Consider the following 72,089-nt stretch of genomic DNA (forward strand, 5'->3'; position numbering starts at 1 on the left):
CACATAGTTTTACAGGTGGATGCTTTATATTTTGTGCTAGGTAGGTGTGTAATGAATTGGAGAATGCCAGAGATTCCAGTAAAATATAAAACTTAATAACAAATATATATTACATTTCTGGTTTTAGATAAGTATTTTGATAAAATGCCACACAGATTCCATTAATAATAATAATAATATAATTCTGGTTTTAAATACTTATTTGGAATTATTTCACAATTTTTAAGAATATAATACAAGGGTTAGCCATGGCTTTGTAATAAATTTCTATGAATCACTCTATGTTGGTATGGAAACCAAGGAATTCACTCTGATATTGGTATAAAAACAAGGAATTCACTCTGATATTGGTATAAAAACAAGGAATTCACTCTGATATTGGTATAAAAACAAGGAATTCACTTTGATATTGGTATAAAAACAAGGAATTCACTCTGATATTGGTATAAAAACAAGGAATTCACTCTGATATTGGTATAAAAACAAGGAATTCACTCTGATATTGGTATAAAAACAAGGAATTCACTTTGATATTGGTATAAAAACAAGGAATTCACTCTGATATTGGTATAAAAACAAGGAATTCACTTTGATATTGGTATAAAAACAAGGAATTCACTTTGATATTGGTACGAAAACCGCATATTGTACAGTACAAATCAGTATGAGCCACTAAATATATGTGTTCCGACAAAAAACACAACATTTTCTGCTTTCTAATTGGCTGTTGTTCGGACAACATATTGGGTTAAAAAATATGGTATATATTAAAAATATTTTATTGATGTTAATAAAATAATCTGATGGCAATTGGATTCAATTTAGAAATGATAATACTAATATTGCTGGTACAATCAATGAAACATATGTAGATTACATTAACATCATAAAAAATAACTATTTGAAGCAAAGTGTCCTTAAAAACGTATGGTGTACGTTATTGTCAACACAATGGATTATCCAAACTGTCAATTATGATTGGTCAACTCACTAGCGTTTGTAGCGATTTCTGTTTTTTAAATCATTTTTTTCTGATTTTAATTATTTTTTAAATTATTTTATTTATTTATAAATGTTATTTTTAAGTGTTGTATTTTTATGTTACTTGTCTTGTCAAATTATATTGTACTAATGGTCCCTATTATGATCAGCTTTGTCTGGATGTACTATACTTGTTAAATATTGTTGAAATAAAATAAATATGGGAACCACACCTTTTGGTTAAAAAAATATTTTTTGAATATTGCCACTTAACTTTATTTTATATGGAACATAACCATGACTTTATGTTTGTTTAATGAAACGCATCATCATTGTACTCTACAATTGTCTTAACCTTTTATTGAAATATCTGGTATCTTTATAGATAGAAAGTAGTTCACTACAGTTAAAATTATAAAAGTGTATCAAAATAAAATAATAGTATGGAGGTTATGAATTTATTTATGCCAAATTGGTGGGTTTTTTTTCACAGTAAATGGAACTGATCCTTGTACATACAAAGATGAACTTGGTTGTCTCTTCTCTTTTAACTTTGTTATGAATGGAACAATGGAGGTGATTCTGGTACAAAAAATAACATGTAAGTAATGTAAAAAGAAAACCCAAGCAAAATGAAATTCAATACAAATTGTTTAAAGCTCTGTCTACACTATCAAACTTTATGTGACAAAAACATGTAATGTGCCCATATATGGACACAATGATGAAAACTTCCGTATTTGGGTACATCAAACTTTTTTGTCAAACTATTTTGATAGTGTAGACATAGAGCTATATATTGAGATCTCTGTGCACTTCACACACGCACACACACACCTTCATATATACAGTATACATCCCCTTATTTGACAGGGACAATTTGATGGACATCAGCAGGCATACTGAACTTTTTTCACAAACAATTATGAAAGAGTACAAGTAACCTGTATTCTTTGTATATTAAACATCTTTTATTTTTCAATTTGAGACATGCCCTTCATTATTATACTAGAAGTTGGTACAAAGTATGTGAAATGCATGATAGAAGTAGAGTGAAAAAAAAAGATTATAATGGCTTTTTTCAGGAAATATTTTCAGAAAAATAAATGTTAGTCAAGTGCAGCAAACACGGCTTGTCTTGATTCAACATGTGCAACACTTCATGTTAATAATTTATATGAATGGTTACTTTATTTTCAGCGTGCCCAGAAGGAATAGATGCTTTATGGCTGGCTATTGGCATCATTATTGGTATATTACTAGTTGGTCTAGCCCTTCTGCTGGCCTGGAAGATAGCTACATATATATATGACAAACGAGAATATGCTAAATTTTTGAAAGAGTTAGAAAATGCACGAACAGATGCAGTAAGGAATGATTATTTTTTTTATCTTGTAGTTAATAATGTTTATTTATTTATTATTTATGGTTTCCCTTTAAAAACCAGACCATTTTTATGTAGAGTCACCACTACATAGCATCCAAGTTCACTGTAGCTGACGTTTTAAGAAAACATTATTTATTTTAAACATTTCTATTTGCATTTGAAATCTCTATCTATCTCTATATCTATTTCTAGTATGATTATGATGTATCGTAGTATTGTAATTGAAAATGTTAAATCTAACAGTACTAGTAAATACCTTGAATTGAAAGTATAAGTATATATTTATGTCAATTTTTGTGATTAACATGCATTGCATTGGAACATTAGCATTGAAAATACTAATTGAAATTTAATTATATGTTTATGAAAATATTACCTAGACATACTTGCCTTTCTTTCAGAATATAAATCCCCTTTTTATATCTTCTACAACAACCTACAAGAATCCAACATATGGTAAATAGAAGGTTTTATGCAAGATGTTGGTACCTGTTGCCAAACAAGACCTCATTCAGAAGCATCCAACAAGGCCCGAATAATTTGATAACTAATACACTGTAATACTAGACTAAACGATATCAGAATAATAATTGATGACAAAGTTCAGACAGTAACTGACAGATCCTACAAGCCTGTTATCAGAAAAAGAAATGCCCACTAGGCCACAACTGACATCAGATCAAACTGACTTATCCTGATCCACAAGGCATATTATCAGACCATGAGCTGCTCTCCACTAGGTCACAAAGTCTGGTATCAGATCAAATTGACTTGTCCAGATCCACAATGCATGTTGACATACCATGAGATACTCTCCACTAGGTCACACAGTAGGATATCAGATCAAAATGACTTGTCCAGATTCACAAGGCATGTTCAGATCATTCCAAGAGGCCTAAAATAACACAAACCAAGGCAAGCCATGCATAAACAACATGACTTATTATCAGACAACATTCGTTATTAGAGTAACTAGTTAAGTTGCTACACAACTACAAGAAAAGTATATAAATTGTTTTGCAATAGTAAACCTTTCATAGATGACTGTGATGACAATGCCACACCTTTTATGACAATTAAATAAGTTTTATAGATTAAAAGAAATACAGTTGTAATAAGTCACTATCAAACATGCCTTGTGAATGATGGCTCCTCTGTTAGTAAGACATATTACTCATGTCCACATAGCCTAGAAAAACTAAACATTTACACACACTGGGGCATCAATACTGGCGTTTTGTATGGTATTTGTAAACCCGGGTGTTTTACTTATTATGGTTTAGCTGGTATCCAGATAAAGATCCCAGAAAAACATTGAAATAATATTTAATAATACCAGATGTCGTAAGCCAACACAAAATATACCACATAATTATACAAAATGGTCTGATACCTGAAACTAACAACCAGAGTATTTTTTTCAAACAGAATTCACAACAGGTATCAGATAGAAAATGAAGTTTCTGTAGTGTAAATTGAGGTATTAATTCATTGGCTAGAGAGCTAACTCCATATTTAACAATAAATTGTTATATTCATTACCATAAAAAAATAAGTAATTTATAAAAACTGGACTGTACATTTATGTATGTTTATATTTAAAAATATATATATATATATATTTTCTGACTCATGTATTCTTCATAATATTGTAAGTTATTGTTTTATATTACTAAATAATATTTTGAAAAGATACAGCGGATAATTTTAAAGCACCAGCACTGTCTCATCATTTTGCTGTAACATAGTTAGCACTCTAGTCAATCTATTAATACCTCAATGGTACTAGATCATGCTGAATTTGGTGCTAAGTTGCAATATGTGATAAAATTAGAGGTTGATTTGACAAAAAAATTAGGATTTAAGAATAAATTAGAGTAGCGTATGGTGGTGTGGCCATGTCTTCTGCCTTTAAAAAAAGTGCTTTATTTTATTTAAGATAAATATTTTATATAAAACATGTCAGTGAAAATGTTGTTATTTGTTCACATATTTTTTAAATTATAATAATATCTTATATGTTAACAGTATAGTGAGCTTACCAAAAGTACTGTAATTGGTTACTCTATAGTGAACCTGAAAACACAGTACTGACTGTATAAATAAGAACTCCCAGCCAGTGTTCAAGGGAAACTCTATTAAGCTTGGTTCCCACGTGACTAGGATGCAGTACATGTACGTAAGCCGCAACGCATGTTCGAATAATCTTTTGCGTTGTGGCTTACGTCATTGCATTGTGTCATATTGGGAACAAGGCTTTAAGGGGACACTGGTCCCAAAGGTGTCCCCATAATACAGTTTCCACTGTAATATTTATGCAGGTACATAACAAAGATGGAGGAATTTTCCCTCTTATATAAAAATATCCTAAATATCTAGTTTTCTGATTTGATGATAATTCTCCAATTTATACATGTTTCAAAAGTTTAATTGTTAAATTAATACATAAAAAGTAATATAAAGCTAAAAAGAATATTTATAATGTTTAAAGTATTGAAAACGTCAAAAATCTTATATTTATCCTTCCTTAAATTCACGATATACACTTACTACTGTTTTTTTTTCTTGGACCATTCGGCAATGTATTCATTCTCTATTATACAATCACAGGTCAATACATAACATTTTTTCTTCTAAATTTGACTCCATTTACATTAGTTTCAAAACTGTACAAAGGTCATATAAAAGGCAAACTGTTCCATACTGTTGGGTACTATAAACATTAATAAGCAATACTGGTTGTAATATTGTAATATTACTACTTACTACTGTTTTAAGTTTGTATTTATTGTTACTTTGTTATTTATGTGTATATTATTACTTATTTAAGACATAAAAGACGTTTACTATATAATTTCAATATAAAATGTAATAACAAAAACAGATAACAACGTTTATGAACCATTGTGGAACCACTTTCAAGATCAAACAATAATATAAATAATATACCGTAACACATCGAACAGAAGTCCATCTCGATATCAAGCCCATGACTTCTTTTCAAGATACTATGGGCTTCTTTTTCGAAATAGACTGTATTATAATGTCAAAGGAATAGACATTTATGATCGTGTTATTATACGGTATCGATATATTAATGACCTTGCAACCATTTTTAACCATGGACTCGTATATTTATTCTACAATTTATTGTTTTCCAAATGCTACTTTTATTTCATCTTGCATCTTCTTCTTGTCTGCTTCCTTGGCAAATATATAAAATTGGCAGAGAATGTTTTAAAAATAATATATGAAACGTCATTAATTTAATCTTTTTGATTGATTGATTGATTTTGTATTAGAATTATTTAATTCAAGTTTAATGTCAATCTTTAAATAGACATTTTTGATGAAATAACCGTCTTAAAAAAAACTGTTTACCGGTACATTATTGATTTTTTTAGTATCAATGTGGTAGTTATTAATAGTTCAAGATTTTGAATTGTGTAAACATTGAGTATTTAGTGAATTTAATATAAACCAATTCTTATTGTATTTTAGGCCTATGTAAGAGCACAAGCTCGTCCAGGGATGTCGGGTCGTTCGGTTCAAAATAATTCTAATCCTAAGGTGCCCTTTTCAAGTTAGAAACCAGCAGCGAAAGTGGTAAATAGGCCTCATGACAATTATTTGGCAAATCATTCATCTACTACTATACTAGGCCTGTAGCTATATTTTCTTTTAAAAATCTTGGCTATGGACTGGGAACAGCGAAGTAAGACTCGTTCATCTTTAAAAATTACAGTACAAAGCTCCCGGCCCTTCAAAAAAACATCAACAATAACAAAGTTGATATTGCTTTTTATTTTATTGTGAATTACTATAAAATAGTGTATTTATGTAATTATTAAATAATATACTAAACACAATCACATCTAACCCAATTCTGTGACAATAAAAAAAAGGTTTATCTGATTTTCCAACAGCAATTTTTATATAATCTTGTAATATATTTAGGCCTATAACTTAGTTTACACAATTTTATTTTTATTTATTTTTGTAAATAATTGTATCTGATCTTAATGTTGTACTAGCAGAAAGAGATCGGCAATAATAAATAGCTATGTGTGGCCATGAAGGCACCAACTTCAATTTGTATACCAGGTATAATATAGATCGCGTTTACTTATTATGAGTGTTGATATTAACTGTACGTGTATTTTGCCATATACTTTTCATTAAATCAATTGACTTTAGTACAACCTTTATGTAACGTTATATTTTAGAATTATGAATGCTGCTTTATTAGTAGTATGGCCTGTGTGGTATATTAAGGCGTTGTATCGTCTTCTCGTCTTTAAAATCGACAGCGTAGGACACTGCGATGTCTTGCAATGTCCAGCAGATGAAGTGGTGCGCGCTGTGAGTGCTGTCTTAGAACCTTATGAATGTAGTGTATGTATATAATGTTTGAAACATTAAATTAGTTAAATGTAATCCGTAAGTGCCTTGAAAAAAAAAGCTTGTAATATTTTGTATAGATATTTATAGTATTAACCGTACACAAATGTTTTATAATAGCTATATTATTATAGGATAATATCAAATAAAACACTTTATCACATCATTTTTTCCCTTTGTGTTACGTCATTGAATATAGCCTATATTCGTCTATTGATCCTTCTAATAATATAAGTTGTCAAAATAAAGTACCGGCACAAACATTTCTTTTATTTTACGATCTATAAATTTATATTATAACTTAACTTAACACACGAATGAACAGTAATCTTTTACTTAACCACCAGCAGATAAATATGGATACTGTAGGTAATAGGTCTATACTGTATTCATTTCTGCAACAGATTTTTATTTTATAATACGGTCGCGTTTAGTCTGAACTACGCGCGATTTTATGAAATTTTCAATACAGCACTGGTTTATAATATTAAAATGGTCAACTTTCTACAGAGCTTTACCATTTAAAATATACACAATAAATATCCTAAAACGTTGCCGGCCATTTTGAGCATTTCAAATTATCCGTCTTGTTAGCGTCGCGCTCGTATTATGCACGGCGTACAAAACATACTTAACGAGGCCATTTTTTATGAACTAAAACGAAACACGACATGTAATTTAAACTAATAATTCGTGCGATTACAGCGCCTCAGATGCCAAAAGGTGACAATAAAAATTATAGATGTACAATTTTTTTCCGATTAGTTGTTCCGAAAAATCATCATAATTATTGCAAACTTATTTTTAGGATAGAGGATAATAATCATATTTCCATCACCGCATTTATAGGTTCTATACAGCGATTTTGGCTTAAACTTGGTAAAAAGAATAACACATGACGTCTTATACGTATAATTCAAGCTTAACAGACACAGACTGGAACGCCCACTCACTGGAAATATTAATAAACAAACAATAACTACTACAAACTTGTGGATCAAGTCTAGCGAATCACCTAACCGTACAATGTACACGCAACAGTAGTGGACTAATCGTACACAGCATAAAGTTTTATTAGCTGGTCTAACTTATAAAAGGATGATGGCTTCCAATTGGCCAGTGCAGTGCAGTCCTCTCGTCTACTCCAGAGTTTTATTCATTTTATATAGTCACATTGATATCAACTTCGTTTTACAATATGGATTTTGACGATATTCTTAAACTTCTTGGCGACTTCGGACGATATCAGAAGCGACAGTATGCCATGGTTTGCCTAATCGTCATTCCTGTTGCAATACATAGTCTATCGCATGTGTTTATCTCCGCTAAAACAGATCACTGGTGTGTCGTACCGGAGTTACAAAACTTTAATTGTACAAACAGTGATTCAGTCGAAAGGGAAGCATGTATCCAGATAAAACAAAACTTAGCAAGACCTAAAGATGATGTAAATACAATACCAAACGAAGCACAATGCTGGATGTATACGAGCGAAGACATCACGGAAGCACTTTTTACAAACAACGTATCTCGAGAACTTGACATTACATTGTGTACAAATGGATGGGAATACGATACCTCTCAGTACAAGTCAACTATCATCCAAGAGGTAAAGTCAAATATAGGTAGTTACGTAAACATCTAAAATAGTCCCATGCTATGATATGCTATATGATACCGTAATATTGGTAAAAGTCTCAAAACTATCTTGCTTCAGCACTAGTGGAATGAGGTGAAGAAACCATCTCACCACCACTAACCACTGGAATCGCATTGGCTCGAACCAGTGTATTGAGCTTCGAACAATTATTTTATATTTTATATAATTATTTTCAAGCTGGAACTTTGACAAATTTTTATTTAATTTCCGGTCAACTAAAGGTCCAATTCTATAGATGTTCTGACCTTGGCCCCAAGCATAGCTCAGTCGCGCACCTACGATATCTTCTATTGAAAATCGGCGCCCACCACGGTCTTAGTGTATTTCAAATTATGCTGTTTTATATATTTTAATACAATTAATCGACATCGTAATTGGTTGCTAATAAAGGTTCAAATGTTTCTCAAATATGAACCCCTATAAGAATTATACGCGTTTGTTTCTTTTTGTAATATAAGTTCCTAGAGACACCGTGTCGAACCAGGGAGATACCTCTCCGAACAATGGTTAGAGAGCACATTATCTAGTACAAACCCATCCTTTAACTACAAAATTATCACAGAATTGGCGTTTTGTTGAGAAAAATATTCCAGTGAGGGTTAAATGTCGACATTTTTGTAGGAGAGAAGTTTAAGAGATATTGTACGCGTTGATGTTAGCTGAATGGCATACGGTGGTAGAAATTCACACTTTTCTGATTGTTGATCAATATGACAGTTTGTCTTTCTGTGTGGTACTGCAAGGACTGTATTATGGGGCTGGGAACAGGATTACTGGGACAGAATCTCCACTCACGCTCACGGAGGTTCAACTGTATATAACCATTTAAAAAAAGAAATGATTAGATGGTCACTTTATCATGCACGATTGAGTGTGATGCTTTCCGTGTTACACTTTGTAGTATAGGATAAGTATAAATTGCAACGTTATATTGTCAGTATTATACAATAACATCTTTCATGAAATGTTTATTAAAATGAATGAGTCCATGACTGATTTTTATGATGGTAGGCCAAATGGTATGAAATTTATAGGAATTAAAATTAGGCCAAGAAAATGTCAATAATGTGTCAATATATTTGTTAAAATATCGAATAATAGTCATAAACGCATACTGCGTTACTTACAAAACAAGACATTTCAATTCCTTATAAATGCTTTGTGAGTATAAATAATGCCGGCGCCATCCATTGAACTTAAATTACCACAACTCCATGACATTTCGTTTTAAATTCAAATGACACAAAAAAAGACCCGAACGTATCTTAAAATTATGCTGTATCAACCCTTTTTAATCAGGTAATCTTTAAAGAGTTGTTAGATAGTACATACAATTTAATTTAGGTTTACCGAAAACCAAACTAAGTGGGTCAGGGTTATCAAATCTACGGTGGCCTGTAAGTGTCACGGCAACTTTTTAAAAATATCACGGCAATTTACAAAAAATGCCACAGCAATTTTAAAAAAGCCACAGCAATTTTTAAAAGAGCCACGGCAACTTTAATATAAAACATCACGGAAACTTAAAAATAAAACACATCAATTCAACAAAAATACCACGGCAACTTAAAAATGAAACACCCTGGCTTTTAAAAAAAATTGCCGTGGTTTATTTTGTAAATTGCAAAATAAAGTCCACCCTACACGCCACGATCGAAAGTATATTCAATGAGTGTTCGCTCTACTTATAATGACGTCCTAATGATTGTGGTGGTGATTTTTCCCCCTTTGTTTGTTATTACGTTGGTAGGTGACATTGTTAGAGCTCATGAAGACACTGAATAAAATTTGAAAGTAGCCTACTGCACATAATATATAATCGTAAAGAGCAAAATGATGCATGTGATACGATTATAACGAGTCACACAAATCAAAGTTAACTAAACGAATACCATGCACAGTTGTAGAATCACTAGTCCATAAGAAATTCGGCGAATCTCGGTTCGCCTGAGAAGCTGGTTCATCCTGAATCTGGACGTTGACTAGATCATTATCAATAATATAACTTTCCAGGGCAACCTATGTAGTGCTTTCGAAGCTGGAAATGGGGTATCACGACATGTCCACCATCGTATTTGGTAGGCCTACTTGTGAAATGTTAATTTACTAAGAGCATGGATAGAATACTTATTTTCTCCATTCTAGGAGAAAGTGGAGCTCTATAGCATTCCTGGTAGTGTAATCGGTCTAATTGCACATATTTAGTTCAGACAGGAGGTGGCGCCAGTTGTGAAGTAACTCATCCAGGGATTCTCTACGTGCAAATTATTGCAATTGAAATACTGCAATTTTGGCAATTCTTCAGTAAGATTTCTCTTTCGATACGTCTCTCTCTTTCGGACAATTTACTTCAACATAGCGGCGGTATGACGACCAAGTACAGAGATCACGTCTAGCATGAGTTGGCTGTGAACGCTAATACATTATAATAAATCGTGATACACAAACTGCGGAAATCCCAATGGTTTATGTTATGATTATAATACATACTCTCTAACGCAACTAAATAAGGGTTACAGTTTATACAATTTAATATTATTCCCCTTTGTAATCTAAGTGTATGTTGTACTTTAACAAAGAATTACTTTTTGCTGTGGTTAGGGACGACGACGATATCGGCACAAAATAAGTCGAATACTAATGCCTTATTCAGAATGTTTGAATAAATAAAATACGAAAGTTGAAAGATAGTTACAAGAAAGAGATAATAAACATATATAAGGATCATTTATTATTAATATGTTGTTTGTATATGTTGTACAGCTTACTGCATGTTTATTAAATCATTTACAGTATCAAATTTTGTAATGAAAATGTATAAACAAGAAGGTTGTCATATTATTACCAAACAGTGTTTAACGACGTCGATATTACGGTGGCCTGTAATTGCCGTGGCTTTTTTTGTAAATTGCCCTAACATTACTATTAACATTTCTTTTAGTTTATCATTTGTAAACCATTATTTTGATTTTACCAGTTTTTGTTTTATAATTTCAGTTTGATCTTGTCTGTGAAAAGGCCGCAAAGCCATCGCTTTCACAGTCAATTTTTTTTGCTGGAACACTAGTTGGTTCACTTGTTTTTGGAGCTTTAGCGGACAAGTAAGTATTTTGGCATTTCCTAACTGAACAGACGACCGGCGACGTATTGGTCTTTCTGTAGTTTTTAAATGTAGGGGTATATGTAGTTAGTAGATTTTGATGAATTGTCTTACTTATAAAAAAATAAATATCATTGCGAAATTCATATTTCAAATGTATTTGCAACTAAACGCTTAATTAATAGAACATTCCAATTATTTATTGTTTTGTGTTGTTATATCAAATGAAACATCCTTGTTGGTGCTATGAGCTAAACAGCGAATATTGTAACCGTACACATAATTTCCATTGAATTGCTCTATAATCAAAATCACAGTTCGCATATGTACCGACTCAAATTATCTTTCATATACTAAACCACTCTTCCGTGACTTAAAAACCTCAAATATCTTTGACATAAACAAATTACAGACATCCCTTTTCATATATCGACTTACCAATAAATAATTCTTTCAATGACACTGTATTTGGGATTATGATTTATTACATGATACAAATATGCATTTTTGTTTTAATTTTCTTCATAGGTTTGGTAGGAAACCTGTTTTGTTTTTAGCTGTAGGCTTACAGTGTGGCTCTGGAATATTAACTTCCTTTGTGAAATCGTTTGCCGCTTACACGGCGTTGCGATTCATCACGGCGGCAGCAAACATTGCTGTTTTCATCACTGCCTTTGTTATAGGTAGGGTATTTCAATCTTTAGGCCTAATTTGAGTTATAATGCATCATGCTCAAGGGCGGTTTCTAGATGTTTCTAATTGAACCCAGCTCCATATATACATATAAAGAAACCGATATTCCCAGATTCTTATCAAAGCTCTAACCTTTGTTTAACTTCGGTGACCTGACGAGAACCGGTGCACAGTGGGCCAGAATTGGTTCAAAGTGTGCCAAAAGGCTATACGCATAAATAAATACTGATTACCTTAATTTTTAAAGGATCAAATGGGTTTTCAGACCCGTAGAATTTAATGGAAGTATTTTAAATAGGTATGACGTAATACAAATGGTGTTTTCATTCTGATTGGTTGAGGCGAATGTGCTTGTAATTCTTATGTCGATTGATATTACATTCATTATTGAAAGTGTAAGGATTTCTATTACCCAGGGAATTAGTGTGAAATTAAAATGTTCCTCTTCCTTGCTACACCCAATAAATCCAACTGGAACATTTTCTTAATATATTATACGTCATAAAATAATAATTTTGATGAGTTAAATTCTCATTGCAATATCATGTGTGATTAAATTGCATCCATGATTGAAACGTACTTAAATTATTTAAAGATCCACAGAGTTCAATGTTTTTAATGTACAGTATGATGTCATTACAAATACTGTTTTCTGATTGTTGTGTGAATAATATTAATATTGAAAATAGGTTTTTATTGCATGTTACAAATAAGGGTTTAAATGACTGAAATACATCACTTATGTTGTCGTTTGTTTTCATTGTATGTTTTCGTCGATAGACTCTTCGCTCACCATACCTATCAGTAATACAGAACTCGAAATAATTGATGAACCATGAACTAGGAGAACATGTACACTCACTGGCATTTTACCATGGATAGAGTTGTATATATAACTCTGCTGTTTTTCGGCAGTAGTTCCCAAATTGTAAAGGGTCTAAACACGTACTAGATTTACATCCAACCCGCAAATTTCAGCGGAAGTCTCCTTTTCCTGGAAAGCTAGCTCTGCAAGCTATGTTGCCATTGTTTTCCTGAACCTTGTTTAGGTTCATCTACTTTCATTTCTATATCTTCTTTAAACCGATCGTGTATTTCTTTTCTTCATATCGGCAACGATGGCTTTTTCACTATCAGACGAAATACGCCACTTTTTTTACTGGCATTCTGTACCAATATGAATTAGCATTTCGAAGCACCTACTCCATTTGTGTAGTGGCGAGAGCCATGTAGCTGTAGGCTTCTTCACTTGACAATGGGAGTTTATCCAAATCATTCAACTGTTTTGGAGTAGCTCCACATATATATAACATCGCATTGAATACTTGGTTTCAGTCAAAGCATTCACGACCTTTAGGTCAACTATGGTGAATTGTAAATTGTAGTGTATTTAGATGTTGTCTTTTCTGTTTTCATCTGCAGCCAGTTCATAGTTAATTAATATCAAATAATATATTGAATTGCAGGTGTAAAGGTCGGCAAAATCACGAGGAAGTATCTTTATGTTACTACTTCTGTAATTTCTTCTTTTTTTTACTGAGCATTCGAAGTGCAGTTTGGTCCAGCAAGCTTTGAAGGGGTACTCTTGCCGAATCTTCTTTAACCGTTATATTATTTGGGTAGCATCTATGCTTAGCTTCCCTTACGTTCCAAAAACCTGTTTGTTATGACTGTTTTGTCATATCAGTTTAAACTAGCTAAAAGTGACAAAGCTTTTTCACTTGTAAACTTGATCGATTATTTTTTTTTTTCGGATATTAACTTTCTTATTTTAGCTGGTCTTTATGGTGTTAGCATTGCAAACTTCAGCATATATTTTAAATGTGAATTTTGCTTATAGACGCCTTGTGAAGCAGCATAGAGAAGTTCTTCTGGTTCTCTGACTAATAATATCTGATGAAATGAACCTTGTGACGGCCATACTTGTACCATCTTCTTCGTAAATAATAAAGAAATGGTTTGATAGTTTTAGTAGTATACTCCAAAAGGTCTTTTGGTATGTTCTCGTCATTCCTTACATTGTAATGTAAACGCAATTCACGTAAACATACATTGCAGGCTAGTTCAATGTTGGTAATTAAACCAGCCGAATGGACAGCTTTAAAGGTTGTATTTTGATATGGAGGCCATGTTACCTGTACCTACAGTACATTTATGAATGCTTATTCTCACACTGGTAGCATTCTCTTTTCCAATACAGACGCGTCGTGGAAAGGTTTTCTCTTCGTCAAGTTCGTGCGATTGCGGTACATCAACGTGTCAATGAAAATGCATTATACATTTATTTTAAAACGGGACATTTAAATAGCTTCCTATATGCAATGTCGCAAATTTTCGCAGCCAAATTTGGTATTAACGTAAAACTCAAGCTTTGCTCGAAATATTATTGTCAAAATTAGCGTGCGAATCGACGCGAATCCAAACTATTTTAGTGGTTTTACTTTAAAAATACGATTTTTTTGTATTTTTGGGTTATATTTTGTGACTTTTAGCCCTAAAATAGAGCAATAATCGAAAATGTTATTTTAATGCCTAATATAATTAATAACAGACAACAATTTCATGCAGTATCAAATCCATTGCTTTTTTCTAGAAAAAATAACAGCGAATTTATCAAAACTGTTGTTTTTGCTCATTTTAAGTGAAATGTCATGGTTTCTTCAAGTTTCCATGGTTACAAGACACTATTAAAATTTACAACAAATTAAATTATTAGTGGATTTATATAATTTAAGATGTCTTCTTCCTAATCCAATATTAAAAAGTTCGGAATGCCACATTTACCATTTTGGACTTTTGGCACACTTTGAATTGATTCTGGCCCACTGTGCGGTGTTTCAACGTGGATAGGCCGTATGCCTACATACATTATGCTTTATATATATATATATATATAAACAATAGTTACTTTATTGCCGGAGCAAACCTTTAAAACTGTAATGTTAGTATACTAAATGCCAATTTACAAGAACGAACGTTAACGGTAAGCGGAAAACAAAATTAGCATATTATATTATTAGCATAATATATAGAATCTATGTTATTTCGTATGACATTTACAAAACAAGGAGCGATTGAGTGGAAACCCGCTCATGATAGATACAAATTCTACGTGGTACGGTTTTCCACCTACCATTATCCGCTCGGATCGTCTGTATAAATTGGCCTTAACCTGTAATGATACACTATTATGGTATTTATTTTTGTTCATATTGAATCTCTTTAGGTACTGAGACTGTCGGTGTTTCCAAACGAACATATGCTGGACTTGTTATCGAATTCTTCTTTGCATTTGGTCTAATAATCATGGCAGGACTTGCATACTTTATCCGTGAATGGCGAACTTTACAGCTTGTGGCTAGTGTACCTGGGCTATTATATTTTCTTTATATACCGTAAGAGAAAGTTCCAACACTGTATAAATACCGTAACACTTTTTGCATATTTTATTTTATTGCTTTATTGTCAAATATTAAAGTCCATAACAGGAGTTTTGCCTTTCCTTTTGTAATTATGATAAAGAATACAACACAAAGAGCGAAAGTAAATTGAAGTGATTAACATTTTTGTTTTCATTCATTTATTTGGCATAAACGATAAACAGTATGACCAGTGTAATGGTAAAACCTGTATGAAAATGTTAAAAGCTATCAAATACGATACATTAACAAATACATCATTGTTTTATTAAACTAAAATAATTTTCTATATAATGTTTTAACATTATTGTCCTAATAGAAAATTATTTTAGTTTTTTTAACAAAACAATAATTAATGCATTCGCTTAAATTCTTGACCGAAATTACTCTCTTTAAATACAAATAATCTCTCTTTTTCAAGATTTTTCCCAGAATCAGCACGGTGGCTGATTTCTCAAAAAAGATATGATGAAGCAAAGAAAATAACTGAGAAGGCAGCAACTGTAAACAACGTTAATTTGCCAACAGATTTTCACTTTTCTGAACACATGGTACGCATAATAGTTATTACATATAATCAGGTATATGAAACGTTATCGAATATTTCTTAATTTTAAAACAATGATTGTTTATAATATTGAAAATTTCCAGTAATAATAATATTCATTCACATACAAGATACAAAATGTTTTTTATTGGTTTTTCCTGATGGTAAAACAATTACAATATATACAGAGGTTTCAACAACGAACGGATTTAAAGAGGCATAGAGAAATTACAAACCACCAGAGTTGAATACTGGAATTAATTTATAAACGGTGAAGATGTATATGTATCTTATCCCGTAACATGGGCACATTTATCTTATTTCTTGGTTCTGGTATTCCTTGATAGACAAATGATAAAAATATGAAGATAATAAAAATGTATACACCTACACACGAAACAAGGGTATTTCATTAAAGTTATCAACAGCAAAAGAAATGTATGTTTCCTTAATGAAAACGCACTTTTCTATTTTGAGGTAAGCTTCTTAGATATTTTGACTAGGATGTAATTATTTTTAAGTTATAACATTTCTTCTATTCACTTGCTGAACTTTTATATTTTCAGGGTAAACCATCTTCACTCATGTCGTTTCTTGATTTATTTAGACCATGGCCAGTTTGTAAGCGAACATTATGCTGGCCGCAGTTGCCTTCCATACAATATTTGTGGCGTTTCATATTGTAACTTTTCGCGGCACTGTTTTGCCTGTAGTTAGATAAATCAGTCATAAACTTCAGTCGTACCTTTGTAGGTAAGAAATATTAGTTTAAAATGGATAAATCACTATAATTGTTGAATCAGCTTGTTTTAGATATATTTAGGATACTATGGATATTAATGTTATTGCATTTTGAGAATCTATATTATAGTTTTGATTGTGTATAGTTCGAAGGGTGAACTAGTTATCACATCAGTATGTACACATGTGCGCGAGACGCTGTATAGCCTAGGTCTGCGCGATGGTTTCTTCTTAGTTGCTATGGCAACAGGAATAGTGTTGAAAAGGCGACTGGATGTACCTTTTTGATGGTTATGTTTAGGGTGATCCCTTAATGTTTACATTTGTTGTAATTTGTACTTTTTAATAGTTTTATAGATTTCGTAGATTGTCAGTTATAGTTTTTTCCTTCATAGGTATCAAAGTTTAACAGTAGAAATTCACAGATGTTTTTAATTGTGCTGCATCCATAGGCTCACAGCTTTGTAAGTTATGTCATACTATAAAAGATACTGTATGTAAACTGTGTAACAATTTAATTAACAATATAGCATATATAATCATATTCATATGATAGCAAGGTTTAAAGTATTTCATATGTACTACTGTATTTGAATATCAATTTGAAGGAATTATACTTTCTGTTATTTTCAGTTACCATACGTACCATACACATATTCAGTCATTGAATAAAACGGTTAAACTTAACGGAACATTTCTAAGCTGTTTGATTTGTGTCCGTGAAAGTAAAAAGCTGTATAAATCAGGATGTCCAGTATCTCTTCAGCGAGAAGCCAATTGGAACTGACTGCAGCCCAAGCACGGGCAGAGTTAGCTGTGAAGACTGCACAGAAAACGTTCGCAAAAAAGAAAGCTGAAGCCAAGATAGCGGCTATAAAAGCTCAAGTTGAAGTAGAAAACCTCGAACAAGAAGAAGCCCTGGCAACGGCTCAAGCCAGATCAGAGGCCTTAGATCAAGAATTAAGGTCATACAGTGATGCAAATTCACAAATCAACGTTCCAGAAGAAGACAAACGTAGTCAGGTATCAAAATTTATAATGTCTATACCTGATAGAAGTTCACCTATTGAAATACCTATAGTTCCTCAACCCATGCCATTCAACAATGGTTTCAATCAATACCTAGAAACTTCTCCAGTTAAACCAGCAGCCCCAGGGGTTTCTGCTTGTGGTGATGAAAAGGTAATCACTCCTAAAAATCATAGAAAACAACTCAACCCAACAGCCAAGACATTCGCTCCATCCTATGATGCCGTTGCCGAAATTGTGAAAAGCTTAAGAAAGCCTATACACACGATAAAGAAATTTAGCGGAAACCCAATAGAATACCCAAGATTTAAGAGGCAGTTCAATTCTCACATTGTTACCAATACCAATTCTGAGGAAGAAAAAATGGCCTATCTCGAAGAAATGACAATAGGAGAAGCCAATAGAGTTGTTGTAGGTTACAGCCACTTACCGTCAGAAAAGGCCTACCATATGGCTATGTCGCAACTAGAAGACAGGTATGGTGACAGTGAATTCATTGCCAGTGAATACATCAAGAAAGCATTAGATTGGCCAAGAATAAAGCCAGCAGATCCTAAAGCTTTAGATGAGTTCTCGTTGTTCCTGGTGGAGTGTTTAAACACAGCAGAGCATGTGAATGCAAGTAGAATTCTTGAATATCCAGAACATTTAAAGAAATTAATGGACAAATTACCATTCTATTTGCATGATAAGTGGCGCAACATAGCTGTAAATCTAAAAGAAAACAAAAAACCAATCAAATTCCAAGATTTTGTCAAATTCACACAAAAAAGAGTCAAGGAAGGCAAATGATCCAATCTTTGGTATCACATGTGATGCAAATAAAACAAAAGAAAAGCCAAAGCAACAAACAGTAAGAGTTACAAAGACCAGTGTTAAAGACACAGACAAACACAGCAAAGAGTCTATGTGCCCACTTCATTCTGGTTCATCACATCCTCTTGAGAGATGTCGAGTCTTTATAAACAAACCTTATCTCGAAAAGAAAAAGATAATAAAAGACAACAGATTGTGTTTTCGATGCATCGCATCATCTGACCACCTCGCCAGAGATTGCAAAGCAGAAGTCAAATGCAGTGAGTGCAACAGCCCAAAACATGTTTCAGCAATGCATACTGTACAACAGCAACAAAACACTGCACAGCCACAGAAAAACACTGCACAACCGCAACCCTCTGGAGAGACGCCTCAACAAAGTACTGAAAACACAGCACCAACACAGGCACCCGTACCAATAGTCGGTACCAAATGCACAGAGATTTGCAAGGATGGTGTGAGCAGGTCATGCGCAAAGATTTGTTTAGTCAACCTATACATGCCGGATAACCCAGAAAATAAAGTGAAGGCTTATGCGCTTATTGATGAACAGAGCAACAAATCGTTAGTAGATACCAAATTATTCAAATTGCTGCAAATATCTGGCGAAAAATTAGACTACAGAATTAAAACATGTAATGGAGAAAGAAGAGTGACTGGAAGAAAAATGGAAAATCTTGTAATAGAGTCTCTCAACACAGATGTCAAGATTGAAGTGTCTAACCTGTTGGAATGTGACGAAATTCCAAGTAACAGATCAGAAATTCCCACTCCAGAAGTGGCAAGAGCATTTCCTCATTTGCAATCAATTTCTAGTGAAATACCAACTGTAGACCAGAATGCAGAAGTCCTAGTTTTACTAGGAAGGGATGTACCCCAAGCACACAAAGTGAGAGACGTAATAAACGGACCTAACAACGCCCCTTGGGGGCAACGGCTAGACCTAGGTTGGGTCGTGATTGGCGAAGCATGCCTTACTGGCTTACACAGACAAAGCACGAACTGTCTACGCACACAGGTGCTACCGTCAGGTTTAAGAGATGTAGTAAAGAGAGCAGATGAAGACGTCAAAGAATTTGTAAATAGAAATTTTTATGTAGATGATGGTCTAGTGTCATGTAACACTACAGATGAAGCAATTTCTTTAATGAAAAGAACGAAGAACGTTTTGATGCAAACAGCCAAAATAAATCTACATAAAATCGCTTCTAACTCACAAGAAGTATTGGACGCCTTCCCAAAAGAAGAAATTACCAAAGATGTCAGAGAACTTAGTGTAAGTGACAGTGACACACCATTACAGAGGACGTTAGGTGTTCAGTGGCGTTTAACAGATGACGCCTTAACATTTGACATAAAGATGCCAGAGAAGCCGTATACCAAACGGGGTGTGCTCGCAACGATTAATGGTGTCTTCGATCCACTAGGTTTGGTAGCGCCTGTCATGATTCGTGCCAGAGTCATATTTCGTAACATGATAGCCTCTCCAATAGAATGGGATGATGCGTTGCCGGATTGCTTCCATACCACGTGGACAAAGTGGAGAGATGAATTACAAGACCTGCAATCATTGTCTGTGCCCCGTGCATACCCAGTAGACATTAAATCAGAAACCGTTAGTCTACATGTATTCTGTGATGCATCTGAAGTAGCAGTTGCCGCTGTAGCGTACTTGGTTGATGTAACCAAAAAACAGACCGGTTTTGTGTATGGGAAGTCCAAACTGGCACCCAAGTCTGGGCACACTATACCACGGTTGGAGCTCTGTGCTGCCGTAGTAGCTACAGAAATTGCCCAAGTTATTTGTAGTGAAATCGACATCTCAGCTTCAAAAGTAACGTATCATTCAGATAGCAAAGTAGTTCTAGGATACATCAACAACACCACTAGACGATTCCATACATACGTGGCTAATCGGGTGTTCAAAATATTGCAGTTTTCAGACCCTCGACAGTGGAGATATATCCAGACAAGCAAGAATCCAGCGGATCATGGTACTCGCCAAGTGTCTGCGCGTACCATGAAGAGTTGTCCGTGGTTAACTGGTCCGGATTGTACGGTGTTTGACATAAAGACAGATGATGACTTTTCCTTAGTAGAGCCTGATAACGATAAGGAAATCAGACAAGAAAGCCAAGTGGTTGTTCGCAAGAACGAATTACCAAGCAACCAACTTCCAGAAAAGGCTAAGAAGTTCTCATGTTGGGAACGTTTCATTAAGGCTGTTGCATTTCTAATTCATGTGGCCCAGTCGTTCAAAAAGAATGATGAAATCAAATGTAAAGTAGGCTGGCATCATTGTCACTTCTATAATTTGGAAATCAAACAAAAGGCCGAATTTATTGTAATCAGACAACTTCAAGCTTTGTTCTATCAGCAAGAATTGAGATGTTTTGATAGAAATGAACAACTACCTAACGATTCCAAGATTCTCTCATTAGCACCTGTATTAAATAAAGATGGGTTGTTGTGTGTTGGCGGACGTCTTCGAAAAGCTAATCTTCCTATTGTTGTAAAGCATCCAGTTAATCATACCAGGCAAATCATACATTGCAAAACTACTTGTACGAAGGTTTCACAACAATATTCACCATCAGGGAAGACAGTTCACAGAGGGGGCTGTGAGAGAGGCTGGTTACTGGGTTACAGGTCTGAAAGCAGTTGTATCTTCAGTCATCCACCATTGTGTTGTTTGTAGAAAACTAAGGGGAAAGTTAAGTTTGCAACGCTTAGCTGATCTACCAGAAGACCGGATTACATGTAGGAGTGGATTGCTTTGGGCCATGGGAAGTGGTAGCCAGGAAAACGAGAGGAGGTGTTGCCCAAAATAAAAGATGGGCGGTAATGTTTACATGTTTAACGTCGAGAGCCGTTCACATTGAAGTTGTTGAGACAATGAGTTCATCTTCTTTCATAAATGCAATGAGGAGGTTGATAGCAATCAGAGGAAAAGTCAAGCTTTTCAGATCAGATCAAGGTTCCAATTTCATTGGTGCAATTGGGGATGACAAAATCCAAACATATTTGCTAAAAAACGAAGCAGAGTGGAAGTTAAATCCACCCCATTCGTCCCATATGGGAGGCGTATGGGAAAGGATGATTGGTGTGACGAGAAAGGTACTCGATGGTATACTTTATAACTACAAAGGAAAATCTCTTTCCCATGAAGTGTTGGTTACATTTATGGCAGAGGCAATGGCAATTATCAATTCACGGCCTTTAGTACCATTAACTACAGATCCTGACGAAGTGTCTTACTTGAGCCCAGCATTATTGTTAACTCAGAAACATGGTTGTATTGAAGAAATTGCAGTGGATGACAATGTATCCAACATGTTTCAAGCACAATGGAAAATGGTGCAGGTATTAGCAAACCAATTTTGGAAACAGTGGAGGATACATTACTTACAAACCCTTCAACAAAGACGGCTTTGGAAGAAAGAGCAGCGAAACTTTCGTGTAGGAGATATTGTATTATTGAGGGAGAAGAATGTTAAAAGAAATCAATGGCATCTTGGTATAATCACCCAAACTTTTACCAGCGATGACGGCTATGTTCGAAAAGTCAACATACGGCTACCTTCAACTAACTCTGAGTATCAAAGACCTATACATGAACTGGTATTACTGGTCGAATCTGTTTAGTTAACGCATAATTGTTATGACCATTGAATTGTTAATGTTATTTTGAATAGTTATATATGTTAGAGAATGTTAGTGGTGATGAAGTGTCATCACGGGGGGAGTATGCTGGCCGCAGTTGCCTTCCATACAATATTTGTGGCGTTTCATATTGTAACTTTTCGCGGCACTGTTTTGCCTGTAGTTAGATAAATCAGTCATAAACTTCAGTCGTACCTTTGTAGGTAAGAAATATTAGTTTAAAATGGATAAATCACTATAATTGTTGAATCAGCTTGTTTTAGATATATTTAGGATACTATGGATATTAATGTTATTGCATTTTGAGAATCTATATTATAGTTTTGATTGTGTATAGTTCGAAGGGTGAACTAGTTATCACATCAGTATGTACACATGTGCGCGAGACGCTGTATAGCCTAGGTCTGCGCGATGGTTTCTTCTTAGTTGCTATGGCAACAGGAATAGTGTTGAAAAGGCGACTGGATGTACCTTTTTGATGGTTATGTTTAGGGTGATCCCTTAATGTTTACATTTGTTGTAATTTGTACTTTTTAATAGTTTTATAGATTTCGTAGATTGTCAGTTATAGTTTTTTCCTTCATAGGTATCAAAGTTTAACAGTAGAAATTCACAGATGTTTTTAATTGTGCTGCATCCATAGGCTCACAGCTTTGTAAGTTATGTCATACTATAAAAGATACTGTATGTAAACTGTGTAACAATTTAATTAACAATATAGCATATATAATCATATTCATATGATAGCAAGGTTTAAAGTATTTCATATGTACTACTGTATTTGAATATCAATTTGAAGGAATTATACTTTCTGTTATTTTCAGTTACCATACGTACCATACACATATTCAGTCATTGAATAAAACGGTTAAACTTAACGGAACATTTCTAAGCTGTTTGATTTGTGTCCGTGAAAAACATTTAATGTTATGTTATGCTGGTAAGTTATGCTTATAGTATGTTTTACCTGATGTGTACGGCTTTTTTTTTAGGAAACACTAAACGTCTACACAAGGAAACTTTTCATTTTGTTTACTGCATGGTGACAAAAACTTAAGGAACCTCAGGAAACTTCTGAAAAATAAAAGTTTGTCTCCACTTCCCTAAAGCATATTATACACTAGCATAATTTACTTAACAATTTAGATATGGTTTTGTGCCTGTTGGACACTAGTTACTGGAGGCTTTTGGCGACCTAACTTCTGCAAACTAAATAGTTTTCAAAAAAGACATTGGAAAACTTCCTTTGTCAAACTCGAATTGGCAAACTAAAGCTGTCTAATACCTTAGCATCTACCATTGTTTGGAGAAGTTTGTTTGCATGCTGTTACTGGAGTCATTTTGCAGGCCTTCTTCAAACTTCTTCAAACGATGGTAACGATCAATACCGTGACTATTTTTAATAATAATAATAATTGTTTAAATATTGGGGTTTTTTTAAGGATTGCTGTTAATATCTCTTACTTTGGCCTCTCTCTGAGTACTTCTGATTTTGGCGTTAATCATTACATATCTTTTCTTGTATCTGGTGCTACCGAGATACCAGCCTATGCATTGAGTATTGTAGCTCTGGACTATTTTGGACGCAGACGATCTTTTTTTTTTTGTCTTGTGTGGGTTCGTCCCACTTTTATTATAGTTCTCTGACAGTTATAAATATAATAATATATATATATGCACATTTATATATTTCTCTTATTTATAAGGTATATTGCTAAAAAATAATACATCTCTTTTAAACAGTATATAACTAGGCTAAGATTATTTTGATGTTAAAAAGAAACCACATTTACATTCATATACATTTTTAAAAATACAGACGCAGACGATCTTTATCAGCAACATTGTTACTCGGTGGCGTTGCTTGTTTACTGACTATTTTTATTCGTAAGTAAACAACAACACTAATAATGATAATAATAAAAGAATGTATAATGCCCACAGCTGCAGTACATACATGTATAAAACCATTTATGTTAAAGAATGAATAAAACAAGTTAAAATTCCATAAAGGTCTACGACAACTAGTGATACTAAGGTAATTAAACTGTTTGTTTAAAGGATTTGGTATTTGCTTTCATAGTCTAGGAAAGGAAACAAATACAGAATTAGCTTTCGAAAGTATTACCTTTCGAATTCCAACGTAAAAGCTTACCCGGACACCTTTCAGTAGTTTTAATATACTGCATTATTATAAGAATGAGGAAAGTAACATTTCAGCACATTAAGTCTATGTAATTTAAACAAGTCATCAATAGATAATAATTCTAGCACTTTCAATCTATACAAATAAGATGTGTCCCAGGAACCTTTCTAAACATCATTATCCTTGTTGCTTTCCTTTGTATACGTTCTATTCTATTAATTAACTTCTCAAATGGTGCCCACATTGAAGATCTTGTTGTACGCGGTAAACTTTTCCATAACATTCTCCAGCTGTCCAAAGTCTGATGGAACTCTAAGCAGTATAGTATCATCTGATGATCTAAGTGAGCGAGCTGGTTAATACGATACAAGATTCTACTCAAATAATAATTTTTAGCAATATTCTGTAGTGCTTTAAATGTGGTTATGAGTAATTCATACTTAATCCTGCGATGAACTGGTAGCCAATGAAGAAGATCTATGAATTAAAAGTTCGTCTTAATTATTGGTTGGTGATTCGTACTAGAATCACCTATTGATTTTTTATGAATAAATATAGTATTTTGTTTTTACCAATAATTGAATTTGTAATATATTTTTTATTTTGTTGAAAAGCAATGGGAATAGGACGACTGACAGTAGCGATGGTAGGAAAGTTTGGAGTAACCGCTGCATTCGGTATTATATTTTTCTATACTGCAGAGCTCTATCCAACTAATATACGGTTAGAAATATTATTTTCTTCTATTTAGTGGTTATATCTAGTCTAGTTCAATTGAAAAAAAGTTAAATACTGTGTTAAACGAGCAACTGTTCTAATAATTGTAATTGTATATTCGACGTCATGAGGTGCATGTAGACTTAAAGCACATCATCTTTTTACTCCCCTATTCAACTCATACAGAAGAAAACAATGATTCTCGCCATCAATTTTATTTTGGCATTGTTATAATCTAGTTCTTTTTTATTGTAATGTTGATATGTTCTTCTTCCCATAATGATGATAATGTAATGATATGATATGAATGTATCTTTGTCAAACTAACAGACTGCTTTATTCATTTGGCAATAGGTCAGTTGCTGTTGGTATTTGTTCAACATCTGGTCGGATTGGAGCCATCCTATCACCATATATCCTCCACCTGTCAAAGTATTGGGCACCACTTGCAATGTTAACATTCAGTGTATTAGCCATTTCATCTGGAGTACTTGTTTTACTTTTACCCGAAACTGCCAATAGAAAGTTACCAGATACAATGGATGAAGTCACACAACTTAGAATGTAAGGGTTTGTTTGCAATTTCAAAATTTGCATTCAGAATGTACAAATATACCGCAGTCATTGAAACATAATGGGTTTAATAAGATGTCTAATCTATCAGGGCACGAATTATGATTATTATGTGTAATTTTTTGTTTTGTGTAATTATAAAGTTAATATTTGCATCAATGGTTGTCAAAGCTAGTAACAGCATGTTGCTTTGGTAGGTCTCTGTGTGTGTGGTTTATCTTCTTTCTAAGTTTACAGCATCGTTTCGACCAGGGAAGACGTGTAGACGTATGCCTATGTTACAGGAATACGATCACTTTTGAATTTCATGGTCTGAACAAACATGTTAAAATATAAAATAGCTATTTTATGTTAAACTAACCGGCCGTACATTGGGTGTATTTGTATAATTTCTTTCACTTTATTTTCTACACTTTTTAATGTCGATTAATGATAATATTAACGTTTTATAATTTATTTTCAGATCTGTGACAACATTATCGTCAGCAGAATTAGGAGAAAAAGAAGCTATGACATAAACAACATTGATATCATGAGAAAGGTTACACCGACGTACCATAATAGACTTCCGTAAAAACAGCAGTTCCCAAAAAAAGTAATCCAGTCTCCTTTGGCTTGCTCATAAAAGCAATTGGTGTGATAAGGGTTATTAAATAACCAACGCTCTTACACTGTGTTTTAATCAACATTATGATGTTGATTTGTATCAGTACTTTTAGATATTCTATAGAATACTATTATTATCAACGTATCCCAAAAATAATGAAAATCCTAATAATAGGTACTTGTTTTTAGTGTTATTTAATTTTCCAAAAAGGCGAATTGATGCCTATTCTAATGGAATAATATGAGAATAGGCAGCAATTCGCCTTTTTAGAAAATTACATTTCAAATTTATAAAAATGTATTTAGATTATTGGAAAGATAATCAAAATAGTCAATTATTGCCTTGTTAATGATTTAATAATACACTGTATAATGGTTATTGATGTACATACGGTGCATGTATGGATGATCTTATTGAATTGTAAAATAATCTTAAAGATAAATATGAAACTTTTTATTTAAAAAAAACCCTATAAAATCAAAATATGAAAAGAAACAAAACAAAAAATGAATTTGTTTTTTTATTGAATTGATATGTAACCATGATATACTAATTCTAATAAAGATTATTATGTACTAAAAATTAAATAAAGGTTAGAGAGTGAATCTCACAAAAGACCAAACAAACTACAGCAAAATTCCAAAATACTTATTAGTAACCCAACAGCTTTTAAAATTAATTTGAATACATCATATTATATATAACAACATTGTTTCTAATACGATAGAAGATCCAAGCTATTTATTATGCTATACAATTGATTTATTATTATTTATATAATTTATATTAAATAAATCATTCAGAAAAAGTTAAATACAGTATGTTTCTGTTCAATAAACAATTAATCTTAACAATAACATGATAGAGAGAAAGAGAGGGGGATTTCATTTAATTATATTGATTTCTTTCTATTGTTGACAAAATATACATGTATAAAATTCCTTCACTTGCACTGATGGAAGGGCTAGTGTTGCCCGAAAGCTCTGCTAACTTTTCTGGCTGTTTTACTTTATCGTTTTGATTTAGCTTTTCGCTTTTTTTTTAAATCTCCATTGAGATCCAGCCATTGATACCCACAGCATTGTCATTTTTTCAGTAATTTGCCTTTGGATGTATATTAATATAAATATATTTACTTGACCAAGCACATGAAGATTTAATTACTCCTTGTGAAACAGCTTGTTATGAAGTGTTAACAGATTCAAATTATACCTAGCGTCTATATAACAACTATATGCATTGTAAAAATTCAATATAATAAATGTAGATTATATAAACTATGTTTTCAATATACACAAATAAAATAGAGTTTAAAATGGTTATAACCGCATACATATTTTGGTATATGTACAATTCTGAAAATTACAGAATGATTTGATGAAGATGTTCCCAACTGATACTGAACTAAGAGCATATACAACGACTTTGATAATGTACTTGAGAATTGTTGTGTATACCGACCAGTGGTGATGCTGGTTGTGTATTTGATGAAGGCGATGATTTACCCGATTAACGATGGTGTACACCGTCCAATGGTTATCTTACTAACGAAGCTGATGTTGTCTTTTAGGAAGGTGATTCTATACCTGACGAAGGATGGTGTATACCGGCCAGTGGTGATGTTACCGACAACGCTGACGGTGTACTCGACGAAGGCGACGATTTACCTGACGAATGATGACGTATACCGACCAATGGTGATGTTCCCAACGAAAATAATATACCTGATGAACGATGGTGTATACTTGAAGAGTAGGCTTGTTGCTGTCTAGGGGTGCAAACATTGTACATGTGGAACACCCGAAACCTGCACATTCCAGTCCGCGTCCGTGTATACCGACCTGGTGATGCCGCCAAGGAAAGATAAGTTAGGGTTCAGTTTCAAACATTACGTACGTTCGAATTGGTCAGCTAGGTCTTTTCTGTCCGTCTGCGTTAGAGCTTCTGTAAGCAGTGAACGTTTGGACTTCTTATGCCACGCCTCTAACATGCTTTGCATTGCTCCTTGTATGTTACCAAGATTGTCTTGTTTAAATTTATAAAGATTATCTGTCGTGAAACCAAGACGTAATCCTAGTTGTTCCCATTCACGGCCCAGGTTTTTGGCTAGATCATTTAATTCTCTGTCCGTTAGGTCTGAATCTAAAAAAAATGTCAATTAAACAAGATAATAAATCAGATCAAATTCTAGACATTTAGTAGTAATTGTTGTATTTGAACTGTCAATCCATCGATGCAATATCAATCACATTAAATAAAACGAACTTGTGTAAACGACATTCTTTAAACAATTTATTATTATTATATTAGTTATTGAATGTTAATTTGTTGATAAATCTAGATGCATTACAGAGAATTGAGTGAATATTGTCTTTGATGGCGACTATAAATGACGCGTGACCATTATTCTAGTAAGTAGCTTTTCATTTTTTTAGGTGGCGTCTAAATCTACCGACAAAATTGCCAAATTGTGCCATTCCCAGTAGATTTCCATCAATTATCCTCAATACTGATCAACAATTATAGGAGGACACGTATACCATACGGGGATTTTACCGAAATGTTTGTGCCTTAATCTGTAAGATCAATTCGCACTTAATGTAACTAACCTGTAGCCTCAGTAACATCATTCGGTGTATCTATGTAAAAGAAATGTAGGCCTACGTATTAGTAAACATCTCAACTATAATTTTATTATTATTTAAAAACAAATGTAAGCCTTACAATTAATTAATTTACTTTATAAAACGTTTACATAATACTGTGGCTGGATCAGTATAAACCCCATATTATACTAAATAGAGTGGTTGTTTTTTAGTTAGTGCAGTGAGAATAAACCTTAACTCCAAGTCGAATTGTGAGTGTTTCTACATTGACAAGCAGCTAATCAATTAAACTGTGAAAGTGACCAAATAACACAAATTAGACGTTTCTGATATGATATCGTACCTAACTATAAATGCTACGTTTAAAATCCTATTTCGCACGTTTATTGAACTTTTGACTATTATTGTATAAACAACAAAATAATAAAAATAAATACAATTCAAAACATATAAAAGATTCAAAATATAAACACTATAATCCATAAACCAGTTTCTACGTTATTTGTTCTCTATATTTTACTGTAGTAGCCTATCTTTAAACGTACCGCCAAAGAGTCGCTTGTAACGTGTAACATCCATGCCATCTCTGTTGCATGGCAACATGTCATCCTGGAAATCTCCAAGAATTTGCATGTGCTTCTTTTCAGATGTCTCGCTACAATCGCATGGAATGCATCTGTGGAAGTTAATCCCCCTCCTACCACCGTCTTTGGAATGTCCAAATGACATCTCAATCATTGACAACACCTTTAAAAAAGACAAGAAAAGAAACGCATTTGCAGACAACTGTTTATAAAATTAGGAAGTCTATCGTTAGCAAAAGTTATACAAAATTGATTATTATCCCTTTTTAAAATAAAATAATTGTAGGTTTAACATTGTAACATGGACCTAATAAATACAATATGTTTACTTATCGAGTACTTACAAAAAAGCCTACAATATAATAGGTAAATCCTTCCTATGAAATAAACAAATAAATACATACCTCTTTACATGCTTCGGGAGTGGGTTCACATACTGTGTTTATTGTTTTCCTAATTGCCTTTCTACGTGTAATAGTTACCTAATATTTTAAAAGCATACAGTATATTGGTATGTGCATAGCAAACGTTATGAATGAATGTCCTGGCATAATATATACTTTATCTTGTCCAAAGTTGTGTAAGCTAAATGTGATTGTGGCAAACACTATTGACAGATTGTTGTTTATGTTTTTTATAAGGCATATATCGTTTTAAATCAATAATCGGTATTGGTATTTGTTAGAACATAAAGTTTTTTTTCTGCGTTTTACATTATTTTTGTTCACTTTTGATAGTACAATTAATGACAGTAATAATGTTTTGAAGTTTCTCTGATGCTTATAAATATCTATGGAAGACGAAGGCGTATCACTGTGAGTGCGTGCAATTGTGGAAAAGTGCTGATACCGCGTCGATGGTGCCGGAAAGTCGTAATACAATTTCAACAATTAGATGTTACTTGAATTACTGAAAATAATATATCATACCTTTAACAGGAACTTTCGCTCATTCTTCTTAGTTACGAATTTGACAAGAGACAAGATCACGTGATGAAATTGGTCAAAGTAGAGTTCGGCATGATCATGCGTTAATACTGGGTCATCTCCGGTTTCCTTCTGATATTTGTTAATGAACTCAATAACTAAATATGGAAACACTACGTCAGGCAGATATCCACAAAGGTCGTAATAGATACTGATAGATTGGCTGTCATCAGGGATAGATCTCACTTCACTGGATGCAGTATCAAAAGAAAGTCGCAGAGGCACAAAAAACTTGACATCTGCTGATTCCTGAAATATTAATTGCAAATGTTGGAAAAATATAAGACGCCATTTAATTGAAATTGTACACACAATAATAAATGTAGTATGAATAAAAAAATATGTAGTGCACTAAACCTAATTTGGTTATTATTTTGATCAAAACAACTTGCAACACAAACACACATAAGCCAGGAAACATTATCAACCGGGTTATAATATAATATCCATATACAAATGTTTGGTATGATAATTATATAAAAGACAAAGATCTATTTCTGCGATTGTCAACCCAAATATCCAAGTTAGTTCGAGTCAAGTACAAACAACCCATACCGTTGCCGTGACTTGACTAGTAGAGGTTATCTTCCTACAAATGAAACCAAGTCGAATCATTAACTCTACGAGGTATTGGAACTTCTCCATATCAATACCCTGCTCCTCCCACAATTTGTGTAACAACGTTTCATCCAGTATGCCTTTGTTAAGGTTCCAAAAGGCTTCACGGTACATACCTGTCTAAAATAGAATACAAAATAAATATTATGATTTTTGTGTTTCTGTATAAGGCACAATACATTCTATGGTGAAAAGTAATAATACGTATTTTTTTGGATGGATAATTAGATCATCAGCAAAAAATATCAATAATATATCAGTGTAATATTTATCTTGTAGTTGATAAATAAATGAAACCGTCGCAGGTTTGAGACGTTGTAGAGAAAGAAGTACCAACCTACTACGAGCTATGAAGCTCAAATTTCATATGATATTTAAAATAGATGTCGAAATAAATTAAAACAGAATTTGATATTCTAAATGGAAGTTTATTAAACCAAAAAACGAAACAGACATCATAAGAGTTTACAGAAAGAGAGAAAGTAAAAAGAGCAACCGTTTACATTGAGACAAATGATAATAAAACTAAGTTGTTCACAATATCCTTCTTAAAGGAAAATGTCAGCCCGTACTATGAGGTAACTTACTGGAAAGTCAGGTGGAATCACAGTGACAAACGCGGTGATAACTTTAACCAATCCCATAGGATCTACCACCACTTCGTCTTTTAATGATTCATTATCAGGCATGTAGATGATGTCACCAAGATCATACAGGAAGTTAAGGAGGGCCGACTGTTGATTTTCATCAAGAATTCCGCTTTTTCTTGCCAGTACTTTAACCTGAAAAGTGTAAAGCAAAATACAAAAATCTAATTGTCTTTTCTTGCATCGTATCGGTCACCGTTATATTTTATTACAGATCTACTGTGTATGTACAAGATTAAACCTGTGTTTGTGCCTAAGATGACAGTTACAAGATTCGAACCTGAGATAAAGCTAGCGTTCATAAGATAACTCAGATACTCTAATCGTTCGTCTTCGAAGAAGGTATATTATAAGCCTCATTGTTGTAATATGATATGGGACTACAGTATATAATTATCTACTATTACTGCAATAGTAAAAATGTGTAATACGAGCAGTTTTAAGGGTTTTTTTTCTTTTTACTATAAATACATATTTATAATGTACATTTTAAAAGAATTTTAACAATTTAAAACCGTATGTCAAAAAATGTACCATTTTAAAATATTGATTGCACAATGTTAATGTAGTGGTACAATAATGGATACTTCTCTTCAAATTTACCTCATCTAAAGTACATATCAGCTTCTCCACCCGTAGATTATATATTTCACATCGAAAGCGCATCCACTTCAACGGAATAATCTTTCGTAATTGGTTCATGAGCTTAATAATTTCTTTTTTAAGATCATCAAAGCTCTTATCAGTAGTTGCTTCACTGTTCTCAACAGCAAACATTCGATGTACATGTTTTTGGTACGGTTTCCCTATCAGAGCCTCATCAATCTTCTTTAACAACTTCTTTGACTGAATTTAAACAAAAACACAAACAAATCTGGTTGTATCATATCTAAAATTGTGAAGATTTATCAATATAAAATACCGTACAGGTTATACATGCAATATTAAACATGCTATGTCATTTATTTGTTTGTGTATGGAACACCCACATTCGTAGTGATCGACCAGAAAATGTTCATCATGTATAATTTGGCTTTTCTGAATGAAACGCTAACATTGAATAAATTTCACAACAGTCTACATACATACAATTGATTAACATTTTATGCATATAATAACCTACCGTATAGATTGTCTTAAATTTACGTTTTATGGTAAATCATGATAAAAAGAGAGAAACATATTAACCTGTAGATCGCGTCGAATGTCTCTCTCATGGACGGTCTTTAGGCCTAGCCTAGCTAGGTTTTGTTTGTCTTTGCTGCATTAATTGGCTGAATTGATCGATCGAAAATGGGTGAATCGCAGAAGAATAAGGCCATATATACATGGCTGCAGTCGCGTGCTCAAGTTAGTGTTTACCGACTAACCGACCGACCAACCGACCGACATAGTGGGCTGTAGAGTTGCATTGCATGCGACTAAAAATGAAAATATCAATCCGATTTATAGCGGGCCACTTAGATTAAAATCGATTATAAAATCGACTTATTTTTTACATTTTTAACCGTTTAAAGACCAAAAAAGTTATCGCAATAGGACCATATAGTATATGTTTGTAGATTAAATATAGTTTTTGACCTTAAATTAGATCTAAAAAACGTAGGGAATGGAATTTTTTACAAATATTTAACTGGAAAACACGTTAACCAGAATATAAAAAGTTGCCATATGAATGTATCTACTATTACAAGTCAGATCACCGGTACCGGGTTGATGTTTTATAATGCAATTCCGAAGAAACTTCATCGCGCCTTCTACCATATTTCTTTCACATAATTGAATTGGTGTTTAACGGTCATCGACTTTTAAATCGTTGCAAAGTGTACTAATACATGTTAGCTTATTGTTGAATGTTAGACAAATATTAACTAAAATAAATAAAAAACTTAAATTGTTTAGGAATCAAATATTGGCACCTAGGCCTAATGAATGGACATATCTATTAAAACAATTAATCCAAACATAATGGCATTATCTACTTTGGAATATATTTTACATCTTGTTTATATGTGCATAAAATCAACAGTAATGTATCTAGAATTGAGTACGAATATAACATACCTTGTCATTTCGTTCCTTTTCCGTGTCTCCAAGCTTTCCTTTGTGCGTACCCACAATAAGAATAACAGGCAAATGAACTTTCTCTTTTATATTCTCAATAACTTTACGGCTATGAGAATAAACTGAGAGAATCGATGATAATATGAATTGGAGATTGGTCCAATGGTGTACACGTTTGCGCTAAACAATTTGAAATACATATATTTTTTTATAAACATATTATGACAAACAACATACATCTCAACATTTGTTTTTACAATTAAACAAATCAATAAATCTTGCAAGGGCGTACAGTATGAGGAAGTACTGTACGTAAAGATTTAACAATACTTACCCCATTTGAATCCAAAACAATGGCAGGATCATTAAGGTCTTTAGTTAAATCGAATACGACCAGATACACTGCATTTAATGTCATAAGGAGCTAAATTTTAAAAACCATAAAAACAATTATATCAGAATAAAATGATAACAGTAACATTAATTAATATATACAAATACTACATTTATATGCATTGAATGGGAAGAGTATTCCAATGAGTTTAATGATTCCATAGAGTAACAAATTAAATATGTTCTCATTTAACGAATACAAAACATTCTTTATTTTCTTATACATGCATGGCATGTCCTAAAGTAAACATTTTATTCCACTACGTTCATATTGAATCGAAAGTTTCGGCTATTGAAATCAATCAATTTTCAATTACCTTTGATTTCTCATAATTTCAACCTGTTTATGTACATATATTCAACAATTTCTAATGGAAATTAAAGGGTGGATAAGAATACAAAACAAAAACTAACGCTTTTTAAACTTAAGGCAATTTATAGAGAACAATAATTCAATGCAGTCTCATAGGTCTACTTACACGAAGAATTCCATGGTAGATCGGCTGTCCTCCGTGATCCATTATTTTAAACATGTTTTTCAAAGGAGACATCTCTGCTTCTTCTTCAAAAATATCCTGAATGATATCTTTATCCAGTTGATCACGTACATGAAATGACGCATTTTCTGGAACGTCGTTTTTGGTCAAATTCAACTCTTTTAAATATAATTCAATAAATAGATAAATAAATAACGTTAAAATAAGCACTGTATTAGTATTGTCATCTCAAAATAATTATTATAATGAACTTAACAACATCACTTGCATTGACATCATCATTGTCAACAAAATCGTCAGCGTCGTTGTCATCATCATCGTCAATAGGGACTTTTAGATTTTCATGTCGATTATGTCGACTAATTCAATATGACGTCAGTTTATGGTATGGTATGGTGCCACATTATGAGAACTTGTTCAGTGGAATTTTGTCGTTCGCTCTCATACATTCGTACGAGTGAACGTATAACTTCATAGCACTGCAAAGGTATACCAAAAACATGGCGGAGAATGATCTCGTGATGATTTTCTGAGAATATAGTAAAGTTCATTTCAATTAAATAATATTTGCAAACTGTAAATGAGTGATTTTTATTGTTTACTTAAATAATTAGTGGATTTTTTAAGACGTTTTTTCATTAGTATTCACTCAACGATGTGCAATTATTTCACAATTGTAAATCAACAAACAAAACACACCTTTTTAAAACATTATTTAATTGTTAAAAACATTTTAGTAATAAATTTGGGAACATTGATATAAAAAATACAATGTTATTGGCAAACTATGTATGTTAATGAAAAAGAAAATGTGTTAAAAGAGAAATGTTAAAAAATGAATACAAAATAATAATGTTTATATGGAAATAAAAGTGGGATGAACCCACGTAAGACAAAAACAAAACACACCTTCTTCAGTTGACTCATTGCTTTTCTGAAAAGCAAAAACAAAATGTATGATATTGTAAATATCCAGCTAAATTACTTGAATTATTGTCTTTAGGTTGTCATTAGTTTTAAACTAAACAACACAAAGTTTTCTTTAAAATAATTGTACGCTTGTGCAATTTTAAGAAAATGTCAGGTGAATTGTAGATCCACTGCCTGTTCTATAAAAATATAAGAAAAAGAATATCTACCCAATCTGAATGTACAAAAGCTTAAACATAATATTTTTGTTAAAAATAACTTACAACAAATTCATTTTTTTGCATTATATTTAGTTAAATATTAAGAAAAGACATTTCTGTATGTCCGAAAATGAATATGATTTCCTAATGTAAAATTGGCCAGAGGCTTTTCTTTATCAAATTTATTTTTATCTATTTTTATTTATTTATTTAATCACACTTTTGTTTAAATTACAAGACCAGCCAATTCTGGCTCATGAAAGAACAAGTAACAATAAACAAATGAAATCGAATAAACAAATGAAATGATCTACAGTATTATGAAAATGTCAGAGTAGTTGGTTAATGCAGTGATGTTTGCTTTTACTTCGTGTTCACATCGGATGACTTGTTTAGTACATAACTCCTTTCCCTCCATGAGCCCAGTGTGCAGGACCATGATGATCAGAACACTGTGGGACACTATATTAACACTACTTACTGTAGAAACGGCTTCCGATGGAACGTAATGATAGTAAAGTCTCTTGCCTAAGCACTATGACACAGAAAATGTTCTCACATACAACAAGTCTGATATCACTTGCCATTATATCATATCGGTATCTGAAATGCATTACTTCAGTGCTGAGATCCAGTGTTAGTACGATACATCACCTTTTTATGTTTTCTAACTACCCCTAGCTAATATAAATAATTTGCTTTTGTTAGTGTATACGTACGTGTTCAAATGAAGCGGCAGCCTTAGACTCTTCTACTACAACCTCTTCTTTAACTTCTATCTTTCTTTTCACATTTACTTTAGCAATTTTTGGATTACCTGCACATTAATTTAAGTGTTATATTAATCATTTATCTATATTCTGGAGTGAACAACATTCTATGAGAACTACAAACGTAGTACAGTTAATCACACAATTTATACACAGCACGTTTGTTTATGTATAATTTAACGATTGTTCATAAACATAAAGCATAGACATTGACAATTATAAAAACAAAATACGTTTTAAGCCTCATGTGTTATTCGGATTAAATCATATATCCATTTAAGTTTGATCCTGTATTCCTAATGTATCTATGGTAATGGGAAAAATTGAGAAACACATTTTCTACTGGACTTTGCGAATTGTCTTTTTGAAAAAAAAGTAACATATTTTAGGTTTACACGATGTAAAAAATAATGAAACGTACCACTGTTCGAGGCTGTTTCGTTAGTCACAACCTAAACGAAATAATAATTAATTATATATTATTTAAGAAGGTAAAGTCATGCTGGTTTCATAGTTTGTAATTCTAAGGTATAGAACTAGCCTAAATATTTATATTGTATATACGTACTTTTTCCAAAGAGGACCCAACCTTACGTTCTTCTACTACAACTTCTTTTTTAACTTCTATTATCCTTTTAATATTTTCTTCGGCATGTTTTCGAAAAAATGAAGTTGGATCATCTAAAAAGTAATTAAAGTTTAAATATGTTTTTAATTTTTAATGTTTAATTATTCGGTTCAGACAGGGTTTTAAATAAAATGTTTAAAGAAAACGACAAAAGAGTACTGTACATCCTACTACAGTAGTATGGCCATCTAACGGTAGGTAAACACAAAGTTCAACCTTATCCGTTGTGTACGGATACGTATGCGTATATACGTGAGTTTGCCCAAACTCTCTCGCATCATTACGTGTAATTCAAATGGAAAAGGATATTAAACGGTTCTTTTTGAACAGTATGCTTTTTATAAAACTGTTTGAAAATGTTGTGCATGTTAGGCTTGTAACGTGACCAACCTGCGTTCTCATAAATTCCGAGCCTAGCTAAAATACGATTATAAATTTCAAAGGGAAAAGTGTAGTAGAACATCTGAAATCTAAGCAGGGTTTCAATTGGCACCAACTTGGAATTGAAAATAATTGTGTTTGTGCGAGCAATACAACTTCACAAACTCTGTCGATTATTCGTCGAAATTGAAGCACTTTTAATCGTTACAATAAAATACAATTTGCTTAATACATAGTTATATTGTTCGTCAAGATAATTACATGTTGTCTTATCCCAGAGTTTATTTATAGAAACATCTCTGAGGTTCTATTTAAAAAAGAAACATATTAAAATAAAAGAAGGTTATTTATTTAATGTAAGAGAAATTGGTATGATTTATTCTATAGTAAACTTTTATTCAGAGGTATGCAGTAATATCTATGTGATGTGATAAATTGACTTCCCAACCCATTCAATGCAATACTAATTTTATTTTGTGTGTGATGGATGGTCTACAAACGATAAGTTTTACCACTTTCTTCATCCTCTGTCCATTTGGTGAGTTCTTTAGCATTTGTTTCTACAGTTTTGATCACAGAAACACCATCTGTGATCTCGTGGTTTTCGTTAAATCTGAAAAATATTCGAATATATACAAAACATTTAGCCATCATAGTGTGAATTATAGAAGCTCCATAATTGAATAAATGACTAATATCTTAGGACAAGTAATGCATATTGCATTCATTTTTTAGTTTGGTTTGGTATTTATGAGAACAGAATGGACATCCAAATCTCATACGGGGCGCTAGGCCTACTACTACAGTATGTCTAGAGAAAATAACATAAATGTTACAGTTCAAAACACCTACATTTTACAAAATAAACTAAATAATATCTCTCTATATTCCTATATAAACGTGCACGTTATATTAACAAACTCAAAACGGGGTTCAATCCCTTGACTTTAAGATTGGAAAGCTAAAATAGAGGAAACACTATCGTGAACACTGTAATAAATCTCCAGAGTTATGGAAAGGGAAAGCATTTAGTAATTTTATAACATAAATACATACGTGTACAGTATTATATTAGGCCTACATCAAAAATACATTGTAAATAACATTTAAAAAACTGAAAAATAATAATAATAAACAAATTCTACAGTCAAGATTAATATAAATTAATTGTTAATATTCACATCTGGAAGATGGCCTCGTTTTTTACGATTTTCTATTATTGAATAAAATGTTAATATAATAATTTTAAAAAGGGCGCCGCCTCCCGTTTCATCCAATTGCACAAGTGTGAATGTAGGCCTACAATAGCATCGAAAATGGCTCTCATACGAACTGCGCGCTTATGAACATTAACATTATGTTCGTGATATCATTCTTAATTGCTACTTACTTGTTTCCAATGCAAGCGTTGACAAGACAAGTTTTGCCAACACCTTCCTGTCCAATTACTTTAACCATTCCAAGATTCACTTCAATTTTACCTTCTGTTAATGCTTCAATGTAAGTCTTCTCTACAAGCTTACCACGAGCAGTAATCGCATATGGAATATCTAGATCTGTTAATTATGTAATTTAATACAATGTTAAAATGAACATTACTGTTTTTGAGTAAATACATTATAATAACGTTGGTGTACAATGCTATGAACTTTATCAAGTCTAAGCTAAACTCATTCAAAGGTGTCTCATGTTATATTGTATATTAATTCGGATTTATAATAAGTAGCATAGATAATTAAAATACACTCAAGTCAATCGTATTCGAAGTTATAATGTGTTTGTAGCCTAATAATATTACATTACATGGTAAAACAATTAACGTAGTATGTAATTTGATGAAATACGATCAATCACTAGAATTTATAAAAGCAATAGTAGTCTTTATTTAAAGACCAAATACATTATGCGCATGTAAGCGTATGAAATAAAAACAAATCATACCTGGCGATGTAATATCTATGTCTGGCAATGGTCCACCTAAAACAAAGTTAGAATATAAGGAATTTAAAGTAATAAATTATTATAGTTTATACACAGCACAGGTTCTTTCTTTTAACTAAGGATGTGGTATATAGATGTGGGTAGATTTCAGAGTAATAGAAGTGTTAGGATGATATGAATGGTATATTGTTTCCAAAGGGTAATTAAAAAGTGAATGTTAGTCAAGGGCGCGCGAAACTTTATCAAAGTTCCAACCACAGTTATAATTTACACTTTACTTCTGTAGACCAACGAGTATATCTAATAGTGGAACCACAAACATGTAGGATAGGCTAATTTCTAATTGGCAACCAATAGGAATTCAGAATGTTTTTAGTTGTTTACTAAGATGCATACTAGCACACTTCATTGTTAAATTAGCCGTTCAATAGTACAATAGTACAAACTTTTTAATCTACCCACCAAGCCATCCCTCGGCATCATCCAACACCTAACTTAAACACATGCGCTACTCATATGGTACTCATTTTATTCGCTCATTTGGCTGGTATAATTCTGGGGAATAAATTACTTTGCCCCAAATTCCTCAATTTACCTAACGGATGACGGATGTCACTTACATCCTTACCGATATAGGCTACTTAATAACAACCATTTGATTTACTGGCTCCTGTGACAACACACTGGACCTTTAATACAGCGATGTCATATGCGTGGTAGCCCCCAAGAGGCCAACATGTAGTTTATTATTAAGCTTTAGTAGTAGTATTTAGCATTGCTTGTACAGTATCAGTAGAAATAAATATTATGTATTGTTAAATACAGTATGTATACTGTACTTGTGTGTAAAAAAGTAAATGTGTAAATAAAAGTACATGAAGCATTTAAGATAAAGTAAAAACCTCAAACCTCACTCACGAAACAACTTACTGGTGTAAAATGGGTGAAGCGTTGGAACCAGTTATTTGTAGAGGCATCACCCATCACCAACAAAATGTACACACTAAAAATGGCTGGTTTTTATATATTTGTTAAATTGATTTGTTTCTTGTAAAGCGGGCTATAAATGCGTTAAAAGATAGTATGTATAATTATTTTCTCAAACCCAAAGACAACAGTATAAACTACACAGTAGCTAGTTAGGTATAAGAAATAAAAACATTGATTAAAGATCACGGTCCTGTTCGTGGTTGAAATGTGTTTTTATTGTTTGATTTTGATATTGTATTTTTTATATTGCACAGGTTTTTGTTTGTTTGTTTTTATTACTGTATAGAAAATAGATTTGTACAGTGTGTACGTTATTTGTAATGTATTATTATTGTCATAGTTTTGATTATATATTTGTTATATTAATAATTATATGTATGTATGCATATTTTGTTATTGTTATTATTCAAACAATAATTATAAATATCTCAAAATTTAATTTGATTCTATTAATAATGTTAAAGAATATAATGTGATTATAAGTAAATTAAAAAATCTATAATCTGTTTTGAAGAGTATCGAGTCAAGAAACTTGTATTAATAATAAGCATTGGTTGAGAATTTACTTATATTGTTATTATTTTTATTTTAATATCTCAAAATGTATTTCTTAAATAATCCCAATTTGATTCTATTAATAAAATGTTAAAGAATATAATGTGATTTTAAGTAAAAATCTTTAATCTGTTTTGAAGAGTATCGAGTCAGAAACTTGCATTAATAACAATCATTGGCTGAGAGTTTACTTATATTGTTATTTATTTTACTTAAAAAAATAAACAAGTAAAAATAAAACAATGTAAAACATTACAAACTAAACTAGTACAGGAAAGATATGCTCAGAATCAGTAAAAGGTTGAAAAAATTGCAACAGAATTTTTTTCACCACAATGCATTTCTATAAGGTCCCTATATGAACATACTAAAAGTCTAGAAAAATCCAGGTAGGGGAAATAGGTTTTTTTAAACAAAATGGCCGCCAATGGCGAAAAACGTCTAAAAATGAACAAAAAACATATATTGTATATCTAATTACCACTTGATAGCAGTTTTTATAATGCTTTTTATATTTCTTTAGTGTCAAACATTTAAACTGCAATATACATACTAATTTAAGTGCTATTTAGCAGCAAAAACACACATTTAAGTATCAAGATATCACCACGGTTATAATAATAGACAACGTAGTCTTATGCATTATAGTGCAGGACTACGGTGTCTAATAAAACAGTTCATTTACATTTGTACTGTCACAACAATAGAATTATACAATTTTACAATCTATTAATCCATTCATTTTCATTGTCCAGTTATCATCCTCTGTCTATAGGTAGGAATTAAGCATGTGCTGATGCCGTGGTATTCGTCACAAACAGTGGCACTGGTGGTAAATTTGTCATCAATGGACACATCACGCCATTTGTAACTTTCCATCCCCCATTCTGTGGGTTGAAGAGTATTTTCTATCTATTGCTGTACCATGGTAATATACACGCAGGGAATGACATTTTGCAGCATTTGTTGTTGGGGGAATAGACTTTATTTCAAGTGCTGTTTTGCTTTTTGCTACTTTCTCCCAGAACGTATTCCTCCATACAGCATATGGCTACCAATGCCAATTCCTCTGATGCGATGGTTTCTTTTTTTTGGAGACGTTTGGTTTTACAGAGTTTGTAAGCATACTGCTGCCCAGGTGTTATGACATTTTAAGACTAAAACCTTTTCCTATACCAAATAGATGGGATGTAGTATCACATCCCTGGATTCCATGTATAAAAAGCAAATTAATTTTTACAGAGCTTCACACCAAGGAAAGACTTTACATGCATTCACAGTGCTCCCTTATCGAGAACATACGGTATTAAATCAATGAATGAAGCAACCGTGACAGAATATTAATTTAAGAGGAAAGAACATATTATTACACATGGGTCAAAATCAACCATATTCATCAATAGAGAAGCAGTGCACATTCCCTAACATATACTATTTCATCATTGATGATGATGTGAGACAGTCATACACAATGCATCATTTGTTGAAAAAGAACCTTGTACTTTTCCTGCAGCCCTCTTTTACTCCATTGACTCCATACACATACTGCCTACTGTATGTTATCAATGGGGGAGCACTGCTACATCAAACCTCTTGGCCCGAAACAGCAACATTTCAAGACATTTATTATGTACCATGTATGTTTGTTACGTTATGTGAAGGCAAAGCAAACTCTTGTGTTTAATGGCTATAAGTATGGGCCGTAAGTAAATTTGGTTTAGGAAAAGGTGTTGGTCTTAAAAATCATCACATCACAGTTGGAGTTGTATGTCAAATTCTGTAAACCAAACAGTTTCCAAAAAAAAGAAAACATTGCATCAGGAATTTGGCATTGGTAGCTATATATGGAGGGAAGTCAATGAAGACTTTAGACAGCCCACTTTTCTTTGAGAAAGTTGCAAAAAGCAAATCTATTACCTTGCTGCAAAATTTCCTTTCGTGGGTCTTTATTACCAGGTATAGCAGTGGATAGGAAATACTCTTCAACCCACAGACTAGGGATGGAAAGTATTGATGACAAATTTACTACCAGCACCACCAGAGAAACTATTAAAGTTGATTAGATGTACCTGTAAATAGGGTTGTTTTAAAATGAATTGCAGCTGCAGAAAATATGGTTTGGACTGCTGCTCCACTATTTTTTAAGAATGCCACGGCATCAGCACATGCTCAATTCCCCACCAATAGATGGAGGATGAGATACTGACAAGATGAAAGTGAAATGACCACATTTATTTGAATAAATGCCCTTGGTGGTTGATTTTTAAGGAGGGTAGTGGGGGCGTGTAATCGTCGTGAGGAGTTTATTCGGAGAGAGGCGTTTATTTTTGTGGGTGTAATGTGGTAACATGTATAATCAAATAAATACACCCTTTAGATATGAACAAATACAACACCATCATGTCATTCAGTGAATTCTATTACAAATAGAGATGTGTTAAAATACAATATTGTGTATAATATGCATGTGGCGGGGCGTACATTCGAGGAAATAAATTAAAAATGATGTCCGATGGAGGCGGGGGAGGGCTTGCGGTGGCGTAGGTTATTCAATTTTTCTAAATGTAGCGTTTATCCGAATAAATACGGTAATAGATTGTAGTCCAGTGATGGCGCAAGGATTTTCCCGATGAGTGGGGGGGGGGGGGGGGGGGGGGGGGTGGGGGGTTGAGAGCGCAGCTAGCATCAATTGGCTGGGCCATCAATGGGAGCGCACCCAGAAGTTCCGACAATATTATACCGGTAAAGGGTAGTTTTAGTCACTTTTAAAAATGAAAATTCTTGAAACAGCACTCAATGGGGTATTGTTTTATATTAGGAAATATCATCATATTGTCTACATATACTCCCGAAAATAGCCAATTGGGGAGAGGGGATGGGGGTGGGGGGCGGACAGACTCCCTCACCCTTCCCATATGATCTCCCATTCCTATACTCCTCTCTGCTGGCACCACCAATGTTGTAATATATTGTTATAACAGTACAAATGTATTATTGACTGCGTTTTATATATTATAACAATAGGGATATATCTAGATACTTAAACATTTGTTTTTCGGCCATTTTCTATATAACAGCACTTAAAATAATGTGTATATTGTAGTTCAGATCTTCGAAACTGTAAAGAAATATATAAACCATTGTAAAAACTGTTATAAAGTGGTAATTAGATCTATCATTTATGTTTTTTTGTCCTTTTTTAGGCATTTTTGCCATTGGCGGCCATTTTGTTTAAAAAAACCTATTTCCCCTACCTGGATTTTTCTAGACTTTTAGTATGTTCATATAGGGACCTTACAGAAATGCATTGTGGTGAAATAAATTCTGTTGCAATTTTTTCAACCATATTTCATAGTTTTCCTGTACTAAACCTATTTTAGATAACAAGTGGTGTTTCATTTAAGTTTTTGTGATATTACAGCTGGACATACCGACATTGTTTCAAGATTAGTTGTCAGCTGATTTACACATGTTTACAGCCTACCTGTTAGCCTACTTTGCTATAAACTCACCTTTCAATATGTCAATTATCTCGGCTTTTTGACCTGCCCTTAATTCATTGTCATATTTCTTACACGCGTTTGCATTGTACAAATCTATTACAGATTTGCCATACTGTGTAAATTAAAAATGAATATGTTATGTGTAAAAGAATACATTTTATCATTACATTATTAATCAAAATAGGAATCGAGTCATACTGATACTGATTCTAATGTAATCTAAAAAAACAGAAGACCACTTCGTTTAATAATGTCTGCACGTTTTGTTACATCTTCTAATTTGGTATATAAATATAATTTTCAATCCATTAAACAAACTATTATGACAATTTTTAATATTGTAAATTAGGGCCTATTGTTATTGTTTTTATATTCGTAATTTACTTTTATTAATTATTACATTAAATATAACAAAAACTGTATACACAATTTAACAAAAACATATTATTATTTATAATTTAAATACTAATTACGTAACCTAGTTTGATTAAACATTAAACCAACCTTATCTTCTTTTGAAACGTAAGATTTACCGGAACATTCCTTCATTAGATAGACAATGATGGTTCTGTGTTCGTTGTACGTGAGATCTTCTGAGACACATACATGCAGAAGTGTGCGTTTTTTCTAGTAAATAATATACTATATTTTGTATAAAATATCACTTTGATTTATGTTAATTATTAAAATTAGTAACTTGTATCTTCGTCACAAGAATAACACACAATGACGTCAGATATTTTTCGTTTCGATTTCCTCCGATTGTGAACTCAGTGGGTTTTCAGCAGGAATTGAAAAGTGTAGATAGATCTTTCTATAGATATTTATATTCATAATTGTTAGATGATTAATGGTGAAGGACCCCATCACCTGTCTACAAAATGTACTACTTTCTGTTCACGCAACTTTAGGCCTTCTGTTTTTTAAATGCACTATCAGATCACGATCCATACATGGCTCTTTTTGCCTGATGTAGAGTACCTATTGAGAAGACACATGATGTTCTTCTACTGACATAGCGATTGGAGTGAGTCACGTCTGATTAATTATGGAGCTATAGTTGTGTTATGGATATATCACGCTGTTTTCTTATGTACGGAAGGCCCTGTATCGCCCACTATTGTAACAATCAACCACTAGTGGTTAATGTTACGTTAGGGGTTGATTTTTGTTACGTTAGTGGTTTATGTTACATTAGTTGTTGATTGTTACGTAGTGGGTGATACAGGACCTACTGTAGATGGTTAAAGTTTGCACAATACACAACCACACAGTTGTATTTGTCTTTTGTGTGTACTAATAAAAGTGGTAATGATAACAAGTACGATTCATCGTAATCGAAAAAAAAGTTTTGTGCAAACAGTAAAGTAGAGTAATGTCAAACGAAGTCCATTACAGATAATAACGAATGCTTACGTAAACAGAAACCTCGAAAACAGCGACGAGAGACCCGAAACCCAGGGTCTCTGTTTTCGATATTTGTTGAAACATAGACCCTAACACAATATTCTCAATATTAGGTTATATAAGGTTTTCGATATTTCCCGAATACAAAGACCCAGACTCAAAACGTAACAATACTATGTTATAGGTGTATGTTGAACTCACAAATTACTCGCACTACATAAATTAAATTTTATATTCAATCTAATGATGTTTTTGAAGTACCGATAATAGGACTTTATACCGACGACATTGTTAATTGGTTCATTTCTTTACCTTTTTTAAATGATGGTACATCTTTTAGATCAAGAAAACTATAAAGAAAGTCTATATACCCATTACGTAGAATTAGCGTTAAATAATGACGGAAGAAACAACTTTTAATTTATTCGGTGTTTGTTAGAAAGAAAGAGGCAGACAGAGTTAAAGAAAGAGAATCAATGAAACGCGCGTTTTTTAACGCGAATTCAAGTGGCTTTTCCTACTCTACAAATGCGATCAGGGAGAATGCAGTGATTGTTTAAATATGAAATAGCTATATCAACAGCTATACCTTTCTATTTATTTGATTTCACAACAATTAAAAACATAGTCCAAAATCGTTACGGGCGTTCTTACAGTAAATATTTACTGGAAATAATATCGCATTAGTCGATGTCTTCAGCCACCCGTGTTTTATACAGTATTCTATAATTTTAGGATGAAGTTTGCTGTTAGAAAAGCGACACTGATGCAGCTGTTTATGGCATGATAGTTGAAGCACGCATATATTGAGGGTTTCTTTTCTGCGAGTTGCAAGTTGCGAGTCGGAAAATGCGAGTTGCGAGTTGGAAAATGCGAGTTGCGAGTTGAAAAATGCGAGTTGCGAGTCGGAATATGCGAGTTGCGAGTCGGAAAATGCGAGTTGCGAGTCGGAAAATGCGAGTTGCGGGTCGGAAAATGCGAGTTGCGGGTCGGAAAATGCGAGTTGCGAGTCGGAAAATGCGAGTTGCGGGTCGGAAAATGCGAGTTGCGGGTCGGAAAATGCGAGTTGCGGGTCGAAAAATGCGAGTTGCGGGTCGGAAAATGCGAGTTGCGGGTCGGAAATTGCAAAAATAATTTTTCAAGGAGGTCGTACCATCCAAAAAAATAAATACATGAACCAAACAATCAGTAAATAATTTACAATTTAAATTTTGTTTTTTTTTTTTTTCATATTATGACCTGTTTAACAATTATAGACTAGTGATTCCTTTTTTAACATGGATGTTTAAAAATGGTAGAAATGAACTTATTTTGTATTTCAACAGAAAACAATTATGTTATTGTTACTTAATATTTTGAAATAATATAATTGTAAATATAATAGATTAAAGTTAATATTTAAACTTTGTTTGCAATTACTGATATGATACAATTATTAATAATGATACAATTTATGTACATGTATTTTTGCCTTGTTAAATGAGAAAATAATAATAAATTGGTAAGAAAAACTCACATTAAAAAGTACAGTTAGTATTGTTTACAGTTTTTAGTCAAGAAGGTAAGATGATTAATGATGATTAAAAACAGACATGATGGTTGGAGTCATTAGTACTACCTTGTGTAAAGCAGATCCCATAAACAGGGCAAGGAAACACATACCATACCTACAGATAATGGTCAAATTTTCAAAGCTATATTATTTTCTTAGAATCATAGTCAATTCTTTATGTTTATAATATTTTTTTGTTAAACATTTTCAGACAAACTGTCCATAGATTCATATAAATACATGTGAATACAAAAAAAAGATGTAAATGTGTAACACCCATCAGCAAATCATGGAGAGGACCAATTAATGTATCTATTGAAATATAGTGCCTTCAACAAGGACAACAACAACATGCGGAATAAACACAAATACATGCTTTAGTATGTACACGTACAGTACAGTAGGCATCTGTCAAATGTATTATGTGTATTTAAAGTAACTTTAGCAGGGTACAGATTTAAATACAGTACATTGAAATCAATTTCAATCAGTTTGTTTTTAGAGAAAATATAACTTATAACTAAGATAATTCAAATTTACTTGAATTGAATTGTTGAATTTAGGTGACAATAATCATTGATCTGCGCCCACAATTACATAGGAGAAGGAATTATTATTACTTATATACAGTATTGTTTGATGAAATGTGTGATACAGTAGGTGAAACCAGGAAGTTGTATTTTTTGATGTTCAACTCAGTGATCAAATATACAACAAACTAAGAATGTAAAATTAAACTGTACAATTTGTATTGCAAGTGAAAAGATGCAGTAGAGTCGCATATAAAAAAACACTTGATCCTCAAATAAATGAATACACAGAATACATTAGAAAGTACTGGAATCAACACACTGTTTACAGTAGCTGCTTGCTTATGAATTGATTAAACTGACTGATTAAATGAGGAGAATGCACCCTTATTTATAATATTATCTTATTGATATTTGGGGGTGCCAATTATGACCTTATTGCATAACTTAGAGATGAGAATAGTTAGTTTTTAGATGACATCATCATCTTTAAGAAGAAATTATAGATGACATCATACCAACTTTAAGTCACAATCCCTAATTATTTGGTATAGTATACAACAAGTCAACAAGTGTCCATGACGTGATGTGATGTAAATTTATGGGCCCTTTGGGAGTACCTAGTACAAAAGTCTGCATAGTGTAGTGCTGACTTGTACAAGTAATAATATGTTAACAATTATAATGAAAATGATTGTATAAATAATAAAGTTAAAAGTAAAGTCCAAAAGTAAAAATGCATTAAAAATCATGTGGTGGGCTAAACTGTCAGACTTCTTATATTTATGTAGCAGACACAAATCTACAATGTGGACCTTTATCAAAGCAGTCATTAATTGTTTTAGTAAAAGATACCTGCCCCAGGGTGGGAGTTAATTGCTTCATGGAGACCATGGTTGCAGTGATTGAAATCACAGGTTAAATCCTTCACAGAAGAATTCATTATCTCTTAAACCTACCACCAACCCCACCTCAGCTCCTCCTCCCAACCAAGATCCACATACCATACATCCCTGAGATGGTTCAAATGTAGTAAACTTTAAATCAGATTATTTGATACAACATTACCTCTAAATGCCAGTATTTCCTTATACATGAACATTCAAACAAACAAAAATATGAGAGTTAAAAAAAATATGTGAGTTAAAAAAAATATGCGAGTTAAAAAAATATCTGCGAGTTAAAAAAAAATCTGCGAGTTAAAAAAAATCTGCGAGTTAAAAAAAAAATCTGCGAGTTAAAAAAAAATCTGCGAGTTAAAAAAAATCTGCGAGTTAAAAAAAAATCTGCGAGTTAAAAAAAAATCTGCGAGTTAAAAAAAATTTGCGAGTTAAAAAAAAATCTGCGAGTTAAAAAAAAATCTGCGAGTTAAAAACAAATCTGCCAGTTACAAAACAAATCTGCCAGTTACAAAACAAATGTTTGATTTAAAAACCTAAATGTTATATATTTATCAGTTATAATTGGATAACCCTTCTCTTTTAACATTTTGGTGAGCCACTTGAGTGTTCATTTCGCTTTTTAATCTTTTGGATATTGAACTCTTTACTTTGTTTTGTTTTTGTCTGATGAAATAAATGAAAAAATGTATATATTTGAAAATTCTCACTCTGTTCATACATATTATGTGTGTGTGTGTGTGTGGTGGGGGGGTGGGGGGGGGGGAGAGGGTATTATAGTGGCATATAAGGAGATATTGGCATGTTTGCATTAGTAGTTATTATTTGTTTTTTGTACTAAAAACAAGTTAAATTAAATCAATGGCAATCACATGGATAAAAGAAGATAAAAGTAAGAGATAAACTGGTCATTCATCTGCAAACAATAATAAATCAAAAGGTATTATATTCCATTTTACATTACTTGAGATTGTTTAAATACGAGGTTTAAATAACCATAAACTTAAATATTGTTTTTAATTCTGTACATTTTTATTTTTAAGAAAGGTTTTAGAATTAAATATTGTCTAGAAAACAATTCTTTTTTAAGGGATTTACAGTACTCTTTTTTTTTACCATTTTCAGGTACATTATTTATGTCTTTATGAAATGCTGTGAAAAGGGTTAAGAATTTAATATTGTCTAAAAAAACAAAAACATTTTTTTTTAAATCGGATTTACCATTTAAGTATGTCAGGGCTCTACAGATATAAGTTTAAATGTTGATCTTAAAATGTGACTTAAGATTGTAAAATTGTCCTTGACAGGAATGGGGAAGGTGGGAGATATTATGTTATTTTATAATGTTATTTTTTCTTTCAGCATGCTTTAGTATCTAGTATTTTATGAATTTAGTATTTTATGAATTTATGCATTAACTGTGTACAGCACTGTACTATCAGAATTATCTTGTTGTAGGGCTGAGGTTGTAAAAATTACTGTAATAACTACTGTAACGTCTACACCGCCACCAGATTGTGCATACAGTCTATGACCCATACAGTAATTACTTTTATCAAGGAATAAGAAAGGTTGTTTAGTTCATGTTCGGTTTTCATTTCTTGTGTTCTACATTGGTGCAGTGACAATGTTCAAATATTTGAATGTGGTCAACTATTTAGTAATGATCGTTATGTTTAAAAGTTAGGTTGTACTTAACCCTTTGAAGACACAAGTGACTGAGGCTAAATAAAGTATTTTTAATAGGTTTAACTTTCTTTTTTCTTTTTGGTATGTGATACGTACTATACTACAGTACAGTACTATGTTTTTACCAATTTGGTATGGATGGCGTGGGTTGAAATTAACATGAAGGGGGCACTTTAAGGGGGCCTGGCCTGACATGACATTTCCGACCTGATATTTTATCAGTTTTTGTTTTTTTGTTATGTCCTCACACACTTCTATGTTTGTACAAATTTTGGTTCATGGATGAGATGGAGTGAAATAAACCATTTTTTTGGGGGTGGGGGGGGGGGTTTTACCCGGGGTCAGGCTGGCAAACTTTTTTTAAAAATGTTTTTGCTTCTGGGTTGTATGGGGTTAAATCATATGTTACGGGCTCTTGGCCTATACTCATCTTGTGGAGTTTTTGCCTGAGAAACAGTGGCTCTTCACCAAGTGAGTCTAATCTAGGCCTACCTTCAGTGCTTAGCCTAGAACTGTAGACTTAACTAAAATATAAACAAGTTGAGCATTCAGAAACAAATAATGCTAAAGTGAATAATAAAACAATATTGTAAGCAGTGTTAAGAAAATAATTAAATTTCTTGCCATTGTTATATATGCCACAATAGGTTAATTTTGGTGATCATCCTACACTATGTACAGAGTCTACACACCTGGGTGGGTTGTATCATGTCCCACTGGTCGCACATATGCAAGCAAAAATGCAGATCAAATATAATGATTAATTGTATCATATCACATGCTCGAGGAATTTGCAAAGACAATTTGGTACTAACATCCACAATACAACCCACTTTATTTTGTTTAGGTAGGACTGGTGTCATTTTCCGACCCGCAACTCGCATTTTTCGACCCGCAACTCGCATTTTTCGACCCGTAACTTGCGTTTTCCAACTCACAACTCGCATTTTCCGACCCGCAACTCGCAATTTCCGACTCGCAACTCGCACTTTCCGACTCGCAACTCGCACTTTCCGACTCGCAACTCGCACTTTCCGACTCGCAACTCGCACTTTTCGACTCGCAACTCGCACTTTTCGACTCGCAACTCGCACTTTTCGACTCGCAACTCGCACTTTCCGACTCGCAACTCGCACTTTCCGACTCGCAACTCGCACTTTCCTACTCGCAACTCGCACTTTCCTACTCGCAACTCGCACTTTCCGACTCGCAACTCGCACTTTCCGACTCGCAACTCGCACTTTCCGACTCGCAACTCGCAACTTGCATTGAAGTAACACTCGCATATATTAGGCTTGATTTATAACTTTCGTTATTAACTTATTTTGTGTTAACTTCAATGAAACATCTATGAGTCTTTTCAATCTTCTCTTACATTCGTTACAATACACTTCTCACTTCGTGGATACAATATTTAGATTGTATAGTTTAATAGACTAGCTTCAGATTGAGATAGGTGCCACCCGGAAAGGACAATAATGACTCAATGTTTTCTTGGGTCCTTACATGTGTATGAACAGAAAGGTTGCAGGAAAACGCACATTTTGGGGTGGGTTGGGGTGATAATCCAAAATTGCCACCAAAATAGTAAAATGTTAACAAAAAATACATTGTTGTCAGTAAGTATTGTCTTGGAACAGAAATGAGACCATTGATATGATCACATACCCTCTGTGAACTATCATCACGCATATTTGTATAGTAATACCATGCTTTAAATTTAGTATAGTGAACACCATTTAAGCAAAATTAAATCGAAGTGGTTTTAAATGACACATATGACACTAAATGTTATTGTGTAAATGACTTACGTGGTTCAAATGATTTACGTCTGCTCCAAAGTTGATGAGATACATACATGTACGCACGTGACCATTAAATGCAGCCATTATAAGAGGTGTATTCCCGTACTGAAAAAAAAAGTATAGTACTTTATACAAAATATAATAGGTTGCTGATAGAAGATGCGATACTTGGAGTATGCCTAATGCACATTTATAAACTACTTGTACAATGATAGTAAACCTTCGCACACGAGTCGCAGGTAATTGGCATAATGAGTATAGTTTTAGTCTTATACTTTTAACTCTATTTTGGTTTTGCTATTCGTGTACCAGGAATACGGTAGTATATAAAAATAATTAAATATTTAAAACAAATTAAAATTAAACCAATTACAAGAGGTTAGAGAAAAGGTTTCTTCTATGTGTGAAAGCAATTATTATATATTTAGCCAGCTTCTAATGCTGTATTTGCCTCAGACAGATTACCTTTCCTCTGGTGAAGGCGGGCACTACACGAGAAGAGCTCTTGATTAATGTATAGGACCAAGCAAGGTGCTTAAACAGTCTTGGCTTAGTCATCACAACAAAACAGATAACATATTATAATTTCACTTAACAAAAAAAAAATAAATAAAACGGTATAACTTTTTCAAGATTCAAGCGACTCGCTTCGATTTGACGCTTGATATGAAACCTTTGAAAATGCAATAAGTACGTTTACCCAACTGAGAAAACATAATTATTAAGTGCCAAATACTGTACCATGACCCCTTAAGAAAGGGTTACAGGTCAATGTATGTCCCACTGGACATAATTAACATAATGAGTACACATATGAAACCAATCCTAAAATGTGTATTTTTAGAGTCAACAAAAGATTCGTCATTCTTATGTGTCAACTCATCCTGTACCTAGTACATTTAAGAAAGCCATTAATTACCGCTATTTAACATTTTAATTAGCATAATCGAGTATATCAATAGAATCTTCGGCAATACCCAACTGAGACAACGTAATTCTTCAGTGCCAAATGCTGTACCATGGCCCCTAAGAAAGGTCAGTTTCTGTTGCAAAAAAACTTGATTATGCATAATTAGTAGCTTTAAAAAATGATAAAATATTTAAGTTCAGTGTCTACCAAAAGATTTATCTTTCTTACATGGCAACTTCTGTCAACTTATTTCACTCAAGGAAGCTGCTAATTAATAATTATTATTAATTAATAAACTTAACTTAACAGGAAGAAAAATCGTAAACTCTAAACTTAAGTATATAGAATGCTTCTCCCTCTACAATACATTTTGGAGTTATGGAGCATATGTTTGCAAACACAAGCAACAAGGATGTTATCACTACTACTACTCATCCTTCCTTATTGTAGCTCTCGTTATAACATCGCCTATGTGAGATGTACGACCGCCGTGCAGTTATCGACAATACAGTCAACCTCGCTACAAATTACATTACATTACATCTATCTATATTATAAGTGAGAGAGTGTGTACGTTTATTTGTCTGTTTGTTTGTCTGTTTGTTTGTTCGTTGTACTAATTGTTGTTACTGCACGTAACCTTACATATGACCGGAATTGTACCGGGAAGGTTCTAAACTATATTTCAACATCATCCGCCATCTAGGATCTAAGTTAGGGACCAAAATGTGGTCAAAATAGCCCACTTTCCCCTACTTTCGATGTTTGTTCGTTATACAAATTTCTGTTTCTGCACTCAACCATACTATGGGGTATCAAAATGATCGCAATTGTACCCGGAAGGTTTAACTACATTTCAAAAAAAGGTGTGGGTTGTGATGTCATTTTTGCTTGGGCTCGGGGTTGTAGGCTATCGAATTGTAAAATTATACTACAAATGTTTTACAGTATTTGAATTATCCTCAAGAAGGCGTTTGGGGAAATATAGATATACATATTGTTTAATCATTAACCAACATGACACCTATTCATTTACACATTTAGCAAAGTACTTTAACCATATCCAGCTATGTATCGGTCTCTTGGATTGTCTCATTACAGACATCCATTTCCTGTGTGAACATATACACGTTCATTACTGTTATCCGCCATCTAGGATCCAAGTTAGGGGCCACAATGTGGTCAAAATGGCCCACTTCCGATGTTTGTTCGTTATACAAATTTCTGTTTCTGCATGTAACCATATATATGGGGTATCAAAATGATCGCAATTGTACCGGGAAGGTTTTAAACTACATTTCAAAAAGTCCGAGGATTTGGTGGGAGAGGGAGATTAGGTGTGGTAGTTGGGGTTCAGAAGATAGTAGGGATGAAAACTGCCACTGAGAGATTATGGGTTGGGAGGATGGCCAACTGGAACATTCTTAAACACATCACCCAGTATATGGGGTGTGTTTGAAGGGGGAGGAGGAGGAGGAGCGAAAATACTGGCGTAATGAAGTAGACTATATGATTGGAATTGTAATAGGAAAAGTTACTACATTTGAACTGTCCAGGGGAGGAGTTTAAAAGTTTTGTTGATTGTGGCTTGGATGGAGAGAGGAGAAAGAAGGCTGGGGGCCCGCAGTATCAAAATTAGATATTTTAATTATCAGCCAAAATGACACCTATTTATTTACACAGTTTACAACAACTTAAAAAATAGGCCTATCGTAGCTATGTGTACTCTCTCAATTTGAAGCTGAAGTTGAATTGAATTTGTCCTGGGAAGAATTTGTTTTTTAAAAAGAGTGTGGGGTGTTATTGAAGAGGGGTGGGTGTTGTTGAGTATAGGGAGGTACTGGCGTCAGGTGTTATGTACTGAGAAGGCTTTAAACTAATTTTAAAACCCACCCTGGGGCGGGTGTAATTGCTAGTTATCTTTAATATGACCCGCATTGTGGTTGGTTCATTAACCTATATTATTAACGGCACGCCCATTAAATTGTAAAATTGTTATTATTTTTTGTAATCACACTGAATTATATAGCACCTGTTATTAATAATATTTGTAAAACTTACATTGTTTGGAAGATCCAATTTAGCACCTGCCTTGAGCAAAGTAGTGCAAACAGCTGTGTGGCCGTTTTGTGCGGCCACATTTAAAGGTGAAAATCCATCCTGAAATAATAACAAACATCATGTTATAGTAGTCTTCTACAAAAAGCTATTTAATATTGTATTGAAATCAATTCGATGTGATCAAGTAAAATTAACGTAAAGGCCATTTGATCTTACATTCCAATGAATATCGGTCTATAGTTTCCCCTATGTTTCATAATTTTTGGGATTGTATTTGTGTTAACACAAGCGTATTGAAAATAAGCAGATTATTATCAGGGGGGATAGTTCAAATTACACAGTAAAATCTCTATTCTTTTGTACACAAATGTTGTAAATAGAGAGGCAATTTGAAAAAAAGATTATGAAAAATAAACAGTGTGGTAAAAAATGTCAGATGACTAAATAGATAATATAACTTGAATTTTACGTTTCTAGTATTTTATTCAACTTCAGAGTTTTATTTTCATGCTATAGCAAACATTATCCACCGTATATCCACCATCTTTGTTCATCTTCTAGGAAGCCACCAGACATGTTATTACACTAGGTTAAACTACTTAACTACTGAAAAAAGTCTTCCTGGTTTTTATAGCAGAATTTTACCAAATTTTGTATTTGACCATTTTCACGGACACAAAATCAAACAGCTTAGAAATGCTCCGTTAGGTATAACAGTTTTATGTGTGAAAATAACAGAAAGTATAATTCCTTCAAATTGATATTCAAATACAGTAGTACATATGAAATACTTTAAACCTTGCTATCATGAATATGATTATATATTATTGTTAATTAAATTGTTACATAGTTTGTTGTTTACATACAGTATCTTTTATAGTATGACATAACTTACAAAGCTGTGAGACTATGGATGCAGCACAATGAAAAACATCTGTGAATTTCTACTGTTAAACTTTAATACCTATGAAGGAAAAAACTATAACTGACAATCTACGAAATCTATAAAACTATTAAAAAGTACAAAATACAACAAATGTAAGCATTAAGGGATCACCCTAAACATAACCATCAGAAAGGTACATCCAGTCGCCTTTTCAACACTATCCCTGTTGCCATAGCAACTAAGAAGAAACCATCCCGCAGACCTAGGCTATATACAGCATCTCGCGCACATGTGTGCATACTGTGGGATAGCTAGTTCACCCTTCGAACTATACACAATCAAAACTATTATATAGATTCTCAAAATGCAATAACATTATTATCAATAGTATCCTAAATATATCTAAAACAAGCTGATTCAACAATTGGCGCTAGTTCCGTTTCGCACCTGTCATTTATTTCGACTCAAAATGTGTTAAATAAATTTATCGAGAGTACCACACCTTAGAATTAGGCCTCAAAAATACTTTTATGAAGGAGATCATACAAAAAGTAACAAATAAATGCTTTAAATTGATGAATATACAGACGTGTTTCTCGCACATCGGTTCGTCAATTTCGCATACGCCATGTTGAATGTTGTTGTTTCTATGGAGCGCCAAAAGAGCAATCATAATAGAGGGCTAAAAACTCAATATAATTCGTATATTTAATGCATTTGTTGGTGAAAATTACGTTCAATTTTAATATATTTTGTCAATGCAACAAAACCCTAGGCCTAAATCAGCATCACTACCTAGCCTAGGCCTAAGACTACGAGGAATATTATTTAGATCATTGGGGTATAAAAACTATAGTACATGTAATATGATGATGAACTTGTCGATTTTCATTCTAAAAGTTAACGAAAACTGCGAAAACCATGTACAGTATCAACAGTAACATTTTTGTTGCATTGACATTGACAAAATATATTAAAATTGAACGTAATTTTCACCAATAAATGCATTAAATATACGCATTATATTGAGTTTTAGCCCTCTATTATGATTGCTCTTTTGGCGCTCCATAGAAACAACAACATTCAACATGGCGTATGCGAAATTGACGAACCGATGTGCGAGACGTCTGTAAATTCATCAATTTAAAGCATTTATTTGTCACTTTTTAGGTGATCTCCTTCGTAAAACTATTTTTGAGGCCTAATTCTAAGGTGTGGTACTCACGATAAAGGTTCTTAACAAATTTTGAGTCGAAATAAATGACAGGTGCGAAACGGAACTAGCGCCCAACAATTATAGTGATTTATCCATTTTAAACTAATATTTCTTACCTACAAAGGTACGACTGAAGTTTATGACTGATTTATCTAACTATAGGCAAAACAGTGCCGCGAAAAGTTACAATATGAAACCCCACAAATATTGTACGGAAGGCTACTGCGGCCAGCATAACCATTTTAAGGGAAGTCCATGTTTTTTCGTCTTGATTTCTATTACAATTAGTTGATTTATGTACAATTAACCAGATATTATATTTAAAATTCATGTCTGTACCTGAGCTTTAACTTAAATAAAGAGTATTAACCTTTGATGTTTTCTTTAAGATAATGTATTGTATATATGCATGCATTTGTTTTGCTTGTATAGTATTTTTTTTATATAGTATACGGTACTTTTATACGTAGTATTTATATATTGCAAATTCGGTAAGAAATTGTGGTCCTTAATATGAAAGGTGGCACTAGTTCTGCTGCCAGTTATGTTGCTACAATTATAAAAGAACCTATAGATACAGTGCCCTGATTGGGTAATAATATAATACTGTAGTTCAATACGGTTAGTGTAAATTTACGACGGTTGAACACTTCAATCTTTAAGATTGTTTGTTGGAGACATTGATATACGCTCAAACGGCGCCCCGTATATACGCACTGTCATATGGAACTTTTAAAGTTAAAACAGCCCCAATTCATATATATTATGAAAGTGGTGTTTGCGTTAGAACTGGCAGTTACGACTAAAAATGTATCCAGGCTCCAAAATGTGTTCAGGTAACACATTTTGACTGCTAAATTCTTAACTATTGGTTTCATTTTGCCGTTACTAGGAGGGGATACGTTTAAAAAAAAAATGTTTTACCAAATCAAATGGATACCTCGATCATATCTATTTAGTGTACCAGTTATAACGCCGTAATTAGGGCGTTATAACGCCCTGATTAGGGCGTTATAACGCCGTTTTAGGGCGTTATAACGCCCTAATTATACAATCCGTTCACACGTACATGCGCATGCGTAGTACATCAACAAACCCAGAGCCATAAAGAGTTGCGACTTTGAATGGATTGAATCAAATTGTTTAAAGGTTTTTGGTTAAAACAATAATAACATTATTTTGATGATTTTAAACCAAAAAAAATAGCTTTAATCCATTTAATTTAACGGCTCTGGCTGGCTCTACGCGTTTATTTTGTAGAGCGATTCTCTATAGTAATGCATTGTTTTTACATTTTGTAGTTTAAAATCATCTTCGCAGTAACTTTATGATTGCGTTATCTTAACAAAAACCTTTAAACAAATTGATTGTTTTGATATTTAAAACCTTGTGAATGTTATACATTTTTTAAGCACATGACTAGACTCCATACTACGACGTTATAACGCCCTAATACGGCGTTATAACGCCCTAATCAGGGCTTAATAACGCCCTAATTACGGCGTTTTAACGCCCTAATACGGCGTTATAACGCCTCTCGTAACTACGCATTTTGGTCTCTGGATGTGTATAGCATGGCTCCCGGATGTCGACGTGTGAGCTGGGCCAACGTCTAAATATAGTTACTGTATAAATGTTTCTTACAAAGGGACACCGCCAGATAAGTGCGTCCTATCACTAGTAAGTAACTTGATTCACATTTTGGTTCCTGTAACTTTTATACAGCACAGATATCGACGCGTGAACCGCAATGAAAATGAGTTCGTGAATTAGACATTTTACTATTGGTAACTAGAAATTAGTTTGATAAAATATATTTTATTCTTCAGAAATGAAAGGGGGACACGTGTCTGTGTATGAGTGAGAATCAATAAGGCATTTAATTAAAATGCAGACCGTCTTAAAATTACTTGACATGTTTCGATAAATATATTCTCATCATCAGAACTGAAATCAAAGCCTAGAGTACTTGTAGGCCTATACGTACTACACAGTTGCGTTTAAATGAGCCAATAATTAGCATGAGAATAGATTTATCGAAATATGTCACATAATTTTAAGACGGTCTGCATTTTCATTAAATGCCTTGTGATATTATTGATTCTGACTCATAATTTGGTGGTATTATACATGTGCATGTTTATGCACAGTGAAAGAGCTTATTTTAGTATCCTATAGTAATATATATAAAAGAATATGGTATTTTAAATCAGGTACAAAAGCTGACGATCCGAGCGAATTACATGTTTAAAAAAAATTGGAAAACACCCATTTGTTATTTTCAAAACACATTGCACGTTGGCGAGGTCCGATGGCACATGCGTGACTGGCGGAATAATGCAACAAAAATGAAAAAATGAAAATTATAATATGCATACTTATAACCTAAAATAGAAAAATGTATGAGTATAGTCTGCCTTTTAACTACTCATGATATGTATACATTTTGCTTGATTTGTTTTGTATCTTGTTGTTGAAAACGAAAGTGCGAAGGTTTTGGACAGTTTTGTCACCAAGTGCGCGCGACAGTTATTACCAAGTGTTATGTTACGATTATTGCAAAGTGCGACAGAGAGTTTACAGACAGTTATTATATATTCGATGTTTTTTTTCTCAAGACAGTTTATCAGGAATGTATTGTATACGTATACATTTTTTGTCTTGCTTGTATAACTTTTATAGTACTTTATAAATGTAAAACAAGTGTTTCTTTGTCTGAAATGTAAACACTTCATCCGGTAACGCAAGCTAGTCTCAGTGTAAATTATGATAAAGTGTTGACGAGAGGACGTTCTGCCGATAGAGGGCCAAAATCACGTTTTTTTTAAATTTATTTTATTATTTATTTATTCAATATATCGTAATCGCAGCACAAGGATGAATTAAAACAATATCAACATGATAATGTACACATCAAATAGACAAAAAATCTAAAAAATTACAAATATAAAAATATAAACGTACAACATTCAAGAATCGATAAAAATATACAAAATTGAAAATAGACAAAAAGTAGCACACAAGCACGCGAGGAGAAATTACACATGACGACCAATAAAACAAGAATAATTTGTCATTAAGGAGTTTGGCGAGAAAGGGTATAGCACTTTTGGCATATCTTTCGGTTCGGTACCTTTATGCCAAATATGTATCTATATCGTTTTGAGAATGACAGAATTATTTTACTATTATACATTGGTTTGTAAATGAATACTTTTATAAATACATATTAACTCAAATTACAATAGAGGTGAGTGATTCCCTCGAAAAAAATATCTTTCGTTTCGAGCACGGGGTGTTATAAATTCGTTGGATTTTCTAAGGAGCATATAACTGTGAGAACGGGAATTAATAGGAAACCACTCTTTGATGGAATTGGAACAGACGCATCGATGTGCAAGTTCTTTACATAATTTAATTCTTCTCGTATCAAGCGTCTGAAGATTAGTACTTTAAGTGCGTTAAGATATGTGTCGTACTTAGGTCCCAATATAATCCGAAGCGCTCTTTTTTTAATTCGCTCAATCATGAGAGACTGTTTTAAAGTAATACAACTATGCCACACTGTTGAGGCATACATGACAATAGGACAAACGTACCCCACATAAACGGACACCAAATCGCAAGCACAAAACTCCAAAACGCTTGAGACGATTAAGCATATATAATCTACGGCTACTATTAGAAATCATATTGCTAACAAGAGTATCCCATCTTAAATTTGCTTGTATAGGGATACCGAGACTTTTTATTTCATGCACAAAATCCAGCAATTTACCACCTATAATTAATTTTGGAGGATCGGGAGGGTGTTTTTTAAAACACACTTGCAAGGCTTTACATTTTGATGGATTGAGTTTGAGAAAATTGTTACTAGCCCAGTTATCTAGATCACAAACGTCAGAATCAACAAAAGTGGGATTGCTAGCACGACGGACCTCAACAAGGCTAATATCGTCAACATACCCAGGGCAATATTTCATTTCGAACACCAAGATCAAGAAGCTTTTGGATTGCAAGCGTATGATTGACGGAATCAAAAGCATTGGTGAAGTCAGTCGCAACTAACGTACCGACTATGTTTGGTTTGTCAGAGCCTTTATAAAGAGTATCTAACATCTCAACCAGAAAATGAGTTGATCCCTTAATTCCAACAAATTGATTGGTACTGTAGCTTATGGCGTTCGATCGGGCGGCTATTATGTGAGATTGAGGCAAAACTCTGATTGATTACCTTAGCAATTTCAAAGTGGTCACTTTGGGGGACTCCGGGGACTGAAATGTTGGAATGGAATTGTAATTTATTGCTCATAATTTGGATTCCTTTTTTTTCCTGGATCATTCTTTTCTAAATTAGAAAGGCGGTCTTGATAAAAGGATTTTTTGCTGTTTTGATAGAGAAAAAGATTTTGTTTCTAAGGAAGCGCCACAGGTACGTTTTATTTTGGAAAAACGCTACTTGGCGCTTTTTTATGAGAATCTTAATTTATGGGGTCAAGATTTGTCAATAGTATGCATTTTAGAAGTTTTTAGTGGAAAGTGAGTGTTAATAGCGCTATTGACTGTACGATAAAATAATTCAGCCTTAAAGATTGGCCAGTTATCCACCTCCCAAATTCAAACATACGATGCTTAGGCATAGGTCTAAAAATACTTTTCCTAATAGTACCATTTAATTTAAGGCCGCTCGGGGCCCAAAAAACAGTATTATGGTCACTATTACAAATTGGTGCACCAACAACTGGTTTACAATAAACGTTATTAATGTTAGTAACAATAATGTCCAAAATAGCAAGTTCACGTGTAGGTGTCACGAACACTTGTTTCATAGAGTGAGCACGTAACATTGGGTTGATATCAACTCTGTTAAAATCGCCCAGTATGACGAAACCAATTGCCGGGTAACTGATCAACAGTAACAATTATGTGGTCAACTAGCACTTGCTGATGTTAATATTTTGGAGGTATATAAACAGCACAGACAGCTATCGCAAACACCTTGCGTGGGAGTCGGTAAGGACGAGCATACAGCCACAAACATTCAAGAACATTGGGAATAATAACATCTTTAATCGGCGTTGCATGCAGGGATATTGTCCTTTACGTAGACGGAAACTCCGTCACCAGTTTTTTCCTCTCTTAATTTAGTGAAAACATTGAAGCCATCAATTGATAAGAAATCTGTCGAGATTGAATTCGACTGCCATGTTTCTGTTACAACAGCTATATCAACAGGGCATATACAGTTATTCTTAATAACGGCTTCTAATTCGTCAATTTTGGTGAGTACGGAGCGAGTGTTTATAAGTAAAACAAGGCCATATACATGGCTGCAGTCGCGTGCTCAAGTTAGTGTTTACCGACCAACCAACCGACCGACCGACCATCCGACCGAAATTGCTGAACATGTTTAAAAATTTGGAAAATGTTTAATAACATTTATGACAATGACAATGACAATTTCTTTTATTTTATTTGTAAATAAAGTAAATAAAAAAACAACAAAATTAACATTTATAATTACAAAATTGATTTAACAAAGAAAAGGGGAACATTCTTGAAGCAGATGCTTATATTTTTTTAATTTACACGTGCGTAGCCTGTCACTTTTGACGTGCTCGTATAACGTAATTTCGAGTTGTAAAGTGAATCAAATATGATGACATTAAAGAAAGGTTGTAAAACAGAAATGGGCAAAAAGATTGCGTATTAACGTGCGCATCTGCGCACTCATTGTAATTTTTCAAACGCTTAAAATTGCCTGGAACGTACTCTAATTTCATCGAAAATAAATTTGAAAATGTTGAAAATGTTAAGCCCGCGTACGGATGCGTTATATGCGCTACGCACGTAATTGTATTGCCATATGATGAAAAATAACCTGAAATTTATGAGTACCAAATTTTATTTAATTGTGATTCATGCTTGTAAAGATATGATTACAAACGTGATTTCGTTAAATTGTGCGTAGACCGCGTAATTTTTGATTGCGCACCTTGAAAAACATAACCACATCGAAAAATGGAATTAGCTAGATGAAACTTATATCAAGACAAAGTCATATACAAGTTTGTGTTTACCGACCGACCGACCAAACGACCGATATGATGCGCTGTAGAGTCGCGCGCACGCGACTAAAAACAAGTAGACCACCAACGGTTTTGGGAGCGAAATGAAAAGTGTTCTTACCCAAATCCGCCAGATGCTTGTCTTTAGAGATCGTGTTTACATATATTAAATTGGCATTAGGCCTACGTATCATGTAGTTGGCATCACGAAAATTAGCGATATGTCCATAGCACGAATAAAACAACACGTATTCTACGCTTAGTACCACCACGTTGGCCTAGTTTTCTTCGTTTAACCCGCTTGCAGGTGGTACGCAAATAGTTCGTCGAGTTCACGTTGTTCCACATGTGCACTACGCTGCTCCCGTGGTATGCATAACATTTAAACAAGATACAAGATAACGTTATTGTCAAATAGTTCATCAACGAAAAATTTGATTGGTTTTTCTCATGGCAACTTAATATAAAAATAGAATAAAATCAGTAAAATGTTAAAACACAAAGTAAAATACACAGAACTGTAAAATATGTACAGATAAGGATAAATGCTATCTGGTGTTCCCAGGTGTTCGAAAATACAATTATTTGTGTTTGTCGTCATTATATTTAAATATACATTGTGGGACAAATGACAGTCGGTACTGTGCTGTCCGTAACCTTGATATTACTCTTAGTCTACACCCAGTACGGTTAAACACGAAGGATGTACGGAGTGGATGAGTATCATCGTTCATAATTGCAATTCTTTTCTGTTCCATTCGATTAACATACATTTTCATAACACTAGGCAGATTATTATCTCCATTTATGCATTTCTTAGCTCTTTTAACTATGCGTTCAAATTGATTTTTATTGTATTCATACGTGTTACCATAGTAGCAAGTTAAGTTAAACATTAAAACACTTTGTATAACGGCTTTGTAGAAGAGTACAAGTATTTCTTCATTTACCCTAAAGTTTTTGAGTTTCCTAATGAAATTCTTTGCGAACAGTTGTTGCAGCCTGGTCTGTCCAGGTAAGTTTCTCATCAATCATAGTTCCTAAATATTTATATTTGTCAATATTTCAACAACTGCTCCGTCGATTATAAGTGGTTCAATTTGAGGTTTTTTAATTCTGAAATCAATAATTAATTCTTTAGTTTTCTTAATATTAAGATCTAAGTAAATTATCGCCACACCATTTTGCAAATCTATTTACTTCATCGAAGTAACCGTTAAGTTTGTCTGACATGAAACCCGTTATTACAGTATCATCTGCATACTTGATGATGGAGCATTTAGGGTCTTCACATACATAGTCACTAGTATAGAGTGTAAATAAAATGGGGGATAATACACAGCCTTGTGGGGCGCCTGTGCTGACTTTGCATACTTTAGATTGCGCATCTTCTATCTTATCATACTGTGGTCGTTCCCTAAGGTAACTGATAAGCTATAACAACATTTTAGTATTGACATTTAATTTATACAATTTATCGATAAGTAAGTGAGACTGGATACAATTGAAAGCACTGAAAATAAAAGTTGATCTGATGAAAGATCTTGGCACATCAAGGTCATCACTGCATCATCTACACCTCTGTTTTGACTATAATGCAAACTGATTAACATCATTATCAATATCATCATTCGACATAATCATTATAAGCATCATTCTTTCCAAACATTTCATTGGATTTGATGTCAAAATTATGGGACGGTAATCGTTTAAGGAAGTAATTTGTTTAGTTTTAGGCAATGGTGCTATTATTGAAGTCTTCCAAATAGTTGGGATAACTCCAGTATCAAAAGTACGTTTGAAAAAAGTTGTAAATACTGGAGAGAGTTGGTGACCACAAAACTTCAGCACTTTATTGCTAATACCGTCAGGACCCGTAGCTTTGTTCACCTTAACACCTGGGAACACCTGCCCGACTAAAGTTTCATCAATACTTAAAATAGTGGATTTTTTATTGGTTTCGTTTTCTAATGACCTTATGTTATCGCTAAAATCATGTTTATCAAATCGGCAGTAAAATTCATTTAGGTCATTTGCGAGTTTAAAATTAAAATTGTTAGTATTACTATTATCATTACTTTCTTTACAGTTAAAACCAGACATTGTTCGCATTGCCTTCCATGCTCCGCGGCTATCACAGTTCTTAAATTTATTTTCAAGAGTTCTACCATCTTCAGCTTCTGCCGGATTTGATTGACTTGTTGATTTCTTTTTGTTTCAGTTTAACAAGACTGCTTTTGTTATCTGCAAAAGCCCGTTGTTTCTCAATTAATAGCAGTCTTATGTTTCTCGACATCCATGGTTTGTTATTTGCGTACACTTTCTTGTATTTGATCGGGATCACATTTCCAACACAATATTTAATGTACTCATTTACAGCAGTAACATTAGTGTCGATATTATTATCGTCGAACACCGACCAGTCCGTACATTCGAAGCAACCGCGTAATGTATCCACTGCATCTTCCGTCCAGGCGCGGTATTCAATTGTGATTGGCTTGAATTGCTTAAAACGTTGTCTGTATTTCGGCAGCATACACATTGTATTATGATTTCACATTATATTCACACCTAATGTTTCTGAAACATTTGTCTAAGATCGTAGTGCCTCTAGTTGGTTTGGTAATATATTGCACATAACCCGGATAGCTAAAGCGGCATGTGTTAAAATCACCCAGTGCGAGTTTAATAGAATCCGGTGATTTACTTTCGAGATGTATTGGTGTATGTAGACAACAACAAATACCTCGGTGAAATCACGCGGCAAATAAAATGGCCGCAAACCAACTATAGGCCTAATCAACTCTATGTCGGGTGAACAATAACATTCTTTAACGGATGAATTAGTGCACCATTTATTGTTGAAGTAAAGACATACACCACCATTTCTGTTTTGTCCGATTCACTGGTTCTGTCACCTCTAATAAGCTCATAATTTGGTATGTGTAATGTAATATCGGGAACGTCTATCCCCAGCCAGGTCTCGCTAAAACACATTAAATTAACATCACGAAACTCCTGTAAGTATCTCAGATTACTGCTAATTTCATCAATTTTATTTGGTAGCGATCTAACGTTTGCAAAAATGATAGAGGGGAGTGGACTCTTATTACCACTTTTCCTCATTTTTACCCGAGCCCCTCCTTTCCTACCTCGTAGGAAACTGAGATTTGGCAACAAATAACATCAGAAAAAACAGTAACATTATCCAGCAAAACACACGAAGGGGACATCAAAAACACATACAAGATAGACATCAATTCAATGACTAAAAAACATCACAAATACAACAGAAAACTAAAGTCCGGAGAGCAGCTAATGTAGCGCTACCGAGACGACGAAACTACTGTCTTATGGCTATGTACAATGTTTGTTGGCGTTCCAGATAATTATATTTTATTGTTTAGGTGGTTTAGTATTATATTTATGATTTTCAAACAAATGTTAAAAGCTTATGTGCATGGAAATAGTGTATTTTTCTCATCTTCTAAATCAAATGTCAACTGTACACGTGAAGCATAATTAACAATACATTTCAGTTCCAACTTATCCTTACATACATAAACTGCATTATCAAACTTGGTTCTTAATTTATATGACAATCCTTATTGCAGTTTAAAAGAAGCTATACTGGTATTGGGTGCAGTAGAATCTGACAAACGGCATGCTTCGATAACTGCTGTAAAATCAACAAGGGCTGAATTTGAACCAGACCACTTGGGTAACCCCATATTCATCACGAATCAGATGTAATCAGAATTCTATGGACCTTCGATTCAATGATGAAAAAAGGCCATTATAAATGTAAATAGGCCTATTGGTAACAATTGTATAAAAATATCTATTCATGTCTATGTTTTATTGTATATTTATTTAATGCAAGTACAGTCATGTAAAATTGGTCCACACAAAAAATGGCATATCCTTTACTATTGTGTGATTTGATAATACCACCAATTACCTAGCTAGGCAAAGTTTGACAGCCTTGTTCTTGCATTGACACTAAGTCGCAGGATTGGTCATATCAATAAATAGCAAACTATATAGCCATCAAATAGCATAAACATAGATAGCAAGGAAATAGCTGTGCAATTGCTATACTTGCATAAATAGCAAATAAAACCTTGCAATTGCTATACTGTACTTGATATAGCATAAATAGCAAATAAATAGCTGTGTAATTGCTATACTTGATATAGCCTTAAATATCAAACAAATAGCTGTATAATTGCTATCCTTGATATAGCAATAAATATCCTACCAATACCTTACAATTGCTGTACTTGATATATAGCCACACAAATAGCTGTGCAATTACTATACTTCATATAGCCAGCTGTGCAATTACTATACCTCATATAGCCACAAATAGCTAACAAATAACTGTGCAATTGCTTTACACCAGCTATAACAAACAGGCTGAAAATTGCCTTGGAATAGCTGTTATATTACTATCTTACTGTGATGACATATTAGTCACTTGCCTGAAACCTCAGCAACAGCTGCTATAGTAGCTATATTTCAACTATACCATACCATGTCTGAATGTAGTCACAGTTAAAGCCAAATGATATAACAATTACACAATGCTACAATTAATAACTACAGAATTAGATACACTTAATAGGCTACACATTGAATAGTTGACAGATTTTCTATACACATTAGGTGATCTACAGTACATGAAGGTGGTTATATCTTGGCGGTTTACATCTGGAGTGATGTTTTTTTAAAGGGTTTGGTTCAGTTGATAGTTAAGAGATTATTAAGAGGGTTTGGTTCAGTTGATAGTTGAGATTATTTAGAGGGTTAGGTTTAGTTGACAGTTAAAAAATTATGAAAAGCGGGGATTCAGTTGATACTTGAAATTATTTAGAGGGTTACCTTGAATTTTACTTTTCTAGTATTTTTTTTCAACTTCAGAGTTTTATTTTCATGCTATAGCAAAAATTATCCACCATCTTTTTTCACCTTCTAGGGAGTCACCAGACATGTTATTACACTAGGTTAAGGTTAAACTACTTAACTAATGAAAAAAAGTCTTTTTGGTTTTTATAGCAACATTTTACAACATTTTGTGTTTGACCATTTTAAGGGAAATCCTTGATTTCTATTACAAATATTTGATTTATGCACAATTAACCAGATATTATATTTAAAAGCTGGGCCAACTTCTAAATATAGTTACTGTATAAATGTTTCTTACAAAGGGACATCACTCATAATTTGGTGGTATTATACATGATGTGCCTGTTTATGTACAGTGAAAGAGCTTATGTTAGTATCCTATAGTAATAAAATTCTATATAAAAGAATATGGTATTTCAAATCAGGTACAAAAGCCGACGATCCAAGCGAATTACATGTTTTAAAACAATCGGAAAACACCCATTTGTTATTTTCAAAACACATTGCACGTCGGCGAGGTCCGATGGCACATGCGTGACTGGCGGAACAATGCAACAAAAATGAAAAACGAAAATGGCATGTTGTGTTGTCTGTAGGCCTATACAGTAGTTAGTTTTTCAGATACCACCTTTGACAGTGGCAGAATCGGGTGTTTATTTCAAGCTCACATAAACGGGCAATGAAATCCTTGTTATTAAAAAAAAAACATTATTTAAGCTTATTCACTATAGTATATTTAAATTATCTACTTATTAATTTATTTGTATATTGTTTTCTCTTTTTACTTGGTTAGATAACATGTTACCGAGAAACGAAAAACAGTTGAAATTCTTTATGTATACCCACAGATTGCACTATTTTCTGTATACTTAATTAGGTACTCGATCGTTTCGTACATGTGTTGCTGTTGGGAATAGATAAATATTTCACTTAAAATATTTTCCAAAATAGTGGTACACAACAATGAAAGAAAAAGTAAAAACAACATTTTTGTTACGTTCTTATCATTAGAAATATTCTTGCGATTGAGGTGAACTTCGAAAATGCCGGTCAGATCACCCGATTCTGTAGCTGTTAGTACACTCAGTGTGGAAGACTGTCGACAGTCTGCCAGAGACCTGTCTGACTGTATTAAGTACTTTTAATACACGATATCGCTGTCATTAGGTTCCTATCTAGAGACAATTTGTAACGTTATAATAATGTATTCAATATAAAATCCACTCGGCAACCAGAATAGTAGCAGGTTTATCGTATTGCCATGCAAGAATGGATAGGCGTTTTCCTCTGCTTTTTGGCCTTCTAGTCAGTTATTGTTATTGATTATATGAATTACGTAATTAGTTTAGTAGCTCATCTACCTTTTTAGCAGGGCATACTCAATATCGTAGAGGCTAGGCCTACTACACTCAAGTTAAGTATGAGTTGGCATGGTACGAGTCGACCAGGGTACAACCACTAGCCTTACTAGAAGAACATAGGCTATAGGTCTGCGGGAATGGGAAATCTGGCCTAGAAGGCATAGGCCTACAGGAATCCAGTCAAGTCGCCCCATCGCAAAGTCGCCCCATACAAAGTCGCCCAATACAAAGTCGCCCCATCGCATTGGGTACGCCCAAAAAAAGCCATCATATGAGCATTAAAAGGTCTCGTAGAGCCAGCGGTGTTAGCCTACTACGCATCACTACTACTACTAGCTAGGCCTAGCCTAGAGTTCATTTTAAATTAAGTAGGCCTAGGGCTCCAGTAGTAATTTCGGTCGCGTTTTCGGCCTATTTTTCAGGAAATGTGAGAGGTGAGGTGGGTTAGCCCAGCTAGGCTAACCTAACCTGTAAGTAGTATTCTAGCCCATCCATGATGGGTACGCCCGGGTTGGAATTGGTACATGTTGACCCGTATCCGTATTCTTCTAGCTAGGGTGCTGGTAAACCCGTACCCATGCCATCCAACTTAGCTAACTCGTACCCAAATAATTGGTCAACTCGTACCCTCGGCTAACCCATACCTAAACCAACCCGTATGTAATATAAATATAAAATATAATAGTTAATTATATCTCAACCGTAATAGTAATATTAGTAAAATAACGATTATTTTATTTACCATTACTATTTATACTGTTACGGTTGAGATATAATTAACTATTATATTTTATTTGGAATACCAACCGAATGAATCTTTTTAATGAATATAAATATACTTTTAATAGCATTAAACATAGGTACAGCCCATGATGAGTACGAGCCAGCCCATGAGGGTATGAGTGAGCCAAAATGTTGGGTACGAGTTGGCATGGGTACGGGTTGACCTGTATCCTTCTAGCTAATCTTACTAGGCCTAGTAGAGTAGGTCTACGCTACCAAGTCCGGCTACAATAATGGTATTCTGTTTATAGCTTTATTGATAGCTTGGTTCAAATCTGGGTTGGGACGGCTTTTTGTCATTCTAAAACAGATTTCCTTATCATAATAAAATAATATATGAATTTAACTGTAATATTGTATACATAATATTAGTAATTGCCATTGCATTTATTATTATTATTATATATTATACGGTTACCCCTTAATTATACTATAGTATAAAACTATAATTTCCTTGTTATATTTTACAATATTTTCTTCACAATTCAACAATTTTGTCTTTCACAGCACAAATTATCATACTGAATCATCACACACCAAGTCTCGTAAATCTCTACTGTATTTCTCCAAACTACTCCAACTACTACATACTACAGTACACGGTATACTGGTACTACCATCATTCCTGGCCCGTCAACCTGGACCACATTACAGTATGGTCCAACACATAAGTACAGTCATACTACTGATTTAAAATAGTGAATTACACCCTGTGGTCAAGACTTTATTTGCTCTTATGCTTATTTCCTCCAAATACAGAGTACGTAGGGCTTTCAATTTGCTTTTATACATGTTAATTTAAAAATCGTTTATGCCTATTGTTGTATCAAATTTAGACTTTAAATACTGGGATGATCACCCTAAATTTTCTTTTTCAATTAACAATTTTATATTTCACAGCTTTTTATTCATAACTGTTAAATTGCATCCCAATACATGGTACCTATTGGTATTATATCTAAAAATACAAAGGTGGCCAACACAGATAGTTTGATATATACAGTACTCTCTTATAAATAGATGTATCTCTCCAAACTACTCCAACTACCTAATTAGCATACTACTGTACACTTTGTAGGCAAGAAATAAATTGTATCCACCTAGAGGACTTATGGTAGTACAGTCGATCGTCCTGTCACTGGCCCGGTCAACATAATCTACGCCTAGATTATTACAGTAATTAAAGTAATTATTACAGAGATTTTTTTTTTTTGCAGAAAAGTTATGTGTAGAGAAAGCAG

The 72,089-nt window shown here is 33.3% G+C and overlaps 2 protein-coding genes across 2 annotated transcripts; both read right to left on the reverse strand.

The window, feature by feature from the left end:
• Window positions 1–27,174: 27,174 nt before the first annotated feature.
• LOC144842364 (uncharacterized) lies at window positions 27,175–31,077 on the reverse strand. The gene is made up of 6 exons (XM_078698816.1): window positions 31,045–31,077; window positions 30,600–30,905; window positions 30,075–30,152; window positions 29,632–29,833; window positions 29,090–29,119; window positions 27,175–28,622 (listed from the first exon to the last, which is right to left on the reverse strand). The coding sequence occupies exons 1-6, from the start codon at window positions 31,075–31,077 to the stop codon at window positions 28,369–28,371; spliced, it is 903 nt and encodes a 300-aa protein (XP_078554942.1). The 3' UTR covers window positions 27,175–28,368.
• A 94-nt stretch (window positions 31,078–31,171) lies between these two features.
• Window positions 31,172–45,322, reverse strand: LOC144842366 (uncharacterized). Its single transcript, XM_078698817.1, has 15 exons — window positions 45,278–45,322; window positions 44,783–44,885; window positions 39,726–39,761; window positions 39,175–39,340; window positions 38,297–38,397; window positions 37,344–37,456; window positions 37,197–37,227; window positions 36,725–36,822; window positions 35,785–35,809; window positions 34,858–35,033; window positions 34,320–34,409; window positions 33,986–34,165; window positions 32,525–32,767; window positions 31,862–32,056; window positions 31,172–31,394 (listed from the first exon to the last, which is right to left on the reverse strand). Exons 1-15 carry the CDS (start codon window positions 45,320–45,322, stop codon window positions 31,191–31,193), a joined length of 1,806 nt encoding a protein of 601 aa, XP_078554943.1. The 3' UTR covers window positions 31,172–31,190.
• Window positions 45,323–72,089: the final 26,767 nt, after the last annotated feature.

This window comes from Antedon bifida, chromosome 5, assembly GCF_963402885.1.
Source record: "Antedon bifida chromosome 5, ecAntBifi1.1, whole genome shotgun sequence".
In the NCBI taxonomy this organism is placed as follows: domain Eukaryota; kingdom Metazoa; phylum Echinodermata; class Crinoidea; order Comatulida; family Antedonidae; genus Antedon; species Antedon bifida.

What these genes read in the sequence shown, in the direction of transcription:
- LOC144842366 (XM_078698817.1), bottom strand. Translation starts at nt 45,322, where the DNA reads ATGAAGGAATGTTCCGGTAAATCTTACGTTTCAAAAGAAGATAAG. An exon ending in TCTACCATGGAATTCTTCGT is followed by an intron (nt 34,410 to 34,857) that starts GTAAGTAGACCT and finishes TTTAAAATTTAG; the next exon opens with CTCCTTATGACATTAAATGC. An exon ending in TTGTTTTGGATTCAAATGGG is followed by an intron (nt 34,166 to 34,319) that starts GTAAGTATTGTT and finishes CAAATTGTTTAG; the next exon opens with CGCAAACGTGTACACCATTG.
- LOC144842364 (XM_078698816.1), bottom strand. Translation starts at nt 31,077, where the DNA reads ATGTTTCCTGGCTTATGTGTGTTTGTGTTGCAA. An exon ending in AGCGAAAGTTCCTGTTAAAG is followed by an intron (nt 30,153 to 30,599) that starts GTATGATATATT and finishes TTAAAATATTAG; the next exon opens with GTAACTATTACACGTAGAAA. An exon ending in TTACAAGCGACTCTTTGGCG is followed by an intron (nt 29,120 to 29,631) that starts GTACGTTTAAAG and finishes TCTTTTACATAG; the next exon opens with ATACACCGAATGATGTTACT.